The 72,089-nt window shown below is 36.0% G+C and overlaps 2 pseudogenes across 2 annotated transcripts; both read left to right on the top strand.

Moving 5' to 3' along the window:
- The first annotated feature begins 7,127 nt into the window (after window positions 1-7,127).
- LOC149171515 (alpha terpineol synthase, chloroplastic-like) lies at window positions 7,128-12,262 on the top strand (annotated as a pseudogene). Its single transcript, XR_016259244.1, has 10 exons — window positions 7,128-7,418; window positions 7,517-7,713; window positions 7,814-7,926; window positions 8,041-8,249; window positions 8,529-8,617; window positions 10,735-10,841; window positions 10,959-11,174; window positions 11,278-11,416; window positions 11,520-11,768; window positions 11,896-12,262. The product of XR_016259244.1 is annotated as an alpha terpineol synthase, chloroplastic-like (transcript).
- Window positions 12,263-21,019: 8,757 nt separating this feature from the next.
- Window positions 21,020-23,384, top strand: LOC149171514 (putative calcium-binding protein At1g02270; annotated as a pseudogene). Its single transcript, XR_016259243.1, has 7 exons — window positions 21,020-21,241; window positions 21,413-21,484; window positions 21,566-21,680; window positions 21,829-21,954; window positions 22,252-22,365; window positions 22,486-22,611; window positions 22,721-23,384. The product of XR_016259243.1 is annotated as a putative calcium-binding protein At1g02270 (transcript).
- The last annotated feature ends 48,705 nt before the right edge of the window (window positions 23,385-72,089 follow it).

Raw genomic sequence — 72,089 nt, 5'->3', positions numbered from 1 at the left:
AGTCTAGGGCGATTCATATATGTCACTCACAGTGACCTATTAATCAATCGTTTACTGAAAAAAAAAATATGTTACAAAATCTCCAAATAAATATATATATTCTCTTTTTCTTCTTATTTCCAAGAACTAAGGATGACGTATAAATTAAATATAATTATTGCAGAGAAATTTTCAATAGAGAATTAAGGAAAATACATAAAGTCAACCCAATAGAAAAGTATGAAAGCAGCTTACAAAAAATATCCCATCAATTTTAAAAGTAAAAGTAATATATCAGATTTTTTTTTTATCCAAAAAAAATTATGTAATAAAATTGAGTTGTGACTTTTTGAAAGTTTTGCTAGTATAATTTTTCTATAATCCAACAACAAAAAGTCATTGAAAATATGAAGGAAAAAAACCAAAACTAATTTAAAATAGGATTCCAACGTTGATATTAAACATTCTATTTTAAGATTAGTTGATCATGTCCTTAATGGACACGATTAGTTGATCATTTTAAGATTAGGTTTTCCTCACAAAAAACAAAAGTAGGCATCTCTGTGGTCTTTTTAACCTTTGTTTTTTTCCTCTAAAATCGCCGGTTGTGAGAATTAGTTCCAATGGCTCTGTTGGATATTTTTCTTTTAAATGGGGAAAATACCAAAAACCAATATTTAAACACACTGAGGCAATGCTCTGTTTCTTTTACTCCAGGATCTTTTGTGCATAGAAGACTTAAAAGAAATTTCACTCAGAGAACTAGAGTATTTCACCACCATAAAAGATTTCTATTCATTAAAACAAAAACTGATACATCCTCTTTTACTGAGAGGGATTTACCACTGTAAAATTGTTTTCATATTCACTGCTGTGAAAAACAACTTACTGCTGTAACAAAAGTTTACATGAGCTTACTGCTGTAAAACAAAATTTACATTCACTGGTGTGAAACACTTTTACATGCTGCTGTAAAAACAAAACTTACAGAGTTACAAAAACTCGCTCCACCATTTCCTTTATGCACTGCTGTGCAAAACTACACATGGTTTTTCCACACACCTGAAATTACATCACCCTGGTTCTATCTTTTTACACACTGCTGTGTGTTCAATACATACCACACATGGTTTTCGCTTCACCACTCTAATTTTACTCTACTGTGAACTCACACAAAAACCTCCCGTGTGCCATCCAAGAAAACAATGGTCAACACAGTAATAAATTACATACTCATATCCCATACAAAATTTATGTAATAAGTACATACGCCCATACCTTTTCATAAAAAAAAACTTACGAACTCTATGTAAAACTTTAATATTTTACCTACCACTATGACATTTCATTAAGACGTATGGTCAACCAAAACTTAGATTTACTCCACGCAACATTTAATATTTGCCGTCGGGTGAATTTAAAACATTATGCAATTTGGTTTTGGGAAGCCATCGGGTCCACTCCATCGCATCACAACTTTACTCATGTCAAAGACTTCAACTCTATGACATTGCCGATAGCGATGTGCCGATGCGATATCGGCGATCGCTCATCGCAAACACAAGAGCTTCCTCATAACTCCTTCACTTTGACTTTGCCGATGCGATATCGGCGTTCGCTTATCGCAAAACACAAAGGCTCCTTTATAATGCCTTCACTTCATTTTGCCGATATGCCGACTTGCCGATATGCGATATCGGCGATCGCTGTTGAAATTATATTTTCAACACTCCCCTTTAATTTCAACTGTCGGGCATTCAATCATACCCAAACACTTCCTCAAAAATTCAAAGCTCTTCTGATCCAATGGCTTTGTCAAGATGTCTGCTACCTGTTCCTGAGTCCTGCAATGTTCTACGACAATTTCTCCATTGTTCACCAATTCTCTGATGTAGTGAAACCTGGTATCAATGTGTTTCGTTCTCTTATGAAACACTGAATTCTTTGACAATGCAATAGCTGAGCTATTGTCACAAAAAATCACTGTCGCTTTTGCCTGCTCTTGGCCTAAGCTTCTCAACATTCTTCTCATCCACACTGCTTGACATGCTGCTGCTGTAGCTGCCACGTATTCCGCCTCTGCTGTAGACAATGCTACAATGGACTGCTTCTTAGAAGCCCATGAAATGGCTCCTGAACCCATATTAAAAACATAACCTGAAGTGCTCTTCCGATCATCTACACTTCCAGCCCAATCGCTATCAGTGTAACCAATTAAATCTGAACTTTCTGAGACACTATATAATATGCCAAACATTTTGGTACCTTTGACATACCTCAAAATTCTCTTTGCTGCCTGCCAATGTGCCTCCTTCGGCCTCTCCATGAACCTGGAAATCAAACTAACAGCATACATTAAATCAGGCCTAGTTGCTGTTAAATACATAAGGCTGCCCACAATGCTTTTGTACAGGCTAGGATCAAAATCCTTGCTGCTGTCCTCTCTGCTGAGCTTTAATCCCATCACTGTGGGAGTGATTGCTGCCTTGCATTCTTCCATCTTAAATCTGCTCAAAATTTGATTCACATATCTTGCTTGAGATATAAAAATTCCTTTTTCATTTTGCTCTACTTCTATGCCTAAGAAGTATCTCAAGAAACCCATATCAGTCATTTCAAATTCATCCTTCATGACTGATTTAAAATTCTCGAAAAGATAAATATCATTTCCAGTGAAAATAACATCATCTACATACAAGACAACAATTAAAATTTTACCATCCTTTTCCTTGATGTAGACTGTGGGTTCTCCTTCACATTTGTCGAATTCATTATCTAATAGATATGAATCTATCCTGCTGTACCATGCTCTTGGCGCTTGCTTCAGCCCATAAAGAGCTTTCTTCAATTTGCACACTTTGTGCTCTTCACCTTTCTTCTCATATCCGAGAGGCTGTTCCACATAGACTTCTTCCATTAACACTCCATTTAGGAATGCTGACTTCACGTCCATTTGGTAGACTTTCCATTTGTTTTGTGCTGCTATGGACAGCACTGCTCTCACGGTTTCCATTCTTGCAACCGGAGCGAAAGTCTCCTCATAATCTCTTCCATACTGCTGCTTGTAGCCTTTAACAACCAGCCTTGCCTTGTGCCTTTCTATCTTGCCTTCAGCATTGCTCTTGGTCTTGTAGACCCATTTCACACCAATGACTTCTTTGCCTTTTGGTAGCTCAACCAAATCCCATGTTTTGTTTCTCTCTATGGCATTCATCTCCTCATCCATAGCTTCTATCCATTTCCTATCTTTGATTGCATCCTCGAAATGAATAGGATCATCAACATGACAATACAAGGCAAATAAGGAATTCATTCCTTCTTCATAAATATCACTTAGATTTCTAAACTTCTTACCTCGTTCACTTGGTGTGCAAGTGCTTGAAGATGCACTTGAATTTCCTCCTTGTGGTGTGCTTGGAGAAGCACTCTCATTTATCCTCAATGGTGTACCTTGCTGTCCTTGTGTTGGCGCTGCTGTTTGGGGATTCATTTCAGACACCTCCTCTTCATCTTCATCATGAGACAAACAGTTCTTGACATTCACTGTTTTCTCTATGCTTCCATCCCAAGCTTCCTCTTCAATGAATTGAACATCCCTGCTGACAAAGAACTTCTTGGTAGATGGAATGTACAGCCTGTAGGCTTTGGATTCATCGCTGTATCCAATGAAGATGCATTTCTCCCCTTTGCTGTCCAACTTCCTCCTTAGCTGATCTGGTATGTGTGCATAGGCCACACACCCAAAAACTCTCATGTGGGTGACTCCTTGCTTTCTCCCACTCCATGCCTCTTCTGGCACTTTGTTCATGACTGCTTTTGTAGGACACCTATTCAATATATAAACTGCACAATGTACAGCTTCAGCCCAATACTCATTTGGCAAATGCTTTGCCTTCAACATGCTCCTCGCCATATCCATGATGGTCCTGTTCTTCCTTTCAGCAACTCCATTTTGCTGTGGGGTGTACCGAGTTGTAAACTGTTTATGAATTCCATTTTCTCTACAGAATCTTAGGAATTCCTTGGAGATATACTCACCTCCTCTATCTGTTCTCAAAACTTTTATATGCAGCCCGCTTTGGTTCTCCACAAGTGCTTTGAAATTTTGGAATTTCTCAAACACTTCACTTTTGTTTTTAAGGAAATATATCCAAGTTTTTCTTGTACAATCATCAATGAATGTCAAGAAATATTGGCTGCCAGCTAATGATGGAGCTTGCATTGGTCCACACAAGTCTGAGTGGATAATCTCTAAGGGTGTCTTTGCCCTTATGCTTTTCCCTGATGGAAAACTTTCTCTGTGTTGTTTTCCCAATATGCAGCCTTCACATAGGCTGTCCGGTTTCTCTATCAATGGTAATCCCTTTATCATTCCTTTTCTGCTCAATAAGTTTAGACCTCCAAAATTTAGATGCCCAAATCTCAAGTGCCATAACCAGTTCTCATCCTTTGGCACGCTCTGGAAGTCCTCTTGGGTGACTGCTGCCATTTCCCTTTTGTTCTTCAAATCTGCCCGGATCCGGAGAGGGAACATCCTGTTCCTTGTCATCTTCACTTCAGCAATGCATCTTTTGCTGGGTGGTATATCCATGATGGTGCACACATCATTTTTAAAGAAAACATTGTACCCCTTATGGACAAGCTGTCCAATACTCAAGAGATTACATCTCATTCCGGGGACATAGTAGACATCTGCTATGGTTTTCCTTTCTCCTTGCTTTGAAAGTATTTTTATTTCTCCTTTTCCCATAACAGACACTTTACTATCAGTTCCTAGTGTGACTTCTGATTTCACATTTTTATCTAGGGCAGAAAAGAAGGCTATATTTCCGGTCATATGGTTGCTGCAACCTGAGTCTAAAAACCATATGTCCTCACTATGTGTTTCAGCTATGTTACAAGCTAACAGAACATTGTCTTGACTGCTGTTTTCTCTTGTAACATTTGCATTTTGTCTGCTGTTCATATCATGTTGTTTCTTTCTGCAATCACTAGCATAATGTCCATACTTTTTGCAATAATAGCATTGAACATTAGATTTATCATACCTTTGTCCTTGAGCATGATGTTGATCTCTTTGTTGGCTGCTGCCTTGACCTTGGTTATGATTTGGATTGCTGCCTCTTCCTTGTGCATTTGATGGGTTGTTCCTTCCTCCTCTGTTCTGGCTTCTGCCTCTTCCTCTTTTGTTTCCTCTGCCTTGACCTCTGCCTCTTCCAAAGGACATCTGGGTCTTGAAGGCTTGCTCAAGAGATGAGTTTTCATTCCTACTCAACCTCTGCTCATGTGTTATCAGTGATGCATGTAGCTCATCAACTGAATAGCTTGAGAGATCCTTTGTCTCTTCAATGGTGGTGACTATGGCATCAAACCTTGAGGGTAAGACCCTCAATATTTTCTCCACAATTCTTCTGTCTTCAATGGTTTCTCCATGAGTTCTCATTTGTGTGATTACACCAATCACATGAGTGAAGAATGAGTCAATATTATCTGACTCTTTCATGTTCAAGTTCTCAAAATTCTTTCTCAGCAATTGTAGTTTTGCTGTCTTCACTCTTTCCATGCCTTGATAGGCTGTCTTAAGGGTTTGCCATGCTTCATTGGCTGTCTTAGCTGCTGCTAACCTTGGAAACATACTCTGGTCTACTGCTAGATACAACAACACACGGGTTTTTGAGTCCTTCTTCCTATTGTTCTTCAGCAGATCCTTCTCTCCCTGAGTTAATGCATTGAACTCAGTTTCATCTGCTGGTTCTTCAAAACCTTCTTCAACTATTTCCCATAAATCTTGGGAAGCAAGCAGGGCTGTCATAGTTATTGACCAGTAGTCATAGTTCTTCCCATTAAACTGTGGGAGCTGGGTGTTAAACAAACCCATACCAGTGCTTGTGCTGGCCATTCCTTAACTGTGTGTTTTTTTTAAAAAAACTGACTGTTTCTTTCAGCAGCAACACAAAGAAAAACTTTTGAAATACCTGAATCCTTTGATGTCTGAGTCTTCTATCTGCCTGAGAAGTTTTGGTGCAGCAACAACCTTCTCCCTTCAGCTTCTTGAACACCTTCAAGAGCCTAAGCAAGCTCTGATACCATTGTTGGATATTTTTCTTTTAAATGGGGAAAATACCAAAAACCAATATTTAAACACACTGAGGCAATGCTCTGTTTCTTTTACTCCAGGATCTTTTGTGCATAGAAGACTTAAAAGAAATTTCACTCAGAGAACTAGAGTATTTCACCACCATAAAAGATTTCTATTCATTAAAACAAAAACTGATACATCCTCTTTTACTGAGAGGGATTTACCACTGTAAAATTGTTTTCATATTCACTGCTGTGAAAAACAACTTACTGCTGTAACAAAAGTTTACATGAGCTTACTGCTGTAAAACAAAATTTACATTCACTGGTATGAAACACTTTTACATGCTGCTGTAAAAACAAAACTTACAGAGTTACAAAAACTCGCTCCACCATTTCCTTTATGCACTGCTGTGCAAAACTACACATGGTTTTTCCACACACCTGAAATTACATCACCCTGGTTCTATCTTTTTACACACTGCTGTGTGTTCAATACATACCACACATAGTTTTCGCTTCACCACTCTAATTTTACTCTACTGTGAACTCACACAAAAACCTCCCGTGTGCCATCCAAGAAAACAATGGTCAACACAGTAATAAATTACATACTCATATCCCATACAGAATTTATGTAATAAGTACATACGGCCATACCTTTTCATAAAAAAAAACTTACGAACTCTATGTAAAACTTTAATATTTTACCTACCACTATGACATTTCATTAAGACGTATGGTCAACCAAAACTTAGATTTACTCCACGCAACATTTAATATTTGCCGTCGGGTGAATTTCAAACATTATGCAATTTGGTTTTGGGAAGCCATCGGGTCCACTCCATCGCATCACAACTTTACTCATGTCAAAGACTTCAACTCTATGACATTGCCGATAGCGATGTGCCGATGCGATATCGGCGATCGCTCATCGCAAACACAAGAGCTTCCTCATAACTCCTTCACTTTGACTTTGCCGATGCGATATCGGCGTTCGCTTATCGCAAAACACAAAGGCTCCTTTATAATGCCTTCACTTCATTTTGCCGATATGCCGACTTGCCGATATGCGATATCGGCGATCGCTGTTGAAATTATATTTTCAACAGGCTCCACTTTCTATCATAAAGTTGGCACCCAAAGCGTGCCTGCACGAATCGTTGATCTTCACTCTCGAGCTTCAGCGTTTCCAGAGAACAATCCCAACTCCTGGAGTCATCTGCACGCGACGGAAAACCTTCACCATGTGTTCGACAACCGCTGTATCGGAGGATGGTGGTGTAAAGAGACGCACAGCGAATCATCATGCCAACCTCTGGGACCACGATTTCATACGCTCTCTTTCCACGCCTTACCACGTATTTTCATCTTTCAACTTATTACTAGATGCATTTTCCTTTCCTGGTTTTTTCCTTTTTATTTAGTGTGTGTGTGTTGAATATTGTATATGGGTCAGGCGCCTTCATACCGTGAACGTGCAGAGAGACTTATTAAGGAAGTGAGAGAGATGTTCAGTGAAATTGAAGATGGGCTATCAATCACTCCCCTCAATGATCTGCTTTCACGCCTTTCCATGGTCGACAGCATCGAACGGTTGGGAATCGACAGACATTTCAAAATGGAGATAAAATCAGCGCTGGATTATGTTCACAGGTCAGTCATCGCTGGATCATTATTTATTTCTGCTTTATATATTATGGCATACACATGATTAAATTAATAGGAGAAATCAATTAATTAATTTGACGTACAGTTACTGGAGCGAGAAAGGCATCGGATGTGGCAGAGAAAGTGGTGTTAGTGATCTCAACTCAACTGCACTGGGTCTTCGAACTCTTCGACTACACGGATATCCGGTGTCTTCAAGTACATATAATATCCACATTTCATTACTAAATATTCCCTGCTTTAACTTCTTTTATGATGGCACCCAAGTCATGTTATCAAGTTATTTGATAATACATTACGCATTAATGTCAGGTGTGTTGGAAAACTTTGAAGACGAGAACAGGCAGTTTGTCACTTCTTCCATTGAAAGGGAAGGAGACATGAGGAGTATTTTCAATTTATTTCGGGCATCGCTCGTTGCCTTTCCAAATGAGAAAGTTATGGAAGATGCTGAAATCTTCTGTACAAAATATTTAAAAGAATCCGTACAAAAGATTCCGGTATCTAGCCTTTCACGAGAGGTGAGCAAGGAGTTTGATAAAGAGCATGTAAAACAGATAAACAAAATTCAGTAGCAAATTTCTGATTGATCCATATTTGAAATTCAGAAGCCCATTATGGAAATCAATGTTATTTTCTCCACCTTTTCCTCACGGGGTTTTCCGAAAAGGTTTCTGAATGCCCGGAGCGAGCAATTTTATGAGCATATATTTACGGCTTTTGTTTCGTATCATGTAATGTGTTTAGATCCGTGCCCCTCAAGCTTTTTATAACAATTTGAATTTTATTTGTGGTTGCAGATAGAATACGTTATGGAATATGGTTGGCACACAAATCTCCCACGATTGGAAGCACGGAATTACATCAACGTCTTTGGACGGGACGAAAAGTATAATCAGTATGCCAACTGTCTCACGGACCACTTATTTTCCGTGTGTTCAATTTCTTTTAAGAAATCTGATATTTTTTTAGGATTTATATATTTTCATTTTCATAGAAATTAATATGTATTACAAACCTATTAGATTTAAATTATGTAAAATTATTTTTTTCCCCCAGAGAAAAAAAGCTTAATATATTATATGAGGAATATAAAGTCTAAAAATTGCTAAGATATATCAGCTTGGTATGATTCAGATCTGTATTCCACAAATAGTCTCAAACAAAAACCTATGATCTATAGAGAAAAACATAATGTCTATGAAGCCAACTGAAAATATTTGCTATCAAAATCTCTATAAATGGTGTGGCTAACTTACAAAACAGAGCACTAAAAGTCTGGTAAGACAAAATCATTGATCATATATATATATATAACTTTAATATTTTACTTATGAAATGAGTAGTTAAATTTAGTAATCTATAAATGGTGTGGCTAACTTGCAAAACAGAGCACTAAAACTCTGGTAAGACAAAATCATTGATCATATATATATATAACTTTAATATTTTACTTATGAAATGAGTAGTTAAATTTAGTAATTATGAAATGGGTAGTTAAATTTAGCAATTAATTGATAATAGTTATCTATTATTAATTTTTTAAAATTTTCAGGAAGAAATACAAGTTTTATTAAAACAAATAATATTCTATAATAAAATCTAAAAATTATATATAATTAATATATTAGATATTTTTTAATATTTTTTTATAAGAATAATTGATTTTTAAATTTATTATCTAAAATTACAAAATTTCCAATATAAAATGTTAAATAATTAATATTAAAAATCATTGATCATATATATATATATAACTTTAATATTTTACTTATGAAATGAGTAGTTAAATTTAGTAATTATGAAATGGGTAATTAAATTTAGCAATTAATTGATAATAGTTATCTATTATTAATTTTTTAAAATTTTCAGGAAAAAAGACAAGTCTTATTAAAACAAATGATATTCTATAATAAAATCTAAAAATTATATATAATTAATATATTAGATATTTTTTAATATTTTTTTTATAAGAATAATTGATTTTTAAATTTATATCTAAAATTACAAAATTTCCAATATAAAATGTTAAATAATTAATATTAAATATTAAATATCTAATACTAAATATTAAATTATTATCAATAGTGTATTATACAAATCTATCTAATAAGTTCTTGAAATTTTGATTCATTACATCTATCACAATATCAACTTTTATATTATGTAGAAATTATTGCTCTTCTTGTATATGTATTTTAGTTCAAATAAATATATCATAAATCGATACAATATATCTCATATATAAACAATTTAGATTTAAATTTCATAAATTATTTTTAGATTTAAAATTTATAAATTATATTATATATTTGGAAATATATTATTTTAAAAAATATATTAAATTTTTCCAAAAAAATAATTTAATTAGTAATGACCATATTATTTTTCAAGTTCTCATAATATTTACTTCCCAAAAATATATTAAATTTTAATAAATATTAAATACTAAATTGTAAAAATATTATTAAATTTTCTAAAAAAACATTAATTCCTCACTACAATTATATTTTATACCATTTCTACCCTATACCCTTATATTTTTTTTCTAGTTAAGACTAACCTAAGTACCCACGGGGGATTTCAACCAGTGACTATCACAAATAGTGCCTTAACAAGGCACCCATTCACCATCAATCCAAAGCCCATGAGCACCTATACCCATTTATTAATTAATCATACATTTTATATTTATAAATATTTATATTTAAAAAGTTTATACAAAGTGAAATTCACCATTTTAATTATTAAATGATAAAGATTAGATATTTTATATCATCAAAATTCTCTCATAAAACCATCACCATCTTAAATGTTTTAGATGATTATACTTGGGTAACTTAGTTTGATTACATCGATCATTTTTTTAACGGTTCGAGAAGTGGTTTTGCTTCCCACTTACCCAATACCCAATGGGACATCGTTATTAGCCTCAGAAATCTGCTTTCGAATATTTTAGTTCCGTATAGTATTTCAATTGTGACTAGTTGGAATTTCTATTTTCAGGATGCCATTTATGAACACCGACAAACTTTTAGAACTTGCAAAATTGGACTTCAATATATTTCAATCTTTCAATCCATACAACAAAGGGAGTTGAAAGATATATCCAGGTTATATTAATTTTGTTATTGTATTATACATTTTTTTTGGGAAACAGTTTTGGATAAGTGAGGTCTAATGATATCCAATATTCAAAATAACGTAAAAAGCTACGAATTCATGAGTAGATGGTGGAAAGATTCGGGTTTCCCTGAATTGACGTTTGCTCGCCATCGTCACGTGGAATTCTACACTTTGGCATCTTGCTTTGCCACTCATCCTCAACATTCTGCATTTCGAATCGGCTTTGCCAAAATGTGTCATCTTGTCACGGTTCTCGACGATATCTATGACACCTTTGGAACCATGGACGAGCTCCAACTTTTCACAGCGGCAGTTAAGAGGTATGGTGAACAAACTCCAGAGGAATATTTTCTTTCTTGTATAATGGCTCTGCAGCAACCAACCGATTTAATCAAAATTTGTGGTTATTATTGTAAATGGTAGATGGGATCCGTCCGCAACAGAGTGGCTTCCAGAATATATGAAAGGAGTGTATTTGGTGCTTTACGAAACCGTAAATGAAATGGCACGAGAGGCAGATAAGTCTCAAGGCCGAGACACGATCAACTATGCTCGACACGCTGTATGGACAATACGCATATTTGTTAAAACAAGTATTATTCTTCGATAGGATTTCGCTAGGCTGATTGCTGATCAGTTAATTTTGTTTGATTGTGTATGTGCAGTGGGAGGCCTTTCTTGATTCATTTATGAAAGAAGCAGCGTGGATCTCCACTGGTTATCTTCCAACATTCGAGGAGTACTACGAGAACGGAAAAGTTAGTTTTGGTTATCGTATAATCCAACTGCAACCCACTCTCACGCTGGACATTCCCCTTCCTCAACACATCCTCCAGGAAGTTGACTTTCCATCGAGGTTCAATAGCTTGGCATCTGCCATCCTTCGACTGAAAAGTGACACTCGTGGTTACAAGGTACGACCTATATCCATTCGAACGCAAATGGAAGAGGTTTTGCGTTACATTGCGTGATTGAATTTTAACTAGTTTTGATTAAAATATCATACAATTGATGATTCTGAAATTGGCACGATGAATGCAGGCGGAAAAGGCCCGTGGAGAAGCAGCTTCATGTATATCATGTTATATGAAAGATAATCCTGGATTAACAGAGGAAGAAGCTGTCAATCATATCCATGGCATGGTGAATGAGTTAATCAAAGAATTAAATTGGGAGCTTCTCAAACCATATAGCAATGTTCCCATGTCTTCCAAGAAACATTCCTTTGACATTACCGGAGCTATCCATCATGGCTACAAATACCGAGACGGTTACAGTGTCACCACCAATGAAATGAAGAATTTGGTCATGATAACAGTCCTCGAGCCCGTGCCTATATAAGAACGCCTCAAATAATTATAACTGATAACTGTATGCGGTTTCTTGCCCGACCATATTGTCCACCAGACATACATAACGCCTTGTTTCCAGAGACAGTTTGATAAGTCGTACCTTCGGTAAATTCAATTTGAGACAGTTTGATAAGTCGTACCTTTGGTAAATTCAATTTCTCCTATATTCGAGTGTTTCGCAAATGTTAGAATAACATCACGTAGACTCTAGAATATGAAAAGTATTGAATAGTATCTTAGACATTCAAATCTCTTCGTAGAACCTAATCTTGAAAACAAATGATTACAATTCGTATAACTAGCAATTGTCTCAAATGGTACAAAGAGAGGCCGATAGGATTATTAAATTAGAATTGTTGAATTTCTCTAGAAGAGATGTTGGTTCAAGCCTACAAGGAGCAAAGAGATTTGATGTTTGGAGTTCTATGCTTTTTGGACACCATATTCCTTTAAATACAACTTAATTTTTTAGAAAAGTTCAAGCCCAATGCAGTTCTGCCATGATATTGACAAATTCAAAGTAAACTGGTATACAAGAGAATGTACCAAGCTAAACCACAAGTTACACATCTTCAGACCTGAAAAAGTACATAACAATGGTTTGGCAAATCAATAACGATATCATAATTTCTTTTCCTTCCACATACATACAATTGTTCCAAAGGGGAGTGCAAAAGCAATCTCCTATAAAAATGGACCTCTATATCTAAAAACAAGATCTTAGCCATGAGGAAAAAGAATAGAAAGGTCTGAGGACCATAAAGCCACAACCATGAGGATATCATAGCCTACTGGTGCTGTCTGATGAATGAACCGTGAAGGGAGAAAGCTTTGGTCCGTGAAAACTGCTTTCTTTCACACAACTACTGAAGGGAGAAGAGAAGAAAACAGGACATCTAGAATAAGGCTGGAAAGAAGAACTCAGATCAGCTCTGTGTATTAAGACAGCAGCAAAATCTTACTACCAAAACCTGCTAACAGAGCCTTTTGATATCTCAAATCCCAATAGCAGACTAAACATGGGTTTTCGTCCAGGAAGAACTGAGATCATTTGTGCACTTAAACGAAATAGGTAAGGGCCCCAGCCCTGTTGGTTTCCCTATTGATTTCTACCAAAAACTGTGGCACATTATTAGTAGGAACCTTTTAGCAGTTGCTGAGGAATCTAGGGTGTCTGGAAAGATACTGAAGGGTATCAATTCACCTTTTTCTACACACTCAAAAGTAGAAAGTAGAAATGGGGAAAGATTTTATTTAGGTTCATCCAAAAATAAAATAACAAAGGGGATTCAAGCAAGAACCCTCCATACAAAACAGTACCCAAAAGAACAAATGTGTCAGGAAAATAGTGAAGGTTTTGAATTCAGTTTCAAATTTTAGAATAGAGAAAACAAAATAACTTATGAGTTCACTTAAACTTCACTACCAATTTTGGTTAAGAAGTAATTTAGCGCCCAAAGATCATCCAATTGTACACAGTCTCTCGTATAATTGTCTACAACCTCTAAAGTTCTCTTAATTGGATAGTGGTACCGGTGTCTAAGAAGAGTGACACCCTTGCATTTCTCATGAAAATGATCAAGCTGTCCTAACATAGAGAAAAACTACAAAACAACCATCATGTGACTTGCTTAACAGACATGAAACTTACATCAGAAATTGATGGGTTTTCACATATTACTTTCACTGAAATAGAGAAGAGATGGTGAGAAAGACTTGATATTATGTATTATTCTATTTTTCAATAAGTATGGTCAGCCTTTTTTTCCTTAGTTAATGTCCATGTGGATAACAATACTAAACTTCACTGTGGCTATCCTATTATGTATCATTTTTTACTTCATTTCATGTTATCTTAGATTGAACTTTGGCATTTTCTAAGAGTTGCGTTTGCACTCCCACATTGTACTCATATTAATGGTATCCTTCAGTCTCATTGACCTATTTATGGTTATTTGTTAAACATTAATAAAATTATATTTGCACTCCCACATTGTATTCATACTAGTTGTATCCTTCAATCCCATTCACCTATTTATTTATGATTATTTGTTAAACATTAATAAAATTATATTTGCACTCCCACATTGTATTCATACTAGTTGTATCCTTCAATCCCATTCACCTATTTATGGTTGTATTCATACTAGTTGTATCCTTCAATCCCATTCACCTATTTATGGTTATTTGATAGACTCATACTAGTTGTATCCTTCAGTCCCATTCACCTATTTATGGTTATTTGTTAGACATTAATAAAATTATATTATGTTACTTTATGGAGCATTTTCATCTGACTTATTGTGGATTCTTGTTACCACTCCCACATTGTACTAATACTAGTTGTATCCTTGTCCCATTGACCTATTTATGATAATTTGTCCCATTGATCTATTTATGATAATTTGTGGGACATTAATAAAATTAGATCATCTTATCTTACGGAGCATTTTCTTCTGACTTACTGTGGATTCTTGTAGATCACTCCTCGAATTCAAAGAATTTCCAACCACCAGCTAATTTAAATGGGATCATTTTTCATAGTTGTAGCTTTTTGCTTGATTAGCAAATGGGATCATTTTTCATAGTTGTAACTTTTTGCTTGATTAGCATGATCATGTCATGCCAGTTTCCTTGAAATTAGTTACAGCGTGAAGCTCAACATGATAAAATGGAGATACGTCCTACTAAATAAACTGATACAACAAAACAAACATAGTAGATAGTAATACAATGAGACCTCATGCATGCAGAATTACAAGAGGACTAGAAGGCTCACTTATAACTGCCAAGCCAAGTAGATGCCATTTAATTTTCATGTGAGTCATATATATGATGAAAAGAATAAATTAAAAAGATAGTTTACCCATAAAGATATGCAGAAACCTAATTCCCAAATGGGTTAACCATCACATACATTATCCAGCTGCGAACTCCGGCATGGCATATCACCAACAGAAACCCATTGGGTTGTTGGGTATTTTTGATGGGAAAATACCAAAACCAAAAAAAATAACCACCACAGAGGCAATGCTCTGTTTCTTCTGTCCAGGATCTTTTGCAGAGGACCTCTTTTAAAAAAAATTAACTCAGAACACAATCCATTACACAGTCACAACACATTTCTATTGATTTAAAACAAAAAGACTGATACATATTTCATCCTCTGTGCAGAGAGGGATTTACAAAACAAAGCTCTTTTGCTCTCACAGATTTTCCACTGCTGTGGAAATTACATAAACTTCAGTTTTACAATGGGGAACAAAAGCATTACATCCCCTGTGGTATTCCAAATTATCGCACTGCTGTGCACCAAAAAAAACGCCCAAACCACTGTGCGCTACCGTAGCCACAATACACATTACATAAAAAAAAACTTGCCACACACGGACTTACATAACGATATATAAAACATATATAAAAATAACATATGGGACGTATGCCCATCACCACATTAAAAGCCGCCACCTAATTCTACGTAGACACATTAAATTTCATGACCTTTCTTCCGCGGCGGTCAACCAAAAAAAAATTCATTTTGACGCGGGTGGGTCGGCTGACGTCACTTCGGTGCCACGTGTCGCCACCTCATTTGTCGGGCCCGGTCGTTAAAGTCCGCGCAGCTTCGCGCAAATCCGAGCCTCCTGACCCGATCCAACGCAATTCGCACGTCAAGGTCGTGCAAACAAAACGACCTTTAGCGGCCAGGGAGAGGGCAGTTTTCGGCGTCGTACTAGGGACGCGTGGCGGAGTGTGATTGCGGCGGCACCCCCGCTACGGAAACCGCCTTCGCCGAAAGGTGGTGCGGGGAGACCGGGGTGGTTTTCTTGAAGCCGCCGCGCTGTTCAAAATTAGAATTTAACACTCCCCTTTAATTTTAACAGCCGTGCGTTCGGTCATTCCCAAGCGTTTTCTCAAAAATTTGAAACTCTTCTGAACCAGTGGCTTTGTCAAGATGTCTGCAACCTGTTCCTGAGTCTTGCAATGTTCTAGGACAATTTCTCCATTGTTCACTAATTCTCTGATGTTGTGAAACCTTGTATCGATGTGTTTCGTTCTCTTATGAAACACTGAATTCTTTGACAAAGCAATAGCAGAGCTATTGTCACAAAAGACCACTGTTGCTTTTGCCTGCTCTTGGCCTAAGCTTCTCAACATCCTTCTCATCCATACTGCCTGACATGCTGCTGCTGTCGCTGCCACATATTCTGCCTCTGCTGTAGATAATGCTACAATGGATTGCTTCTTAGAAGCCCATGAAATGGCTCCTGAACCCATATTAAAAACATAACCGGAAGTGCTCTTTCGATCATCTACACTTCCAGCCCAATCGCTATCTGTGTACCCAACCAAATCTGAATGTTCTGAGGCATGATATAGAATTCCAAACATTTTGGTACCTTTGACATACCTCAAAATTCTCTTTGCTGCCTGCCAATGTACCTCCTTTGGCCTCTCCATAAATCTGGAAATCAAACTAACAGCATACATTGAATCAGGCCTAGTTGCTGTTAAATACATAAGGCTGCCCACAATGCTTTTATACAAGCTAGGATCAAAATCCTTGTTGCTGTCCTCTCTGCTGAGCTTTAATCCCATCACTGTGGGAGTGATGGCTGCCTTGCATTCTTGCATGTTAAATCTGCCCAAAACTTGATTTACATATCTTGCTTGAGATATAAAAATTCCTTTTTCATTTTGATCTACTTTTATGCCTAAGAAGTATCTCAACAAACTCATGTCAGTCATTTCAAATTCATCCTTCATGACTGATTTAAAATTCTCAATAAGATAAATATCATTTCCAGTGAAAATAACATCATCTACATACAAGACAACAATTAAAATTTTACCATCCTTTTCCTTGATGTAGACTGTGGGTTCTCCTTCACATTTGTCAAATTCATTATCCAATAGATATGAATCTATCCTGCTGTACCATGCTCTTGGTGCTTGCTTCAGCCCATAAAGAGCTTTCTTCAATTTGCACACTTTGTGCTCTTCTCCTTTCTTCTCATATCCGAGAGGCTGTTCCACATAAACTTCTTCCATTAACACTCCATTTAGGAATGCTGATTTCACATCCATTTGGTAGACTTTCCATTTGTTTTGTGCTGCTATGGACAACACTGCTCTCACGGTTTCCATTCTTGCAACCGGGGCGAAAGTCTCCTCATAATCTCTCCCATACTGCTGCTTGTAGCCTTTGACAACCAGCCTTGCTTTATGCCTTTCAATCTTGCCTTCAGCATTGCTCTTGGTCTTGTAGACCCATTTCACACCAATGACTTCTTTGCCTTTCGGTAGCTCAACCAAATCCCATGTTTTGTTTCTCTCTATGGCATTCATCTCCTCATCCATAGCTTCTATCCATTTCTTATCTTTAATAGCATCTTCGAAATGAATAGGATCATCAACATGACAAAACAAGGAAAATAAGGATTTCATTCCTTCTTCATAAATTTCACTTAGATTTCTAAACTTCTTACCTCGTTCACTTGGTGTGCAAGTGCTTGAAGATGCACTTGAATTTCCTCTTTGTGGTGTGCTTGGAGAAGCACTCTCATTGATCCTCAATGGTGTACCTTGTTGTTCTTGTCTTGGTGCTGCTGTTTGGGGATTCATTTCAGCCACCTCCTCTTCATCCTCATCATGAGGCAAACAGTTTTAACATTCACTGTTTTCTCTATGCTTCTATCCCAAGCTTCCTCTTCAATGAATTGAACATCCCTGCTGACAAAGAACTTCTTGGTAGATGGGATGTACAGCCTGTAGGCTTTGGATTCATCACTGTATCCAACAAGGATACACTTCTCCCCTTTGCTGTCCAACTTCCTCCTTAGCTGATCTGGAATGTGTGCATAGGCCACACACCCAAAAACTCTCATGTGGGTGACACCTTGCTTTCTCCCACTCCATGCCTCTTCTGGCACTTTGTTCATGACTGCTTTTGTAGGACACCTGTTCAAAATATAAACTGCACAATGTACAGCTTCAGCCCAATACTCATTTGGCAAATGCTTTGCCTTCAACATGCTCCTTGCCATCTCCATGATGGTTCTGTTCTTCCTTTCAGCAACTCCATTTTGCTGTGGGGTGTACCGAGTTGTAAACTGTTTATGAATTCCATTTTCTCTACAAAACTTTAGGAATTCATTGGAGATATACTCACCTCCTCTATCAGTTCTCAAAACTTTTATATGCAGCCCGCTTTGGTTCTCCACAAGTGCTTTGAAATTTTGGAATTTCTCAAACACTTCACTTTTGTTTTTAAGGAAATATGCCCAAGTTTTTCTTGTAAAGTCATCAATGAATGTTAAGAAATATAGGCTGCCTGCTAATGATGGAGCTTGCATTGGTCCACACAAATCTGAGTGGATAATCTCTAAGGGTGTCTTTGCCCTTATGCTTTTCCCTGATGGAAAACTTTCTCTATGTTGTTTGCCCAATATACAATCTTCACAAAGGCTGTCCGGCTTCTCTATCAATGGTAATCCTCTTACCATTCTTTTTTTGCTTAATAGGTTTAGACCTCCAAAATTTAGATGCCCGAATCTCAAGTGCCATAACCAATTTTCATCCTTTGGCACGCTTTGGAAGGCTTCTTGGGTGACTGCTGCCATTTCCTTCTTGTTCTTCAAGTTTGCCCTGATCCGGAGAGGGAACATCCTGTTCCTTGTCATCTTTACTTCAGCAATGCATCTTTTGCTGGGTGGTATATCCATGATGGTGCATACATCATTCACAAAAAAGACATTGTAACCTTTTTGAATAAGTTGTCCAATACTCAAGAGGTTACATCTCATTCCAGGGACATAGTAGACATCTGCTATGGTTTTCCTTTCTCCTTGTTTTGTAAATATTTTTACCTCCCCTTTTCCCATAATAGACACTTTACTATCAGTTCCTAGTGTGACCTCTGACTTCAAGTTTTGATTTAAGGCTGAGAAGAGGGCAATGTTTCCTGTCATATGGTTGCTGCAACCTGAGTCTAAAAACCATATGTCTTCACTATGTGTTTCAGCGACGTTACAGGCTAATAGGACATTTTCATGACTGTTGTTTTCTCTTGTAACATTTGCATTTTTTCTACTGTTCATATCATGTTGTTTCTTTCTACAATCACTTGCATAATGTCCATACTTTTTGCAATAATAGCATTGAACATTAGATTTATCATACCTTTGTCCTTGAGCATGATACTGTTCTCTTTTTTGGCTGCTACCTTGGCCTTGGTTCTGATTTGTATTGCTGCCTCTTCCTTGTGCATTTGATGGGCTGTTCCTTCCACCTCTGTTCTGGCTTCTGCCTCTTCCTCTTCGGTTTCCTCTTCCTTGACCTCTTCCTCTTCCAAAGGACATCTGGGTCTTGAAAGCTTGCTCAAGAGATGAGTTTTCATTCCAACAATGTAAACTTTGAAACAGGAATTGTAAACTGAAAATGAGAACTCTAGCCCAAAAATCCCTTAAAAACATAAAAAACAGTGCTAAAAACAAAAAGTGTTGATGCTGGAATAACACTTTTTTTTTCTAGGGTAAATTTTGAGCGTGTTTTAAAAATGGCGGTGAAAACCAATTTTTTATGCAAAAATTGTCCCAAAAATGCCCTCAAAACAAAAAGTGTTAACGTTGGAATAACACTTTTTTTTTCACTTTTTTTTTTCAAGGGTAATATTTCAACATTTCGAAATAATAGCGTAAAATATTTTATCATGACCCTGAAAAAGATTAAAATTTCAAACAAATAATGAAGACATAAAATAAAATAAAATTAAAAAATTAAAACAATGAAAAAACACAAAACAATTTTTTTTAAAAATTAGCAAAACATAAATTCAAGCATATACTAAAAAAAGAACATAAAAAAAAAAACAAAACAAAAAAATCAATCATAAAAATGTCAAAAAAACTAAATTAAAAAAACTAAAAAACAGTTAAAAATTATAAACAAATAAATAATAAAAAAAATATATTTAAAAAAAGGGAAAAAAAAAATAATAATAAAAAATATCAAAAATCTGTAAACAATAAAAAACATTGTCAAAAGAAAAGAAAAGAAACTATATATATATATGGAAAAGAAAAAAAAATTATATAAACTATAAAATTTAGGTAAAAAAAAAAAAAAAAAAAAAAAAATTAAAAAACATTATCAAAAAACTAAAAAAAATGAAAATTAAAAACAAATTAAATTTAACAAAAACATAGAAAATTAACAAAAATAAAAATAAAAACTATTAAAATACACTAGATTAAAAAAAAAAAAAAAAAACATAGAAAATTCACAAAATTAAAAATAAAAAACTAGCAAAATTAGCATTATAAACATTTAAAAAAAACTAAAAAAATAACAATACACTGAAATTAAAACAAAAAAAACCAAAAAATTTAAAAATATGTCTTTTCAACTTAAAAAAAAAAAACCAAAAAATTTAAAATTTTAAAAGAAACATTTATTTCTATATTTAAAAAAAAAAAAAAAAAAAAATATTAATACATATCGTTTTTTTAATTTAAAAAAGTATATATTAAATTTTTTTTAAATTAATTCATAAACTAATTTGGGCTTTTTATTATTATTTAAAAAAAATAATGATTGAATTTTTTTTTTTTTTTTTTAAACAAAATAAAAATTAAAAACAAAAATTTATTTTTGAAAACAAAAATTTATTTTTAAAAACAAAAATTTATTATTTTTTTTTAATTATTAAAAAAAAAAAAATTTGCCCCTCGGGCGGCCCGCGGCGGCGCGGCCCCGGGCGGAGGTCCTGCGTGCAGGCCTCCGCCCTGGGTCGCGCCGCAGCGGGCCGCCCGATGGGCGGAGGGTCGATTCCCGCGCTGCCGCGTGCCCCCGGTGGGCGGCCCGCGGCGGCGCGGCCCAGGGCGCAGGGCCTGGTAGCTCAGCGACTACATCTTCAATCTGTAATTCCATTTTTGCAAAGTAAAACTGGAATTATTCGGCAAGAAACTCTTCTTGTCAATACGCACTTGATGTTTCCCCATGCTTCAGATGTTTGCCTTGTTCGTCTTCACCAGGTACTTCACTTTTCTTCTACTTATCTGTTTTCTATAATTTGCTCCACTTGCATTTTTATTTCCTCATTTTACAATCAGCTGTTGTGAATCGTGATTTCTTTCCTTTAAAGCCTAAACGAGTTCTTTTCAATCTCCATTGATTTTATTCAAGAATCCAATCTCAATGTCTAGGTATACAAAAGAGTATTTGGAAACCTACAAGAAAGACTATAAACTTCCTTCTGTCCCTATTATTCTCTGTGGGTAAGGCCTGTGCTTTATTCCTTTTAACAGTATTTGTGAAGTTTTGGTTACAGTTTCTAAAGTAGTAGTACCATCATGCAGGGATTGGAACGGAAGCAAACGGGGGCATGTATACAAATTCCTGCGGTCTCAAGGTTTTGTTTCTTCCTATGATACTGCTCGCCACTACACAGATAGTGATGCCGATGCTCATAAGGTTTGTACCATTTAGCTGTATGCTGGTCACTGCTTTCTAGATTTTACAATCCTTTTCCTTTTGGTATTGATTCTTGAAAATGGAAAAAAAATGAAATTAACCTGTGGTGAACTGCAAATTTCTAATTAATGAGCTGTTGGTTTTCCAGTGGGTTAGCCATCGTAATCACCGTGGCAATATCTGTGGAGTGGACTTTATTTGGCTTCTCAATCCCAACAACCGGAGGAAGCCTTTGAAAGCTAGCTGGAATGAAGCTGTATTTGGATTTATAAAGGTTGTTAACAGCCCCTGATTGGTGGTTATAAAATTTAATTCTATGTGCATGACAAAGCTGGTAGTTATTGAAGAGTAGAAGTTAGCCTCTAATTGGAGGTTATAAACTTTTAATTTTATGTGCATGATAAAACTGGTAGTTGTTTTCAAAGAGTAGAAGTTGTTTTGCTCGAAACAATACAGATTGCATGCCATTGAGCGCTTTTGTTTCTTGTTTAATGCATCCGAATAAAAAAGAACTCTACCTTTTGAAATCAATATGTACAATATTTATAGCATCTTAGTAATATGATTGCAGTCTAGATTAAATGAAGCTGGTTTGAAAGATAGAGATGCATTCTGCTTCTTCATGTCTGATAAATGCCGTGATGGCTGTGTAACATTCCCTGGATTTAAAGGTGCTCTCCAACAGGTTAGTTAATATCATGTTTTATTGCATTGTTTCTGTTCTACTTTTCTTCTTTCTATTTCATATCAGTTTATTTAAGATTTTTTAAGTGTTTTCTCATCCCATGGCTCTGCAATATTGTAGTTAACAAGATGGTCTTTTATGGGGAAGTGTTTGGACGGCCTTAATAGTAAAGAGATAGAGGACTTGTTTTGTGTGGCTGACACCGATGGGAATGGAATTATTGACTATGAGGAGTTTCAAGCAAGTGTAGGCCTTGTTTATTGGTCTTTTCATTGATTATGGATAGCATTCATCACTTGACATGTTCTGATAATTAAACTAATGAGTGATTTTGGTTTGTTTCTATTTTCTGCAGAGGATGTTGCTCCCACAAACTGCTGCAACAGGGATATGGTCGGCATCACATTATCCAAAAAATAGTGATCAAAAAGTACCATCTGGGGAACCTAACTGTATTTCACCAACACTTGAACTCAATGATATTTTTGCTGGAAAATCCAGTGCTCCACTAATGTTGTTTGGACTTGATACAAAGTTGCAAGAAGCCACAATGGGTTTTCAGGTTAAAAATGCTTTTTTATTTCCCCCGGAGGTGGAGAGAGGCATGTGGCCTGAGAACTATCTTTTATCTGACCATGCTCCCTTAACTGTTGTGTTTGATCCAGTAGGGTTACTAATGACACACGAGGCTGTATGTTAGGCCTCTACTTACAGGTAGCAGAAATCATTGTAACTGGTGTAGATGAATATAAAGATTGATCCAGCCACAATAAGTAGAGTCACCATGGGCTTGAATATTAAAATTGCAGGTATTCCTTTTTTGAATTGTCACTAGTTTGGTGTACCATAGCTTAACTCCTGCATAATTGTGTGCCCTGCTGGTTTATTATATAAAGCTTCAGCATCCTCCTCGAGTTAAACATTGGACATAGAAGTCTGAAATTATTGGATAAAGTCCATCTGTAATATACATATACACTTGCAGTGATGGGATGTTAGCCAACAATTAAATTATCTGACTGCCCTTTCTCAGGGCAACAATTTTGTTATACTATCTGTCCTGTTGGCATTTTCTTTAACTATATTTACCATTGGTAGATTTTTGTTAAATGCCTGAGATGTAGTCTATGCCCAAGCATTGAAAAGTTCCTCATATGTGCTAATGCTAATTGGAAGTCTATCTACTAGCATCAACTATATCTGGTGCGTAAGCCAACATTTTAAGATCTAAGTAGCGTGCAGGCCTCCGCCCTGGGCCGTGCCGGCGCGGGCCGCCCGGTGGGCGGAGGGTCGATTCCGGGAATCGACGGGCCGCCCACCGGCCGCCCGTGGTGGCGCGGCGGTGGGCGGAGGGCCTGCGTGCACTACTTCTTCCATGAGGTTGATTGAACTACTTCATCTATCGTCAGGAACATGATAACTAACAGAATATCGCCATCAATTCTAAAAGTCAGCATGATTCCAGGCTCCAGTTCATGCTAAACGTACGTCTGTTTTCAAATATTTACAGCTTTCCACAAACCCTGCTCACCCATTTTTTATTATAAATGAAGCGTATTTCCCTTTGTTTCTACTGGTCAAACGCATAAAAGTGGCAGCCGCTGCATGATCTGCGATGGATAAAGGTTCTACCTAGAATTGTGATTTAATTAAGCTGCCACTTGGAGATGAAAACTGAAGTAAAATTGTGATCATTTGTCATTTTTTGTGAACATAAAGTCAAGAATATCATAACCTTTCACATCTATCATCCGTCTTGAAGTGCATCTCGAAGGTTGATAGAGATCGAGTAAACAATGGTGGTTCTCAGTTCGTCTATGATAGAGACATTTATATTTGGAGAGACGCACTTATAGAGTACATATGCGCTTATAGGGTGAGTACATAAAATCGGAAATATCAAACACACTGGAAATATTAAAGAAAGAGTGGAAGAAACGAGCTCGTCGTATTGTATGAAAGATTAATAATTCAATGTTCAGCATTTGCAGGGAAATTATGCATATATGATAGCTTTGATACGTAATTATAGTACTAAAGTTATAATCTTAATACAATATATATTAACTAGCCAAGTGGAGCACTTAATAAGGGTCAAACGGTCGTAGAATAGTATAACCTTCATTGCTCCTTTCTCCAGCTTAACTCGTATATGTTGAAAATAATGAAAACTCGTTTTGGCTACAAATGGGAAGATAGAATATAGAATATGAGTCGATCTGTTGTGATTGCTCATAAGGGACATTAAGGCGAGTAAGAGAGCTGAAGGAAATAGTCAAACAACTACTACATTTATAACTAGATTGTACTTACATGTTTGATGCTCAAGCAATGTTGTGATGTCTTTCAAAAGACCTTGCATATAGTTACCGCGGCTCCAATCTTGTGAATCGATGGGGTTAATTTAAAATTGGATTACTTTAGGTTTTTTCAGCACAATTTAGGCCCGCAGTTTTAATACAATGTTACATGAAAATGTGATGCGTTAACCAGCCTATATAAATTTATATAGTAAATGGTGGTTCTCAGTTCGTCTATGATAGAGACATTTATATTTGGAGAGACTTGCTTCTTTTCTTACCATGAAACTTTGGAACACTCCCATATCCCCGTCTCTGCTGTGACACTTCATTGCATTTTGGTTATATCATTGTGTATTGAATTTATAATTGCGTGTGATGATCCAAGTAGAAAACTAGAATTTCGATGGTGATGGGTGGTTTTAAATACTTTGTTTCTTGTGACATTTTGAGCAGAGAAGATGCTGTCAGATCGGACAAAGGTTTCGTTTTCGTTTTGTATTTTGGAATGACTTAAAGTTATTATAAGTATTAAGTTTTAGATCACGGGGCGGTGCACGCAGGCCCTCCGCCCACCGCCGCACCACCACGGGTGGCCGGTGGGCGGGAATCGACGGGCCGCCCACCAGCCGCCCGTGGTGGTGCGGCGGTGGGCGGAGGGCCTGCGTGCACCGCCCGGTGATCTAAAACTTAATACGGCTCATAAATTTTTTTTTTTTAATAATTAAAAAAATGTTAATTTTTAAATTTTTAAATTTTTTTTTAATAATTTTTTAATATTTAAATAAAAATTATATATACTTTTTTTTTAAATCATTTTTTTTATTATTTATATTTTTAAATAAAAAACAAAAAAATGTTTAAAAAAAAGCTATAAATTTTTTTTTTAATAAAAAAAAATGGTTTATAAAAGAAAATTAATTTTATTAATTTTTTTTAAATAAAAAAGAAATGTAAATTTTTTTTTAAATAAAAAAAGAAATTTAAATTTTTTTTTTTTAAATTTAGTTTTTATTTATTTTTTTAAATATAAAACGTAGATTTAATAATTTGTATTTTTAGGGAAAAAAATAAAAATAAAAATAAAAATTGTTTTAAAAAAGTTATAATTTTTTTTTAAATAATAAAAAATGTTGTTTAAAAAAAATAAATTTTAATATATATATATATATATGTTTAATAAAAAATAATTACATTTTTTTTTTAATAAAAATTACTTTTTTTTTGTTTTGTTTTTTTTTTTTTTTTTATAATTTGAATTTATTTTTGTTTTTTTAATATTAATTTTACTATTTTTTCAATTTTTTTCGTTAATTTTCTATTTTTTTTTCTAAACTAGTTTTTATTTTTTAATTTTTTTCCAGTTTTGCTAATGTTTTTTTTTGTGAAATAATTTTTTTAACCCTTTTTTTTAATATTTATTTTATTAGTTTTTTTAATTTATTTTTTGGTTAATTTTCTATTTTTTTTTTTTTAACTAGTTTGTTTTTAAAATTTTATTCCTAGTTTTTGCTAATGTTTTTTTTTTTTTTTAATTTCTCAATTTTTATCGACTTAATATATATATATCTATATATGTAATTTTGTTTTTTTTTTTTTTTTTTTCCAAAGTGTTTTATGGTTTATAAGATAAATTTTTTTTTAACACTTTTTTATTTTTTATTTTTGTCTTTTTTTATATATAATTTTATATTTGTTTTTTAGAGACAATTATTTCATTTGGATTGAAAATTTAATTAACGATGTATAAATATGTAAAATATGGAAAATGCAAAATATTGACCTTCTTTTTTAAATATGCAAATCAATAAAAACCTCACTACCAAAAAAAATAAAAATAAAAATAAAAACAAGAAAATATGAAGAAGAAGACCACTTCCAAAATTATTAAATTTACAAAATAATTATTTACATTACATACATTAGAAAAGTTAAAGTCAAAAAATAGGTCTTTTAAAAAAAGGGTCTGATGCAGAATAACCACTTTTTAAAATCAGCATGAAAATCACTACCATTCTAAAACACAATGTACATAAAAAAAATAAAAAAAAATTAAAGTGCCAAAAACTATGCTCTAAAAAAAACTTGTGTGTTCTGCATCATCCCTTTTCAAAATCGGGTCACTTTTTTGCTATCTCTACAAAACATGTGTATTCTGCATCACCCCTTTTCAAAATCGGGTCACTTTTTTGCTATCTCTACAAAACGGGTAACAGTATCAGTTCCCGTTTCAAAGTTTACATTGTTTTCCTACTCAACCTCTGCTCATGTGTTATCAGTGATGCATGTAGCTCATCAACTGAATAGTTTGAGAGATCCTTTGTCTCTTCAATGGTGGTGACTATGGCATCAAACCTTGAGGGTAAGACCCTCAATATTTTCTCCACAATCCTTCTATCTTCAATGGTTTCTCCATGAGTTCTCATTTGTGTGATTACACCAATCACATGAGTGAAGAATGAGTCAATGTTATCTGACTCCTTCATGTTCAAGTTCTCAAAATCCTTTCTCAGCAATTGTAGTTTTGCTGTCTTCACTCTCTCCATGCCTTGATAGGCTGTCTTGAGGGTTTGCCATGCTTCATTTGCTGTCTTAGCTGCTGCTAACCTTGGAAACACACTCTGGTCTACTGCTAGATACAACAACATACGGGCTTTTGAATCCTTTTTCTTATTGCTCTTCAGCAGATCCTTCTCTCCCTGAGTTAATGCATTGAACTCAGTTTCATCTGCTGGTTCATCAAAACCTTCCTCAACTATTTCCCATAAGTCTTGAGAGGCAAACAGGGCTTTCATAGTTATTGACCAGTAGTCATAGTTCTTCCCATTAAACTGTGGGAGCTGGGTATTAAACATACCCATACCAGTGCTTGTGCTAGCCATTCCTTGATTGTGTATTTAAAAAAAACTGACTGTCTCTTCAGTAACAAACAAGATAGTTATGAAGAATACCTGAATCCTTCGTTGTCTGAGTCTTCTGTCTGCCTGAGAAGTTTTGCTGCAGCAACAACCTTCTCCCTTCAGCTTCTTTAACTTCTTTAAAGAGCCTGGACCAGCTCTGATACCAATGTTGGGTATTTTTGATGGGAAAATACCAAAACCAAAAAAAATAACCACCACAGAGGCAATGCTCTGTTTCTTCTGTCCAGGATCTTTTGCAGAGAACCTCTTTAAAAAAAAATTAACTCAGAACACAGTCCATTACACAGTCACAACACATTTCTATTGATTTAAAACAAAAAGACTGATACATATTTCATCCTCTGTGCAGAGAGGGATTTACAAAACAAAGCTCTTTTGCTCTCACAGATTTTCCACTGCTGTGGAAATTACATAAACTTCAGTTTTACAATGGGGAAAAAAAGCATTACATCCCCTGTGGTATTCCAAATTATCGCACTGCTGTGCACCAAAAAAAACGCCCACACCACTGTGCGCTACCGCAGCCACAATACACATTACATAAAAAAAACTTGCCACACACGGACTTACATAACGATATATAAAACATATATAAAAATAACATATGAGACGTATGCCCATCACCACATTAAAAGCCGCCACCTAATTCTACGTAGACACATTAAATTTCATGACCTTTCTTCCGCGGCGGTCAACCAAAAAAAATTTCATTTTGACGCGGGTGGGGTCGGCTGACGTCACTTCGGTGCCACGTCTCGCCACCTCATTCGTCGGGCCCGGTCGTTAAAGTCCGCGCAGCTTCGCGCAGATCCGAGCCTCCTAACCCGATCCAACGCAATTCGCACGTCAAGGTCGTGCAAACAAAACGACCTTTAGCGGCCAGGGAGAGGGCGGTTTTCGGTGTCGTACTAGGGACGCGTGGCGGAGTGTGATTGCGGCGGCACCCCCGCTACGGAAACCGCCTTCGCCGAAAGGTGGTGCGGGGAGACCGGGGTGGTTTTCCTAAAGCCGCCGCGCTGTTCAAAATTAGAATTTAACATGGGCTATGTACATCAATATTTTGTTGGCATCGTATTCAGATGAGTTGAATACCGGAGTCTCTCAAGCCATCAATGAGGGACTTAACCTTCCCGTGGTATTGCTGTAACCTGTTCCCTCTTCATGAAGACTGAGACTGCGGGGATGTCCTAGAAGAGGAGACGCTGCCCCAATATTTTTCCGATCTTGCCAGCTGCGGACACATCCCGAGTGGACTCCAGTGATGTGCAAAGTACCTGCTCCTGCGAGCAGACAGATGACACTACCGTGGCGGTGGGAGTGTGAAATACTTGGAACCATGACCATTAGTCTGCAATTACATCTTTCAAACCCTTCGATCAACCTTGTCTATCTGCTGATATTTATGTAATAACTCAAATTCGGCAACACTACTCCAATAATTTGTATTTTATGTGATCTGGTTTTGCGCAATCTGAGTTGCGGCTCGAACATCTATATTTTTAAATGAAACTTTGTTTGCTTTCATGTATTTCCCAGGTCATTTGCAGGGTCGAGAAGTAAGCAGAAATGTAAACTTTTTTTATTTGAATTAATGCTGCATCTAACCTCTCGAACTTGGCTAACTTATAATCAAGGGCTTAATACTCTCCAGTGTTTGAACCCGGGTCGTTAAGGTAGCGGTCCTCTGCCTCGATAGCTACCACAGACCGACGGACCAGAGAAGCATAATTTTGTTCCTTATTTCCATCCTTTTTGATTTGTGAATTGTTTGGCTGCACTTTTCTTGTTGCTGTTACTTGATTCAAGTTTGTTACCTGTTATATATATTGTCTAAGTTTCAGCACTTTGTATTTTGCGTGCGTGGTGTTAAAATTCACAAGACTCACAGATTACATGCGGCAAAGATATTGGCCCGCAACACTTTATTTTGCATATATTATTATCCCGCATCTACACATCAAACATTGCGCGCGCTTTGCCTATCTATGCTCATGCGGATCCAATCATCCATGTGGATTCTTATCACAGACAAAAACATGGCCAAGAAAACAAATGAAGGCACCCTTGAAACGTAAATATTTTAGTTTGAATTACTTAACACCCCCACTCAGTCAAACATTTACCTGAACTCAGGCAATGTTGTAGTTCAATCCGAAGCCACCTTTGCAATATTGCAATTTGTCCTTCTGAAAAGCTCTCTCTCATGCATTATCTAAAATTGACCCAATCTCACAAAATTCCACCTGTGCATTTTGCTTCTTCACTTGGTGAACTAAGTGGATTGTCATGGCAATGCAGCTCTGGTTGTCACATCTCAAAACTGTGGGACTCAACTGCCCCGTTTCAAAATCTGCAATCAACTCTCCTGACCAGACTAGCTGCTTGATTTCATAAAAAGCTGCTAGGTACTCTGCTTCCGCACTCAAAAGAGAAATATTGGACTGCTTCCTACTGGCCTATGAGACGATTCCACCCTTCTATTTGAAGCAGTAATCTCATGTAGGCCCACGACATCAAAATCTCTTGCCCATCCACATCACAATATCTGATTAGCGGCAATGCATCGTCCAAACTCCCACTGATGTGATGCTGAAGTCCGTTGGACATAAAATACTTGAAAATCTGCTAAACTGCTGTAGACTATTGTGAATAAGGACCTCACAAGAAATTAACTATATTACTGATAGCATATGTGATATCAGGTCTCACACCTGAAAAATTGCTTAATTGCAGCCCAATATTACAATCTATAACTACTCAAGATTTGACTAACATTGCCGAAGACATATTGCAATGTCAAGGCTCGTTGTTATGTTCCAAAACTTTTAATCTGATCCTTTTGTAATTTTAAAATTGTTTTGAAATAAAAATCTGGAAACTGAAAGTGCCAACAGCAGCATCAACAGAAATAAAACAACAGTAATGATTTTACCAGCAACAGTAGATTGAGTACTAACAACAGACAATTCTTGCAATTTGCCAACTGTAAATCTTATAGCAGATTCCAGCAGCACTAACAGAAGGACCAAACTGTGTAAAAGATTCTGCTAGGCATTTTGAATATCTTCGTAGCAATAAAATACAAAAAACAGTGTCAGTCAACAAAATGTTTACCTCCGAGGGATGAATCCACATTGACAATCCCTTTCTCCGAGGGATGAATCCACATTGACAATCCCTTTTTCCTTGCCCTATGCACTCACTGTATACGAAGGTGTAATTACGCCGTTTACTCCATCTTTAACATCTCCACTTTACAGGAATTTCTCCTCCAGAAAAACGCTTCGATGCTAGCCATATTCAACAGTGACATTGGCAGGCCCGGTTTCTCTGGCTTTCTGTGCAACGAGGGATCTATGCTGCCGCCTCAGCATGGATGAAGAGGATCTAATTTAAAAAAACAACAAATCATCTCTCAGCGTCGATGAAGAGGGTCTAATTCAGAGGAATTAATTTAAAAAGCCAAGAAACATGGATTGAGAGGATCTAATTTATTGTAAATCAAGAAACCGCCTCAGCATGGATGACCTTCAAGCATGAACACCACCTCTGTCATGAATGGCCTGTCCAGAGGATCAGGGGCTGTGCACAGAAGAGCCACTTTCACTGCCAGCAGAAACTCCTCCCACTCTGAAGATTCTGGATCCAGTTCCAGAAGGCTTGGATCAAACAGCTCTGAAATCTGCCCTGTTTGAAGCTGTCTCTTCACCCATTTCACTATATCTTTGTCCTGGGTGAACATGACCTCCTACCAGTAAGAAGTTCCAACAATACAATTCCGAAGCTGTAGACATCAAATTCTTTTGTCATCTGCCCCATTGAATTTATTTCAGGAGAAACTTACCCTAGAGAGCCAGCAGGGGTAGGAGAAACTTACCCTAGAGAGCCAGCAGGGGTGGGTGCAGATGAAGAGGGATCTGCTGGAATGGCTGCCAGTCTATCCAGGCCAAAATCTGAGAGATGGGCTTCAAAATCTCTGTCGAATTGCACATTGTTTGGCTTCACATCGCCATGGATAATGGTCAGGTGCAAGCTATTCCCAGAGCAATGAGATGCCTCTTGGGCCAATTGAGAACATGGCCATCTTGATGAGAGGCTTCTTGCAAAAGAGTTGCCAAGTTTCCATTGGGCATGTAATCGTATACCAGTAGCCTCACGTCTTGGTTCACATAATATCCTCTCAGGAATGTTAGACTCTTGTGCTTCACTTTTCCCAAAGCCTCTGCTTCTCATCTGAAGACACTCTCCTTGGTCCGTCTGCTAATCTCCTGATTGATAGCACTGTTCCATCCTGCAAACATGCTTTGAACACGATTCCATACCTGGTTCTGCTCAGTATATGTTCTTCATCAAAATGCCCTGCGGCTTCCAGAGCATTGGCCTAAGAAATTGGGTTGTAGAACATGATCAGTTTATTCTCTTGTAACCCACTGGTTTCTCTCAGTCGTCGTCTCTTGCGCTCCATTTTCACAAGACAAATCACCAGGCAGGCTGTAGCGCTGACAAGAAACAGTGCCCCGCATGCCACAGTTATGGCGATTAACAGTATAGCCCGCTTTCCATGCCGATTAATAGTATAGCCCGCTTTCCATGCCGATGTATGAGATATTTAACTTGAACAGATGTTTAACTTGAACAGATGTCAATCAGAGCACATAAACGCAGGCCAGATGTCAATTAAACCAGATGCGCCAGATGTCTATCTGAGAATCAAAAGGACGACGAAATGCTCTTTCAGAGGAAGGCCTATCGGCCTAAATATAAATTTCAATATGGTTTGGAGGTTTACTCCTTTTATATATATATATATATATATATATATATATATATATATATATATATATATATATATATATATATATATATATATATATTTAAAGTTAAGTTGTTTTATATTACTTCTTAAATTCAAAAATTACAATAGCCGTTTTATTCAAATTTGATTGATAAAAATAGATTTACATTATAAAATTGGGCTATATTCTTTAGTACCTTTCTATTTATATGCCATGTATGACTAAGAAATTTATAAGACATAATTAAAAACATAGTACTCATAAAGAAAGGTAAGTAGATTCTACATAAGAAAAATTAGCTGGTGGGTGATTAGACTTCTTTCAACATGGATGAATCATGTATGATGGATTAAAAGGGATTTACATTATAAAAATTAGACTATACTTTTTAGTGTCTTCTTATTTCTATGCCATGCATGATAAGGAAATTCATATACATAACTAAAAACATAGTACTCAAGAAAGAAAAGTTGGTAGATTCCACATAAGAAAATTTAGTTGTTGGGTGGTTCCACCTCGATGGGGTCTTGGTCAATAATAGTGGTCTTCATTTTTGTGAAGACGATATTAGAATCAAATTCAACAAAGATTTTGAGCTTTTGATCTAGAAGATTCAGTTGCCTTTGGATGCCCTCTAGTTGGATCTCAGTTCTCATCTACAATTCACCTTTCTCTTACAAGGCCTTACCCACAATGATTTCATCTATCAGTAAACATCCATTGCCTAGAAGTATTGAATTTTTCAGATATGGGTGCAACCAGGATCAATCACCCAATCTCCCAACTCCACCAATAATTCAATGTATGACATGTTCCTCCTTTGCAACAATATGGTGTCCTCTACTAGAGAAAATTCCACTTGTATTACAGACAGGGTAGTGGCGAGGAATTTACTAGTGGCCTCCTCCATTGCTACTTGCACACAAGAGGTTAGTGCTTGTGATTAATGGTGTCGTCCATGGCCCTTCCAACTACCTTTGTTGGCATCTAAGCTAGTTTGCCCTTGACATCGATGTGCCATTGGATATAAACCATAAACAAGCCAATCAACTTGTTCCACACAAGCATGGAAACCACCACCCCCGACCTTTGCTAACCAACAAGGTTCAGCCCACACCTACCTATTACCACCTTCATAGAGAGCCATGAAAGTTGGGAAAGGAAGCTCAGAGGTAGCCCAAGGCTTGAACCACACAAATTGTCCAAATTTTTGCTTCTTCCTAAAGAAACCACCCTACATAGAAGTTGAATAGTAACCATGAACCACATTTGAAAATGGAAACTTCAAGATAACAAAGTAATTACTAGCCCTATGGTCCAATAGCCATAATATGAACCTAACAAGCCAAGGGAAGTTTCCTAGGTGATGCTCAACGCCACTTGGAAACTTTCCTCACTTCCCTAGATTAAAAGAAAACTCAAAATGACAACTCCTTCGAACAAATAAAACTTAGAGTTCCTGCATTGAACCCCAAGTAGCCTCCTCTCAACATGATGTCTCCTTTGTCGATGGTAAGCCACCATAACCATAACATCATTTCACATGGTAAAGTTATCACAACAAATACTATATTGTTCTTGCATCGTTTTCTTGAACCATTTGACAACCAATTTGATATAAGTACTACACCATGTTATCATCTGAGGTAACATCGGAGCCATAAAAGTATAATACCACTCAGTCTCCAATCAATAGTGGTGTCTACCACTTGTCCGAGGATCCCTCGTTCGTGATACATATTCAATTCCCGCCCAACATGGGGATGAATTTTGAAGAAGGACATGGAGTTGGGTTTGATCCACTTATGTGTGCACAAGTAAGGTGTTGGGCTAATTTATTAACACAAGTATTTCATTATCAATCCAGGTTTGTAAAACTTGGACGCATGTCCACAATGTATGGATATCAAATGTAGCCAAGCTTAGAAGATAAAATATAAAGAATTAAGGAAGTGCATATTACAAATATAAATCTATTTAAATAATTTCTAATTCACTTCTGCAATATATGAGAGATGAAATGGCTTTTAACTTAGGAGATCCATTTGTGTCATTCCTCTACAGTATCACTTGATGAATAGAAATAAAAAATCATTAATTAACAACAGCTTAAGATGCGTAAATAAACAATCAAGGAGACTCCTAACTTAAGAGATCTTCGATATTCCTTATCACAAATTCATTTATCATTATGCTGTTGTTAGAAAACTGAAATTGCATAAAACTGCTTGAACACAATAAAGATGAATTCTAGTTTTGATTCATTAATTTAATAGAAGGAGAGTTCAAATTGAACACTTTGTTGTCCCTTCTCATCAAAATGATAAACAAACTAAGATTCATCAGCAACATAAATCATCACACATCAATTCAAGTAAGCAAATCTGAAACAAAACAAGTAAACAAATCTGAAGCAACTAATTCATGAAAATTAAGCTAGTTTAATAATGAAGTGTACTTAGCTTGGAGTGGGGGTCCTCCACCATTGCCTTGCACACTTGAAGAGGTTATCAACTACTGCAACTTCAGTCAATCATACACACCAATGAACAACAAAATGGAAGTAGAGCAAATCTTTCAAATTAACTTCAAATATTCAAATGTCTCAACATAAAATTATACAAACTCTGCATGCCATAAGCCTTCAAAGTTTTGGCTTAAATATGAAACAAATTGATCTAAAGTATCTCTAACAACTATATCTATCCATGTCCACCTATCCAAGTCAAATCCATCCAATCTATTACTAAAAATATGGACAATCCCATGAAATCATAAAACTGCCCTATTTCCTAGGGATATTTTGGATGACTAGTCCTATTTGACCAACTTTGACCGGGCCTGATTTAGCTTTTTTTGACCAAACTAATTGGAGTTAGTTCAATCTTACTTTTCAATATTTCCATATATGTATCCAGCTCGTGCCCAGGTGTCTTGTAAATATGACATCTATATAACTATTATGGGAATTTATGATTCTGTCCAAAAATTGCACTTGAAATTCAATTTTCATAAAAACTTCTAGAAATTGCAAAATTAAAATTAAATACCTGAATATGCATAAAATACATCAAAATGAGGTGGATGTGATGGAAAATGGATGGATAATATAAGAATTAAGTAGGTTTTCTTAAGAAAAAATGGACAAAAAATGAGGGCCAACATCTCCCCCTTGTTGATTCACAAGCATGTCCTCATGCTTATTTCTTCCTCTTGGATCTCCTGGCCCTTGCTATGAATCTTGTTCCTGACTGTGATTCCTCTCGCTGTGCTGCCTTTAACAGATAATCTATCCCCATGTTGTGTTCTTCTTTATACATAGTAGCCTTGACCTTCTGTTTTTCATATTTGTTCTTCCACATGTTCTTATATTTAAGCCACTTGAATGTCTGTTTTCAAAGTATGTCATTCTTTATATTTAGTTTGCCTACCTCTTCAGTTAATTATTCATTCTCCTTTACTAACTTTGCATTATTTTTCTTGAATGCCTTATTTTCCTTCTTCAAGTGCTTTCCCAGAATCTTGTTTATTTCTAGCTAGTCTGTCAATTCTTTGATTTTGCTCAAGTGTAACTCTTTTTTTATTTCTTGTGTGTCTTTTGCAAATGATGTGGCTTCCACATTATCAAAATATAGTTTTTTTTTTGGAGTTTTTTAATCTAATCTTCCGATTATATCCTCTACCTGTTTCTCTATAGAACATGTTTTTACAATTTGTACTTCTTGGTCCCTGGTACTTGTTTCTATTGGGCTCTTTCTCCTAAGCCTCCTAGGAGTGGATATGATGGATGTTTCCTTTTCAACCATAACAATGTTATTTTTCTTCTTAGACATGGTTCTAGGATAAAGTGGTGAATTCATGATGCCCCTGGTTTCGTGCTCTGTTTTGTTCTGTTCCTTAATGACATGTTTTTCATATTGGTTTTGGATTAAAAACTCTTTCCAAATTATGCCCTGTGTTTTGACTTGATTCTCTACAAGTATTTTTATTAGTCCCTGATGATAGACTTGAGCTTCTCTTGGTTTTTTCTCATTTATTACTGACTCTATCATTTTGATGAGACTTCGAGAGAAGAAATATGGCAAGTTTATTTTGACTTCCCCTTTAATGTGTTGGAGGAGCCTGACATGATACAAGTGTGCCACACTCTGTCCTCTCTCACATGTGAAGAATTTCTAAATGATCAAGACTAGCTCTCCCCATGGCTCATTGAACCACTCCCTGGGTATGCCTTTGGCTCTATCAAAGGCTCCCTTCCTATTTTTTTCCAAGAAGAAAGTCCATGCTCTCTTCTTGAAATGTATATTGTAAAAGCATGTTAATGTGTATCACTTTTTCCCTTTTTGTGGCAAAGAAGTTTTATAAAAATAAATGGAGTTGGAAAGTTTACTCATAAATTTACAAAATCATAAAAAATTAGGTGGTGGTAAAAGAAGACAAAACATGTCAATTTAAATTCATTTTCATGTCATATTTTTTCTAAAATTTAATATATATTTTTTATCTAATTTATTCATTTTCTTTAAAAGATATCATTAGTATTTTACATAAATTTTTAAGTAGTGACAAAACTGCGACCCCCCATTTCTCTATTGATTTATGTTTTTCAATTCCAATTTCTTTAAGAGTTCTGTTGTAAACATTCTAAAGATTGCTAAACAAATTTAAAAATAAAAAGTGAGCATATTTTTTATTCATTATTAAAATACTAGTAAAAATGATCATCTTTTCGTATATATAAAACCGTGACCCAATAAACTACCCTTTCAAGTTTATAAAATCAATTTTTTTTAATAGAAATTTGAAAATAACATATAACAAAATGTTAAAATTATTTTTTGAAAATTTTGAAAATATATTTTAAATTTTTGATAATAAAATTTTTAATTATGATTATAATAACATATTTTATATTATTCAAAATATAATATATAAAATTAATTGTTTAGAAATTCTAATTCTATTTTTATATATATTTTTAAAGAGTTTTAGCATTTAATTTAACTTTACATAAAGTTTTTTATATTTTGTGAGTGATTAACCATAGTTTTTACCAATATTTATTATCAGTTGACTTATTTGCAAATTTAGTATTTACTTTTTATAACATTATTTATATTTTCTAAACCCATTAAATAGGTTCACTATAGCTTTTACCAAAATTTATTGTGAGTTAGCTTTGTTACAAATTTAGCATTTATTTTTTATAATTAACAAGTATGAAACTCAACTCACTTAATTGATATTTTTATATTATTTTTTTTAATCTTTTTTCATTTGAGTACTTTTTTGCTTTTGCCATATAATGAGACACAAATGATAGTTTTCCCCTATCAATGGAAAATCTAATGCTTGGGAGATGTATTATGTAGTCAATAGAATGCTTAAGTTTCCTACCATTGTTTGATCCTAGGTATATTTATTCACAAACTCCCTGGTTATATCCCCACTCTGACCATTAAACCTCTGTAGAAACCCTATAAGACCTACTTGATATAATTTTTCTACTGTTTCCTTTTTCCATTGCTCAATTTGAAATTTCGGTTCTATTCTGGTGGTCATATTTTCTGAAAACCAGTGGATATACCCTTCTACTGTCATTGACTTCAATTTTAACAATGGAAATAACAATCATTCATGCATAAAAATCCTTTTTGATTCAGTTTGTATGAGGCTTACCTTTCTCCTGATACTCTTTAGAAATAATAAAGCCAGGCCTGTTTTAGTCTCTGTTTAACTACAACAATGAATCACTGTTTTTTTTTTAAACATTAACCTTTGTGAATGCAAAAAAAACAAACTACTTATTCTGATGTAAAATCCATTCTTGGCTCTGTTCTTCTTTCACCAAAACTCTGCTTTGTCCATATAAATGAAGTATTCCTCTTTATGCATATCAGTGTTTATAAGAAAGAAATTGGAAATCGAACTCTGTTTTGATTTTGAATGTTTTTTATAAAAACAAAGTCATACCATGACTTATCCTTTCAATTTCATTCTTCTTATAACTCTCCTATGGTCATAAAACTCATTCATATGTCAGACTGGAGTTATTTCTTCTTTCACTGGTTGTTTAATTAAGGCCATTGTGTGGAGTTAAACCTATTGCCTATGCAATTGAACCCACTGTTTATGCAATTGAACTCACTGTTTATGCAATTGAACCCATTGTTTATGCAATCAACCATAAATATTTCACTATGTATTCAACGAATTTATTTGTTTTATGCATTCCAATACAAGTTCAAAAATCTATTTCATTGACCAATTTGGTGAAGACATGTATTTATGCATCCATACTTTAACTTATCGTTCTGTCTCATCACCCAATCTTTAGTGAAAACATGTGTTTATGTAATCAAAACTGCAACTAAACACTGTTTTAACTCGGCAAAAACATGTGTTTATGTAATCAAAACTACAACTAAACACTTTGTTTCATTACTCAATCTCGGCGAGAGCATTTAATTATGCAATCAAACTTTAATTAACATCTTGTTTCATCATTTAATTTGGAAATTTCATGAGTGAACGTGGAGGATCTGAGTTGAGTTACCTGTTTGCAATTATTTTCCCTATTTTTCTCTATGTCGTGGCTCAGCCATCCTACATTTCATAATGTTTGCCACTTATTAAACTCCGTTCCAAAAATCTTACACTTTGACTGATGGCAGAGACAACATTTAACAAATGAAAAATGGAGGTTGGAGTGCTTCCCATATCCTGGAGTCTAAATTTTTTTTTATAAAAAGAATCCCGAGATTTTCTCATAAAACATCTATTTCATTTATTGAGGGAGATCAAGTTTCGATCTTACCTTGTTTCTCACGAGATTTTCTTTAACTAACTCCGGTTTCTCTGCTAATCTCCTCGGCTTATCTCTCAATCTTCTCCGTGTTTCCTTCTTATCACTCAGATTTCCAACTGCTATATCTCTTGCCTTCTCCCTCTCGGTTCACTTTCCTCTATTTCCGTGTTTCATCTCTCAAACAACTCATCTCAAGCGCACAACTATGCCCTAATGGCTTATGCAACACTTCGTTGCTCTCCCTGAGCCTGCAAAATCGCTGTGATGGTGGAGAGAAAATGATTTTCACCATGCTCTATGTAGGAGGGTAATTAGGTAACGTATTTTAGTTTTATTTGGAAGGTAATGTACTTTAAGATTCAAAAGCATTAGTTGTAGTAGTTATTATTGTTCACCAATTACCTTAACACCTGGTCTCAAAATCATTAATTGCAATAGTTGGGTTGCATTCTTAGAACATTAAACAACTTATTTTTGTTCTTGTGAGAATTTTAAATGTTGATCACTTATCTTATTCGTGTTCCCACTATTTTCTTCTAACCAAATATATAACGTATGATGAGAGATCTAAGAGCTTGTTGCTTATAAGTTAACATCAATTTCATACCAAATCATGGAAATTATAGTTTAGGTTTGACCATTTTTAGTGGGGTGTTTTATTAGAATAGTAGAAAAAAACATTTTGGGAAATGTTGTTCTAGTACCTCTATTGCAATCCCATCTCTATATTCATCTCAGGGAAACATTCTTGACGACTAGAGTTTAATGAGACAATAGCTTGTCATAGTGTTTAGAAGCATATGCAAAGGTCAAGCATTTGGGGGAAGAGGCTCCGCATTGTCTATAATTCATCCCATGTCTCATTTGAATTCCTTGACCCTATCCACTGAAGCCTAATGTGAATATGGTTGTGTAAGTTAACAAGCGAGCTTGTAAGATTGCTAAAAATGGAAACTTTGTTAGAAAAAATGATTCAACTTCCTTCTTAGTATGTCAAAAGGCTAGTGTGGCTGCAACTGGGCATGAAATCTTGATAGGAAAGATTTATTTAAGAATGTTTCTAGATATGTTTGGAGCCACAACAATTGGGCTTTGGTTCTATGCTCAGGGATGTTAATGAATTGATGCGGTTGTAATTGATCATCCGACCTTAAAAGCTTCAATCTATAAAGTTTATATTTCTCCTTAGAATCAAAACAAATACCAATAAAAGATGTTCTGTTATATGCTTATTCTTCCATTAGATTGGATGGCCAAACTACAATAATATGCTTCCCTAAGCACCAAGGAAATTAAGAACCTTAATAGTCACAACACCTTTAAGTATGCAAAAATATGAATTGGCACATTTCACACTTAATACTCAGAAATAGAAATAATTACAACACCTATAAGAATGAAGAACTTGTTTTTCAGTCCTTCCTTCCATCCTTGAGCAAATACACCAGTTTTTGCCATCTAAATTTGAAAATTTTCATTGTATTCTATGATGAACCTACAATCTAGCTTTCATGATGCTGACCATTTCAAAATGTCTTGCACTAATATGAACATTTTTTTTAATATTTTTCTTTTTTTCATCTCACGCACTCTAGCATATTGAAGGATAAACAAGCAAAATTATGACAGTTTATGAAATCAGATGAATTTGGTCCAAAATGTATTTCTTAACTATTAATTATTGCATATCGTCATTAGACACAAGCATCAAGAAAGAAGTGAGTGCTCCAACTGATTTGATGCATCTATGACAGTGTCTATTAGATAAACTACCATAATCATGATATAGATTTGACACCGAATAATCCTTGGGTACCGCATGACTAAGGTGGAGGATGAATCCATCCCCATTAATCTCCTACTAATTGAATTTCCAATGGCTTTGTCCACAAAAAAAGTAATTCAACCTCAACCATAATGCTACAGCTTAGTGAAAGGTGCAAATAAAATTCAGAATGCCCCCGAAAATGAGGGTTATTTAAGTAGTAGTTAAACTGTGTAGATATTGTTGTATCAAAGCCATGAATCAAGTATAAAATCCAATATGAAAATATCATCAAGATATCCAAGCCATTAATCTAAGACAATAAATGAATATTTATTATTTACAATATCTAGTGATAAAAGATAACACAAATGTAAACGTGTCTCATAGATAAAAAAATTTTATTATATCCAAAAAATCACCACTAAATTAAGTCGATGGAACTAAATATATATCCAACATAAGTACGAGGTAGAAATGTGAACACAATTACTAAATAAATACTAAAAGTGGAAATATAACCATTTTATGTATATCTTAGAGTAAATATCTAACCACATCTCGGCGTTGAATAGAGAAGAGAAAGAATGTCAAGTTCTGTTAGAGAATATTCATGATATTTAATGGAAAGTATTGTAAAGAGAATATGCATTCCATCACCACATTCATGAATTAAGGAGCAACACTAAGCCATTCATCGAGATCGAAAAGATCAGTTTGTGACATCACAAAGAGTGTTTGATAGCTAGTTTTAGTCTAGGACTCTAGCTAGGAAAGATAATGAGAAAATATTTAGATTTAAAGTCTTGATATATCATATATAGGAAGAATTAAAATCAAGTCCATGTCCTCTTTAACAATAACATTTGAATAAATTCCTGACACCTGCTTTGCAGTTCTTCCTTTGGTTCTTTCCATATTTTGTTTGACACCTTAACTTAAGTGAGCTAGTTCATTTCAGCCAAAACCTCATCCTATCCATTGATGTTCAATGTCAAGTAGTCCTAAATTTTTGGTTTTTCCCTTCCAAATTGATGTTAACTATGTTATATTATCATCTCTCCTAGTGATTCTTTTCCACTTTCCCCTTATAGGTTTTTTTACAACATTTGACATAGTTTCAACATTTTACAACTGGCCTCTAATAAATTTTGGTGTTGTAATGATAAAACTTAGGAGATATAGCAAGTAATTGAGAAGCTTTCCATCTTGACTAAAGATGGAAACTTTTCATATTTATAAAACTCATGCACCCTTGAAAGAAAATATAATTACACAAACAATGGGCCACCTCTAATTGTTGTAACAAGATAGGAGACACACTAGCCTATTATCTCGTTGACACACTTGCCCTGAGAGACAAACAATTCCCCGATGTCTTTCCATACTTCAAATTCGAGGAGGTAATGCATGAGACCCAGTCCCAAACACCGTTCTTTACAATGTATTTATACTCCTCCACCATTGCATCAACCCTCACAGGTTTCTCTATCGATTCCTCAAAAGAGGATTCCTTAGTCTCTACAAGCTCATTCATTATATCCATGTAGCCAGTGTACCGATATGGTGATCTTCTCGGACTACGCTGATTTGATGAAGCACCCACATTCTCCCTAGAATCCTGCACAAGTCTTGTTACACAGTAATTTGTCACCATCCCTGTTACTCCTCTTGTCGTACCTTGGAGGACTCATCCCGGGAGTTATAAGAAGTGACAAAGTCTAAAAACACTTACATTATGTTTCCCTGAGTATGTATTCCATGTTCCCTGAAGACATCTTCTGCAGATTATCCCTGAAAAGTGCTCTTTTTCCATTGGCGCAAGTCCACAGTGTCTTACCCGCGCCAATCATGGAGATCCTCAAAAGAGGGCGCGACCATTGGCGCCCTGTCTTAGAGCAACAGTCGCGCCAACCAAGTTTAGTCATGCTTTTTGCCTTAACGCACGTCCGACTGTTGTTTCCTTCATTACATGGAGCTTTTCTGAGGATAAAAAATCAGCTTTATGTCGAGCTCTATCCTATCTCCATCTTTAATGGCTTTTGGGGATAATGTTAATCCACAAAAGGTGTCCCGGTTCATCGTATCCTCCTCCTTTCTTCATCTATATAAGCTTGTCATTATGCATTGGACAAGCTAGTGATAGTAGTGATAATCGTTAGTCATGGAGTGTTAGATGTTGAGTTCTTGAGTTCTTGGAGGAATGCTAGTGAGTGCTAGAGAGGTTATGCTGCCGGAGAGGAGATGCATTGCAAGACACATATAGTTACTCGCCCAGCCAGGAGAAGGGTCGACGTCAGAACAATGGTTGTAACTTTTCCTGTTTATTATTAATTGATGAGCGACTGCTATTATAGTTCCAATCTCATTGTCTATTATGGTGATGTGTTGATTTATTTCCTTTCTCACTGAAATATAGTTGTGCCTTGGTAGTTTTTATGTTGGTATCTGTCTCTTCCTTTGCATGTGCAGGTGTTCGTTTATGATCTGTTGGAGCGAGGGAGCGGGGATATCAACTCTGATTCAATCATAGCGTTGGACTCCAGGTTGGTCTTCTTGATTCACCTTTGATGCATAACTAGGAACTTGCGTAGCAGCGTGGTTTGATTGTGGCTAGTTCTGTTATAGGCTAGTGGGATCGCCTCTGTCCGCAGAGGGGATTTACCTGACCAACAAGTCTCTCAACTTTCGTGGTCCTTTTTCTTCCTTCTCTAGATGGTTCTAATTGAGTGGCTATCTCCACTCTCTGCTCCTCAATTTTTTCATGCTCCACAACTTCCTGAGGTTCCTCCTTTGGAGCTAAAATCGCCTCTTCTTGTGGGATCTAAAACTCCCTCTCAAGAGAGCACAACATGGCTTTATCTTTGTCAAATTTTACATCCCTTCCCACAAATGTCATTCTGATGGATGGCAAGTACACACAACAGTTGTGGAAATTTTTTGTGTAATCCACAAATATCCCTAATTCTATTGTTAGCTCTACATTATTCCTTGATTATTTAGAGATATGGCAGTAAATAAAGGCTCCAAAAGTCCTAAATTTAGACACATATAGCTTCCTCCCCGAGAAAGACTCCTCCGGTGTAATAATGCCTAAAATATGATTAGGACTCAGGTTATGTAAATATATTTATGTGTTGTGTGCCTCAACTCACATGTGTAGAGGTAGGCCTTGGTCATGCAACCTCTCCCTTGTTGCTCCCATAATGCTTCAACTCTTTCTCTCAGCCAACCCATTCTACTATCGGTTGTGGGGTGTTGTCAACTCCCATCAAATGCCTTCTTTTGCACAAAAATAACTAAATTAATTCGACAAAAACTCACCTCCATTATCACTCCTGAGAGCTTTCACTTTCTTTCCCACTTCTTTCTCAACTAGTGTCTTGAATTCTACGAACTTGGAGAATGTCGCATCTTTCTTCAACATGAAGAAGATCCAACACTTCTGTGAGAAGTCATCAATAAAAATGACAAAATATTTGTACCTAGAATGAAGGTTGTTAAGAAAGGTCCACAAACATCAAAATTGATCTTTTCAAAGACTGCATGTGCTTTGTTGTCCTGATCATGGAAAGTGGATTTTGTGTACTTGCCCAAAGTACATATTTTGCATACATCATGTTGTTCAAGTGCTCCTTTGGGAATTATTGTGGTTATCTACTGCATAATTTTTAAAGTGCAATGATGCAAATGGCTAAGTTTTTATGCCAAATTTTACCGACATCACAAATTTGCACCTTCTCTGCCTTTGTGCTCAATGCAGCACAATCCTCCAAATCTAGCTTGTACAAGTTCTTCAAACAAGCCTCAATATGCTTCACCTATCCCATGGTTATGTGTCTCGGGAATGCCTTTCCTTGGCAGAAGACCTCATCATAACCACGGTCTTCCAAAACTGCAACATAGATGATATTTTTCTTTAGGCCCAGAAGGAACATGACAAAACTTGTTGATCCAGGTGGATCTTCAGATACAATGGCATGGAAAAGCTCAGAATCAAAGTTCTCAGAATGAAGTCAACTCAAGACCAAAGCATAGATCTCATCATCCTGATTCCAACGATGCAAATGGCACTTCAATCCGAGTACGAATAATGAAGTTATCGCGAAGAGAAGGGTACTATGTTCCTTAAGAAAATGAGGATTTTCCTTTAAAAATGGGTTTTAAGCCTTAAAGGAAAAATCGCAATCGGAGGATTCATGGAGGTGGACTTAAGAAAGGTGCAGTGGAATCCCCAATCACCGATCTCTGATTATCGGATCGGCGACCAGGAGGCAATCGAGTCAGAGGAAGGTCTTATATATATGTATCGGCGCAGGCAGAGCAATCAACGATAAAACGATCGGCGGGATCGTTATTGGGACACCGGGCTGATATATGAGTGAGATGCTGATGTGATCGGCCGGCGGCGATATCGGCGATCGGTGATCGACGGTCGGCAATCCCCGAGTAACAGGACTATTACACCCCTCGATATGCTGATTGCGCTCCCGGGATCGGACACAATAAGAACGTAGGTACGATTTAATGATTTTTGAAGTCCGGGGCTTGAAGATTTTGGTTGAATTTTAGTGTTTTTGGGATTTTTGGGTATTGTTCATTTCAACGATAAAGAGGCCATTTTAAGGGGCGGTTGTGCCTACCGATCCTTCCACGTCACGGCCTCCATTGTGAACCAGACAACCCCGATTTAAATGGGATCTTTTCCAAAAACCCACTATAAAAACACGATAGATGGAAAGAGCACGGGGGATGCATTTGGCAGCACGTTGTTTCGATTGGCAGGAGGCTGAGAGTGCATTTTGTCTGTTTTGGGACAAGTTTCAGATGTTTTAAGCCTCTTTCAGCACCACAGATGCTTTGATGTTGCCCGCTTCTCCATTTGAGGCATCCATCTCACAGCCATCTTTCAGATTGGAGGTATAAGCCTCTTGTATACATTTTTTGATTATAATTCTCTTATTTCATGCCATTTAATATAAATTCCTCCCCATTGTTGAGCTGGGCTCGGAGATGTAGTCTGACTTGGACGAACTCTGTTATCATGCTTTGGTGTCTTCTTTTTGTGCCTTTGTGTGCTTTCTTCTTATTTTCTTAAGTGTACATTGAATTTCTGTGTTAAGCTGCAATTTTGCATGTGATTCTTTTCATACATCTTTAAACGAAAACATCCTCAATCAAGTGGTATCAGAGCAGGGCTTTTTAGATGTGAATTGCATGTTTGCATAGTAACAAGAAACAGGCTTCAAAGAGGCGAAGGGGAACTAGAACCTTTCGATCCAAAGGCAGGGCGTGCACCTTGGAGAAGAAACATGGCTGAAGATGAAGATCATATTGAAGAGGAGCGTAATTTCAAAAATATTTTCTATTCAATGGCAGAGAATATCGGTGAGCTAGTTTTAAGGCTGGAGAAAGCAGAAGAGAGGAACCCAAAAGGATAAGGTTTAGCACATGGGAATGGTGGAGAAGAACCCCCTCCTTCTCCTTCTGGGAGTGAAGGTTCTTCTTCCTCTCACCACCATAATCGTAGAAATTCAAAAGATGCATCTAAGAAACCATTCTTTAAATTAGATTTTAAATTTGATCTTCCTATGTTTAATGGTGAAAGTAATGTAGAAAAGCTTAATAATTGCATTAGGAAGATTGAGGTCTACTATAGGATTCCGCAGATCGTGGAGGATGAGGCAAAGATCCAGCTAGCCTCTCTACGGCTGAGCAATACTGCTATCGTTTGGTGGGAGAGAAAATTGCAGAGCCAATAAGAATGTGGGTAAGCTCTTTTCCTCATGGCCTGATTTCACTTCTGTGTTAAAGGAACAGTTTTATCCCCTAGGATACAAGCGAAAAGCCTTGATGAATTGGTAATATTTAAGGCAAGGCAACGGGCAAGATGCTGAGAGTTTTACAGAGGAATTTAGGAAGCAAGCACTGAATCTGAGTATAGCACTTGATACACCTGAAGTTGTGACTAAGTATATAGGCTCATTGCATAGATATATTAAGCATTCATTGTTGTTGTTTGAACCAACCACTATTGACGTAGCTAGTGTGAAGGCAATTCATATTGAGAACATGGGCAAGAATGAAAGAGATGATCAGTCCAGAAAGCCACAGTTAAAACCTCCCAATGGCAAATCCAAAGCGAAATGGAAAGGGAAGGAGAAGAAAACAACAACAACCAAAGAAGGAGAGTAGCCTTATTGCAATCACTGCAAGAAAGAAGGCCACGATGACGATCACTGTTGGAAGCAGCACCCAAAAAAGTGTCCAAAGAAGTATGGAGGAAAAGGGAAGCAGAAGATAGTGGCAAAGGCCCAGCAAGACCTTGGATATGATTCGAGAGATGAAGCGCTGATCACAGCAGCAGGAACCGAAGGTACTCTTACACCTCCTGTTAATTCTAAATCGCATGAAGGCACCAGTTCTGTAGATGAGTCCCTTTCGAATGATCGAAAAATAATTGAATTATTTCATATCGGAGTTGTTTTAAATCATACCAAAGTTGAAACTCTGTTTGATACTGGGTCCCAAGCAAACTTAATTGTAGAATCCCTGGTAAAGAAACTTGGCCTAGAGGCAAAACCACACCCGAAACCTTACCCGCTGGGATGGATACATGATAAAGCGAAATTGAATGTAACCTAGCAGTGCAAAGTCAAATTTGTGATTGTGTCTAAGCTAGTAGACGAAGTAGAGATGGATGTAATACCATTGGATATCTATGGCATGGTGTTGGGGAGCCCATACCTGTATGATAGAAAGGCAGTCTTTTTCTGTCATGAGAACAAATATCAAATCACCAAGGATGGGATAGAATATATAGTGAGGGCTCATCAAAATAAAATTAACGCCAGCCTGGTAAGCGCTGGAAAAATGAAAAGACTAGTGAATTCCAATAAAGGATGCATGCTTATGGTTGTAAGGGAAAGAGAGGCAGAATTCGTTGATGCGTTCCAGGGCTACGATCGGGAGCATAAACAGGAATTAACTGAACTGATTTCTAATTATGATGAGCTGTTTCATGAACCGAAGGGATTACCTCCGAAGAGGGAAATCCAACATGAAATCCATCTACAACATGATGTCCCTCTGCCAAATATTGGCATGTACAGGATGTCGACTATCGAGATGGAGGAAATCAAGAGACAAGTGCAGAAATTGCTGGACCAAGGCATCATCAGACCGAGCACCTCTCCATGTGGTTCGTTGATTGTTTTAGTGCCAAAGAAAGATGACACCTGGAGGAAGTACGTGGATTACCGCGTGCTCAACAAGATAACAGTGAAAAATTGCTATCCCCTTCCACGCATAGATGATTTGTTAGACCAATTAAAGAGTGTTGTTTACTTCACAAAGTTGGATTTGCACAGTGGCTATCACCAGGTCAGAATTGCGGAGCAGGATGTGTGGAAAACCACTTTCAAAACCAAGCAGGGGTTGTTCAAATGGATGGTGATGCCATTCGGGCTTTGCAACGCTCCAGCCACCTTTATGCGGGTTATGAATGATATATTTCAGCCTTCCATTGATGATTTTGTTCTTGGATATTTAGATGATATACTTGTGTTTAGTAAGAGTTGGTTTGAACATGTGTGTCATGTAAAGAAAGTGCTTGATGTGCTGAAAAAGGAAAAACTCTTTGTAAAATTGTCAAAGTGTGAGCTCGAGAAAACCTCTTTGGGTTACCTAGGTCATATTGTTGGTCATGGTCAGTTAAAAATTGATCCCTATAAAGTTGAAGCAATTGTAAATTGGCTAAGCCTACTAGTGTAACCGAGGTCTGCAGCTTTTTAGGTGCCATTCAGTATTGGAGGAGATTTATTGCTAACTTCTCTATTATTGCAGCACCTTTGCACGCCTTGACAAGTGTGAAACGGGTCTTCCAATGGGGAGGAAGACAACAGAATTCCTTTGAAACATTGAAGGAAAAGATCAGCACCACGCCAGTCTTAACCTTACCCAATCTCCAACAACCATTTGAGATCAAACCGATGCCAGCGGTTATGCCATGGGAGCTATACTAATGCAGCAAAAAAACCTGATTTGTTACCATTCTGAGAATTTTTCTCAAGTTGTGAACTATCCCACCTATGACAAGGAACTTTATGCCTTGGCACAGAGTGTGAAAAAGTGGAAACACTACCTGATCGGCAAGGAACCATTATTCATACAGACCATCAGCCCTTGCAGTATCTTCAGTCACAAACCAAGTTGCAACAATCTCGTCATTTCAGGTGGATGGGATTTATTCAACAGTTTCATCTAGTAATAAAGTATAAGAAGGGCACTAGCAATAAAGTGGCCGATATGCTATCTCGCCCTCCTATTTCTACTTCTGTTATTTTGCATAATGCTTCGTTATCTTTTGAGAGTTATGCTGAACAATATGCTAACGTTGATGACTTTAAGGAGGTTTATGCAAAACTAACCCATAGTTCACAGGTGGACAACTATCACTTGTAGGGGAAATTGTTGTATCACCTTGGAAAATTGTGTCTTCCCATAGGGGAAAGAGTACATGTAATTCGAGAGGCCCACACCTCTCTTGTGTCTGGACACTTTGGTGTCGAAAAGACTTTATGTCATGTACAAAGATTTTGTTTTTGGCCTCATATGAAAAACATTGTGACTCGCTATGTAAAGCGCTATGTGATGTGTTCTGTTTCAAAGCCCTCTAATAGAAAACTTGGGCTCTACACACCACTCCCTATCCCGAGTCGTCCTTGGGAAAGTGTGTCAATGGACTTTGTAGGAGGTTTACCTTTGTCTAGGAATGGTCATGACTATTTGTATGTCGTTGTTGACCGTTTTAGCAAGATGTGTATTCTTATGCCTTGTAAAAAGCAAATTACTGTAGAGCAGACTGCTTCTCTTTTCTTTCAGCATGTTTGGGTCCACTTTGGATTACCCACATCAATTGTGTCAGATCGAGACTCTCGCTTTCTTGGAGAGTTTTGGACTAGCTTGTGGAGGATGATGGACACCAAATTGAAAAGAAGCACGACATTTCACCCGCAGACTGACGAATAGACAGAGGTTGTAAACTGTACCATGGTACACTTATTACGAGGCTATTGTGGGAAACATCCCAAGTTGTGGGATGAACATCTCCCATATGTACAACATTCCTACAACCGAGCAGTGCATTCATCTACGCAACGTTCACCATTCGAGACATGTTTTGGTTACCTACCAAAGGACCCTTTTGATATGGTATTTGGAAGGGAAGATGGTTCCAGTGGACGTAATGATAGGGACAAAGCTCAGTAGTTTATTCAGCAAATCCAATTGATTCACCAAGCAGTGCAAGAGCAGTTGGAGAAAAGTCAAGCCCGTTACAAGGCTTAACATGATAAACACTGAGTCAACCATCAATTCCAAGTGGGCGACAAAGTGTGGTTCCACATCAGCAAAGATATGATGAAGGGAGAAGGAAAGAAGTTGCGACTAATCTGATATGGACCATTCACAATTTTGGAGAAGATTGGGAACAATGCCTTTCGTCTTGACTTGCCGGTATATATGCAGATGTACTCAGTAGTGAATGTGGAGAACCTAAAGCTGTATGAACCACTGTTGATCATGGACACTGATGAGGTGGGAACAGTTCCTATAGTCAATGATTTTGCACCAGAATATCTCGATGTGTTGCCCGAAGACATCATCCTCGATAGAAGAACCAGGACTTCACGGCGAGGAGATGTAGAATACCTTCGAGTTGGTTTCAAGGGAATGCACCCCAACAAGGCCAGGTGGATGGAGAAAGATAAAGTGAGGGAACAATTCCCTCACTTGCCAATTGAATAATGAAAAGATTTTGGTGGTCTAAAAGCTCCTCAATGGGGAGGATTAATCCAGGTGGATCTTCAGATACAATGACATGGAAAAGCTAAGAATCAAATTTCTCAGAATGAAGTTAGCTCAAGACCAGAGCGTAGATCTCATCATCCTGATTCCAACTGTGTAAATGACACTTCAATCCGAGTCCAGATAATGAAGTCATCACGAAGAGAAGGGTACTATGTTCCTTAAGAAAATGAGGATTTTCCTTTAAAAATGGGTTTTAAGCCTTAAAGGAAAAATCACAATCAGAGGATTTATGGAGGCGGACTTAAGAAAGGCACAGTGGAATCCCCGATCGCCGATCTCTGATTATCGGATCGGCGACCGGAGGGCAATCGGGTTGGATGAAGGTATTATATATATGTATCGGCGCAGGCAGAGCGATCGGCGGGATCGTTATCGGGACACCGGGCTGATATATGAGAGGGATGCCAATGCGATCGGCCGACACCGATATCAGTGATTGGCGGTCGGTAATCCCTGAGTAACAGGACTATCACACCCCCCGATATGCCGATTGCGCTACCGGGCTCAGACCCGATAAGAACATAGGTCCAATTTAATGATTTTTGAAGTTCGAGGCTTAAATATTTTGGTCGAATTTTAGTGTTTTTTGGGATTTTTGGGTATTGTTCGTTTCAACGATAAAGAGACCATTTTAAGGGGTGGTTGTGCCTACCGATCCTTTCACGCCACCGACCTCCATTGTGAACCAGACAACCCTGATTTAAATGGGATTCTGTCCAAAAACCCATTATAAAAACATGATAGATGGAAAGAGCATGGAGGAGGCATTTGGCAGCATGCTGTTTCGATTGGCAGGAGGCCGAGAGTGCATTTTGTCTATTTTGGGACAAGTTTCAGATGTTTTCAGCCCCTTTCACGCCACGGACGCTTTGATGCTGCCCACTTCTCCATCTGAGGCATCCATCTCACAGCCATCTTTCAGATTGGAGGTATAAGCCTCTTGTATACAGTTGATGATTGTAATTCTCTTCTTTGATGCCATTTAATATAAAGGCCTCCCCATTGTTGAGCTGGGCCTGGAGACGTAGTCCGACTTGGACGAACTCAGTTATCAAGATTTGGTGTCTTTGTTTTGTGCCTTTGTGTGCTTTCTTCTTCTTTTCTTGAGTGTACATTGAATTTCTTTGTTAAGCTGCAATTTTTCATGTTATTCTTTTCATACATCTTTAAGCGAAAACATCCTAGATCACTTGTGCTTCCAAGGACTTCATTTAAATGAGGTATTTGAGTTTATTCAATAACAAACTTCTCTAAAACATAGGAAATTCATGATTAACTTTATATTCCATTTCTTAGAGTGTCTATCAAAATATTTGGAGATGCCATGAAGTATTGTTGGACTACACTTGAGATGTGTTTCCTAAGCAATTTACATCAAAAAAATTATACTTCTTCATTGAAGGAACAAACATTTTTGTGAATACAGTGTCGCTGAATGGTGATACTCATGCAAGGAAAGCTAAATAAATAGTGATGGGAACTTGATTTCCTTACCTAAATTCTGGCATTCTTTGTAGTTGGTTTTAATGATTTCAACCACATGTTTTCCTAATTATACTACTTACCATTTCTCACTATATTTCTTATAACTTCAAGCATGTTTGACCTATCATAATGATGTATAATGATACTATTATGCAAGTTCATTTTATAGTTAGATCTTTGATCTTACTTATGGTTCAATTTTACATCCAACAATTGACCTATTAGAGTGAAGCATAAGGATATTATTATGTAGATCCATGTCATAGCTACATAGTTGATCTAATCCATGAAAATACCCTTGGAGATTTTTGACATCCTTCCTCCTAAAAACTCCTAAATCTAAGCATTGCAGTTGATTGTCTTTAGGATCTTATCACAAATGTGTGGAAGCCCTATAATGTTGAGGATTATAACTACTATGATTTCTATAGGTTGGTTGAAACAAAGGGCCCAATCATGGAATCTACTAATTATGAACTTCAAAACCTCATCCTTCCATCCTTGGAAGTCTACAATTAGTGGGGTGCCTAAGTAATCTCTAATGAAAACAAATTTGAGGAATGTTATCTCCAATCATCATTTAATTTAAACCATGGACGATTCTTTGAAGTTGGCCCACTACTAATCACAAGCATTTTCCTCTAATTTTTTCATTCTAATATTATGTATTTCAACCTCCAATTCCATCTTTGTATATTTTTTAAATATAACCTTAGTGCACCATTCTACAAGGGTTTTGATCATCTGAAATTGACCATGCATCCTTAGCATCCTAAAATATTTATCAAATTCATGTTGCATAATCACTCTAGAAATTTAGAGTTGAAGTAACTTAGCTTTGGAAAATTGGGAAGCTCAAGGATGTCTAAGAGCTAAGAGATTACAACTAGGTGCTCAATTTGCAAGAGTGGTGAAAATGAGGTGTTTCAAAAACTTAATTTGAGATTTTTGGTGGACTCTTATCATAAGTGCAATGCATTAACCAAAATGGATATTTTTTTGTTGTGTTAAATGTTTGTGTGTACGAGGCACATGAAGGGGCGATGGGATATTTTATCCTTTCCATATATTATGTTGAGTTGGATTTTACATTAGGCTTGTCAATGGGGCCACGTTGTTGATTTCACACATGCATGTATGAGCCCTTTTGTCGGATATTACTTTTTGTTCTATTTGAAAAGGCCCATTGGTTTTATTTGCATAGTTTACCTACTCACTTTTGTTGGTATTTCTTTGCCCAATAGTTCTAACATAAAATTGTTGATTCAAATGTCATTGCTCTTTCATTTGCATATGTTTATGCTCTCATGTTGGATTCACAATTATATTAAGATGTGTGAGGGATCAGGGGAAGGGAAGGGGGGGGGGTGAACCAATATAATAATAATTTTGAATTATTTAAACATTCAAACAACATAAAACATCAATATCATAAATTGAAGAAGTAATACAAGATACACATGGAAACCCTTACAAGATAAAACCATAAAAATTCATTATATGAAGTATTTTGTAGGAATCGACATACAAGAAATGCCAATCCCTTTGATACTTTGTAGGAGACAACCTACAAGAGGCAACAATCTCCTCTATTGACTTGTATACACCAACCTACTTCATTGATTCTTCTTTCTTCTTAATGTTTCTTACCTACTTCTTCTTTCGCCAAGTTTTGTTGTTTCTTCTTCCTTCCCTCATGTCTGCTCTCCCAAAACTTGTTTGTTTTAGCTCCTTTCCATGAAAAAATAGGAAACATATTCAATTCTACAAATATTTTTCTAAAATTTCTACCATATGTACCTAGAGATCTCCTCCAGATTTCATAGTTTGAAATATCTCAGAAATAATGTATTAGCAAAAACTCCAAGCTAACCTATTTAAATCATGTTTCAGGATTATTCAAGAACACTAACATCCTCAGATCATATCTATGAAACTATAGCAAGAAGATACATGAAATTTATACCACAAGTATCTGGAGATCCCTTCTCCATCTCCTCTAGATTTCATAGTTTGAAACATCTTAAAAAGAAATTTATAGAAAAAATTCCAAGCTAACCTATTTCAAACATGTTTCAAGAGCATTTAAGAACACTAAATTTCTTAGATCATATATCTAAAATTATAGTGAAGCAAGGATTGAAATTTTACCAGAGTACTTTGAGATCTATTCTTTATCTCCTCCGTATTTCATAGTCTAAAATATCATATAATGAGAGTTATAGTGAAAATACCAAGTTTACATGTTTGAAATATATTTCAAGATCATTCAAGAATCCTAACCAAGATCTAAAATTTTAAACATGGGTAAGTGAAGATCTTATATTTGTATTCTCAAAGTTTTAAAATATGAAAAATTCTAGAAGAAAAGCTATAGTGAAAATGGCAAGCTAAAATGTTTGAAGTAGATTTCAAGAGAATTCTTGAACACCAACTTCCTCAAAGCATATCTTTGAAATTATAGATAAACGAGGTATGAAATTTTGACCATAGATACACAAAGATATTCTCTTTATCTCCTCCAAAGTTTCATGGTGTGAAATAGCCTAGAAGAAAATTTATAGCAACAATTTCAAGATGACTCATTTACCCCATAAATCATAATTTTTCTTTCCACCTTTAAACTCCAAGAATCACTCCAAAAATATTCCTCATCTCTTCTTGCGTACCTCATATCTATTCTTACTTAGATACACTTAAAATTAACTAATATATCCTTTATTTATAATGTTTATACTCTCACTTATAACGAAACTTTCAAAACTATTGGATTGGTCTTCCTATACTTTGGTTGGGTCATCTTGATGAAATCATTCATATCTTGTCATTTATATTGAGTTAGAGGGAATGCCATATATCATTGGAAAGGTATCATAATAATATTTCAAACTATATATCCTATGATATAATTTGTGATAGTAAATTAGAGAAAAAGCTCCTTCAAATATAGGGTATTCAAATTGGACGTCAAAAATCCAAAAACATTGTTTCGAATAATATACAATTTCCAATTTTGATCTTGGACATGTGTAGTTTCCACCTATATTTGACATCAATGACAAAAATATTTCCAAAATATTCTTAATGTGTTGATTTCAAACTTGGATCTGCATATTTTAATCCATAAACCTATGCAAGTCTTTCTTTTTCTCTATTGTTTGTGTATTTTTCTTATGGAATGATAAATTTTGGTACTTGTTGCCTAAGCTACTGGTTAGTGTACCTAATTTTGTAACCAACTAATTTAATACTAATTTTATAATGCATAATTCACTTAGTTAATGAAAATAATTTATAAAAGTCGATAAGTTAGATTGCCACAAAATGGTTTTCAACCTACCCATGTTGAAAACCACAGATAGGTTTTCACAAACCTATATGTCTTCAATCACAAAGGGGTGTAGTCATGCAATTTCTAGTTTCCTTGGATTCTATTTAACTCAATTGCCATATAATGGTGTTAGAAGGTTTCGAGTCTTTTCATTGATATTTTTGTCCTAACATGATTTTTTCTTATTATTTTGAGCATTATATTAATATATTTCATGGAGTTGGTCTTCTTCATGGTGAAGGAAGTATTTTGTGATTTATTCATTTTGTAATTTAGTACAATTGATATTTTAGATGCATTCATAGTGAAATGAAAGGAAATTAAAGCTTCTTACCAGTAGATTAATTTAAAAGGTGTATAAACAATTGACTCTTTTTTTATATGATAATCTATAATCCCATAGAATTATTAGTACCTTGTTATCCTGATCATCTTAGTTGATTATGTAGATTTTAGCTAGTCTAGTTTGAAGTGTTTCATTGAATGAATCAATTGTTACCTTGAGGGTGGTATGTTGTTGTCTTCCTATTGTCAATCATGATTTTTTGTAATAATACCTGAGTTGTTTTATTAACAAAATGAGTTTCTTGGTCATTATTGAGAGTGAGAAGAGAACCAAATATTGTAATTGAATTAAATTAAGTTACCAAGTTAACCAGAATTATAACCTCAAAACGAGAACTCTAACTCCGAAAACACCTATTTTTACAAAAAGGCATGAAACAACACCGGAAAACAAAAAGTGTTGATGCTAAATCAATGTTTTTTTTCTACCTCGAGTTCAAATTCCAAGGCTTTTATTAGGAATGGCCTTGAAAGCTAAAACTTTTGTGCAATCAACATGAAAAAACACCTCGGAAATGAAAAGTATTCATGTTGCATCAACATTTTTTTTAACATTGGCATTAAAAACGAATTTTTTTGTGCAATAAACTTGAAAAACACCCTGAAATAAAGCTTCTTTTATGTAACCTGACTCCTCCCACATTCACCCACCTTCGTAAGGTTATATAAAATTTATCATCCTTTTTATTTTAATTTCTTTATAATAAACAAAAAAATATTAATTTGTGAAACATATACCTATATACAAAATAAAATAAAACATTAAAATTGCAACTTTGAAAATAAAATATTTATAAATTCATGTTTTTAAAATACATATATCTCTTTCATTTTTATTATAAATTTTATATAATTTTTATAAAAAAATATATGTCATACTAATATATATTAAGATTTACCATCTAAATAAAATTTTAATCATGTGAAATCTCTTGAAACATTCACAAATACTCAAGTTCATAATTTCATAGCTAAATTTATTGTTATATTTAAAAATTTAAAAATCTAATATTAAAAAAAATATTATTGTTTTGGTAATCATAATAAATATTTCATAATTGATTATTTAGTTAAAATCATTTACATAACTATTTCAATAATATTTCCATATTGTCTTTAATTTTCCTTTTATCTTTTATTTTTATATAAAAATTTAAAATTAATTTATATCATCATAAATCCATCATATTATTTAGACATTTTCTTAATTCCTTCTTAACCCTATTTATAAACCTCATAAATCCATCATATTATTTAGACATTTTCTTAATTCCTTCTTAACCCTATTTATAAACCTCTTAAATTTTTATCGCTTTCCATTTATATTTTTGACATCCTTAATTATTTTTTTGGATTGTATCATTGTACTTCCTAATCGAATCAATTATGGGTGAACTCATTAGATTTTAAATATCATGCTATTTTTATAATGTAGTCATATTTAATTACTATTGAAAACTTGATAATCTCATTTTAAAATATTTCATAATAATGTATTATTTTTATTAATTATTATTTTAATTTTTAATTTTATATATATATATATATATATATATATATATATAATAGCCATAATTTTGATAGATTTTAAAAAGTTTATTGGGTTAACTGTTAAAAATTTATGATTATTAATAAAAAACACCAAAAACATAAATAAAGAAAAAAATAATGACGATGATATATATATATATATATATATATATATATATATATATATATATATATAGTCCATTGAAAACCACGATGTTGATATTAGTTGAGTTGTTAGTTAGTGACAGTTCATGGAGTATAATGAAATTTTTTAGGTACATAGTGATTTACTATCTTATTTGTCTTCTTCTGGAGGCGGGGAGACAAAAACATAAGTTATATATATTTATTTTTTTCCTACTAATTTTAGATCAACTTAATGCTAGCATTATGCTAGGCATTTAATGTTTGGGATAATGTTCATTAATATCCACAAAATTTTGTGGAGACAACATTGTCTTATTTCAGACAGACAGGTGGCCTGCATGAATATGCCCATGAATAGAGGAGGTCTCTATCAGAGTGGCAATTACCTTTCTTTGCAACAACTCCCATTACCCTTCTCTTCAATAGCTATGCATACCGAATTCAAATGTAAGGATAATTACCTTTCTCTGTGGCTTTTGTAGCATACTACAGTCACACCAGCAGCTAGGTTGTTGACTGAAATGATGACCCCGTAGACTTACAGAAGCAAAGATGCACCCAAAGGCTCAGTTCGATTGGTCGTTCGAGGGTTCGCTTTCATTGTTGTGCTTACACACTAAGATGCCCTTCTTTGAAAGCTTCACGAGCTACCTACCATTAGTCTTCTCGGGATCGCCAGGACGGGTTTACTGCGAAAAAGGTCCTGGTTCTTCTTTTCTTTTCTCTAGCTTACTATTCTCTTCCCCTAAAACTAAATGTTTATGATTTAGTGTAAGACCAGCTGACACAGGACCTTACCTGCCTGCCTTACTACTTGATATCTTCCCTCCTATCGGCTATCTTTGAGAATGTCTCTCTTTCAAATAGCTTTATGGAACTCTTTTTTGAAAGAGAGCTTTATCACACTCTTTTTTTTATGGAACAACACTCTTTTTTTTACAGAATAATGGTCAAAATAAAAATACAAGTAGCTGAACCTTGTGATTAATTGTATATAGAGACCAAAAGAGGTATGTAACCTGGAAAAACTCTATATTGTAAGCCTTTTTCCCTCATGCTACTAATTAGAATGGCGAAACTCTATACCATATGCCTTTGTCCTTGATGCTTTTGATTAGAATGTTGGGTTAAATGTTATAGCTCACGCCTGTGTTTTCCTCGCTGCCTTTATTCCTGCAAATTTGTTCCTTGCTTTGTAGGATGAGATCCAAGTATGAAAGATTGCAACTTCGGAAGTTTGTGGTGGCTTGATGCAGCGAAACATTGGAACTTCGGAATCAATACTTTCGACACCTGGCCTGCTCATTCCCTGGGACAAAGCCAAATAACTTGGAATCTATACTTCATTCCCTGGGACAAAGCCAAATAGGCAAATTACTTTGGTTTGTCATGACATGATATAAACACTTAAAAATTGAGAATCTAGATTCATTTCATTAATCAAATGCAATTAAATATATACAAGAATGTTGTCTCAAGATAAAGAGACTATTTTAGACACACAAACTGTTGGTTGAGGAAATATCTCAACCACACACCAAACTAGGAAATGGATCCTAACTACTAGGAACAGACTCCTTTACTTAGTGAGAATCACAATTAGAGACAAGTAGGAATTAGATATTCCAACACTCCCCCTTAATGAGTACTTGTCTCCATATCAATCTGCAAAATCTATTTGTGGTCAAATTTACCAAAAAGAATATGTTGATGTCCATATAAAGGAACAACCATCTATCAGAATGCATGGGTGCCAACTGCTGCACCCGCCAGTCTTGTAGGATGTCCTTCGCATACATGGTTCTATCAACCATTATCGCTGCACACCTATACTTGTACTTGTAAATCGCCCTCCATCATTGTTAACCCGGGTTTTGTTGGATTACTTGTAACCATGTTCTGTGTTTTACTGGGTCACCCTCAACCATGCCACCAAGGGCTCTCAATGTTAGTGGTTTATAGATTACCACGAACTGTATGGGGATACACATGCCTTACAAGGCTTACAACACACTCCAACTTTGGAGTTACCAGGTACATAGTTTACAAAACATCCTAGACTTGCTTACATTATGACTGTGATTCATATTACAACATAATAGAGTCTATTCCAGAAACTCACACAAACTCGCACAAACTTTCACCTCGTTGTCCGTCATCATTAAATTTCTAGTGTCAATGTTGCACAAGATCAATATTTCTTGTACTTTTGGTCTCTTCTTTCTTTTTCTGATTTAATTGTCTTGGATTTACCTGCATGATTTGTTAGAGTAGCTAATTCTAACAAGACCACTCCATTGAGTTAGCTAAGCTCAATGCTTTTAATTCCAAAACATTTATAAACACTGTTTCATTGGAGTTTTTTTCTTTTTTTAAATATGAAATTCACTTTTACATTTAGTTGATTAGGCTCAATACCTTTACCTTCCCAAACTCCAACTCTGAGAGGTTGAATTTTCTGAGACTAGTAGCAAGGCACACTGGATCTGGAAACAGTCAGTTCGTCACTCTACTCTTATTCTGCCCGTGCTCTCCTAGTCAGCCATGGCAGGTCCACGCAGGTAGTAGATCTCAACACCAACTTAGGGGAGACATATTCAGTACTCATAATAGCAAATCAAAATGCATCCAGAAATTATTGGGCAGCCCTGAACGCGCGAGGTCGTGAACCCAAGACGCCAACAGGGCGTGCCATCTTAACATACCTTAATATATCAACCATCATTATTTTAACATTGTCAGAGTCTTCCAAATAAAGAAAAATAACAAATTGCAAATGCAGATGTCGTACAACAGGTTCCTTTCAACTTTATCTGCTATGCAAAAAGCAAGGATGGCACATGAAGCCATTGCAGAAACCCACCATCAAAGCGGTATTGAAGGTGAGCAGCAGCAGGAAGCGATATTCTATTGGCGTGAAAATCAATTTTCAAGGCTTTTACCACCTACTTCCAATTTCTGTGGCTGAGCTCTGAGCAAGTAATTCGTTTCTGCTGCATATTTGAAGGATTGTAATTGCCAATCTCATCAGAAATACACTGTGATATGGCAGGCGTGTTGGACCTCCTCTTCTCGCTGGTGTTATGCATTCCATGAACCAGGAACATACAATTAATGCTTAGGAAACTTACTGCTTTAGCTCGCACCCTCTACTTGCTCCTTGAGAGGAGGATTGGTAGTTCACATCTGGGTGGCCCAGGTTACTCTGCTGGTACCTGTTCACTTAAAAACTGAGTACAAATTGGATGGCTAGTTTATGGCTGCCTAAACCACTGGCTGCACACAACACTATTTCACTTGTTGTGCACACTTTGCACCTCACCAGCACGGAGCACAGGTCACCAGCACAACCGGCCATTCTTTTTCAGCTGCTCACCACGGTGCAAATGCTCTCCACGCTCAATGATTTCAATGAGTTGCATTTAAACAAATCGAAAAAAAAAATGATGGATAAACAAAAAAATGAATTGGCAAACCAAGATCTTTATTTCCTAGGCCTAGGATGGGCCAAGCCCTCAGGGGCTCTGATATCAACTTAAAAACTGAGAATCTAGATTTATTTTATTAATCAAAAAAATGAATTGGCAAACCAAGCTCTTTATTTCCTGGGCCTAGGATGGGCCAAGCCCACGAGGGGCCAGGCCCTCAGGGGCTCTGATACCAACTTAAAAACTGAGAATCTAGATTTATTTTATTAATCAAATGCAATTACATATATACAAGAATGTTGTCTCAAGATAGAGAGACTATTTTAGACACACAATCTGTTGGTTGAGGAAATCTCTCAACCACACACCAAACGAAGAAATGGATCTGAACTACTAGGAACAAACTCCTTTACTTAGTGAGAATCACAACTAGAGACAAGCAGGAATTAGATATTCCAAAATAAAGTACCTTTACTTTTATTTTTGAAGTTTATTGATGAATGGATAGATCATGGGATGAATATGTTTCAACTTGATGCTTTAATTGATACTTGGTGTTTAGATTTTTGCGAGAGAAGATAGTTTTCCTAAAGCACCCAAATTCAAATTCAAGCTGACTACAATGGAGAGTACATAATAAGATAAGATGGCTCGCCAGAATAATAGAGGAACACAGAAACTCTAAGATCTTTCTCACAATTCTATATTGCTCCCTTCAGCTGAACAGACGATGAGGAGATTCTATCAGCGAGGCTTTCAGACTCAATTTCGTGGTCGCTACTACTAGGGTTGCAATGGGTGGTGGCCATATCTATATTGGGCAAGTTTCCTCATAACCTTTCCCTGACAGCAACTTCCTTGAGAGGATTAGTGACAGCTTCGTTGTGATTTCTGGATTTTGCACAGGATGCATTTAGTTGAACTTTTCATAATCAATAAAGCCTCTGTCCACTAACTTGAACTGGGAAGCACCTCCTAAAAAAATTATCTTGGCAGAAAATAGGGACCGGCTTCACCAACGTCATATCATTACACAGGTTGCACAAAGGTTTACAACTGGGAAAATCAAGGTGTAGGGAATATCATCTTCTTAACCCAGGATTAAAACAATAAAGCAATTCCAAATTTTCCAGCGGCAATGTTTTAATAATGCTCAAGAAGATGTATTCTTCGCCATCTAGATTACTATTGTTTTCAAGGTATTTTTCTTCTACATCTTGTTGTCTGCTTAACTTCTGCATCTTGTTATCTGTCTGCTTAACTTCTACATGTCATCTCATTTAATGAAATTTTTTTTGCAGTTAGTTAGTTGTGTTGTACACAATGGCTGAGCTTGGACATGTCATAATGCATTCAAGAACTAACAAGCAGAAGGGAGCAATGGGGGTAGTGCTTATAAAGGGAAAGAGTGGAAGTGAATTGAATTGATTGATTGATCATAATTCCACTTTTAATATCATTTTACAAAACAATATGAGTACTTTGTAATCTAAGTCACTTCAGAGTTGAGATGGGAACATACTTTCCAAACAAAGAGCTTTGTGAAGAACTGACCCACATTGCACATGTGGCCTACAAGGAGGGTATCCCATGGCTTAGATGTCTAAGATTATATTTATTCATCAGATCATGCAGGGAGCATAATCTGTCCTGTTGTGAAGCTGGTAAATTTCTAGTAGTGGGCAAACATCAAGGGGGCAAGCTATTGTAGCTATCCAACCAACCTCAAGGAACACAGGTTCCTTCTGCATCTTGTTGTTTGTCTGCTTAACTTCTGCATCTTGTTGTCTGTCTGCTTAACTTCTACATGTCATCTCATTTAATGCAATTTTTTTTGCAGTTAGTTAGCTGTGTTGTACACAATGACTGAGCTTGGACGTGTCATAATGCATTCAAGAACTAACAAGCAGAAGGGAGCAATGGGGGTAGTGCTTATAAATGGAAAGAGTGGAAGTGAATTAAATTGATTGATTGGTCATAATTCCACTTTTAATATCGTTTTACAAAACAATATGAGTACTTTGTAATCTAAGTCACTTCAGAGTTGAGATGGGAACATACTTTCCAAACAAAGAGCTTTGTGAAGAACCGACCCACATTGCACATGTGGCCTACAAGGAGGGTATACTGTGGCTAAGATGTCTAAGATTATATTTATTCATTAGATCATGCAGGGAGCATAATCTGTCCTGTTGTGAAACTGGTAAATTTCCAGTAGTGGGCAAACATCAAGGGGGCAAGATGTTGTAGCTATCCAACCAACCTCAAGGAACACACATTCCTACCTTGACTCGAAGGAATGATGAAGCATTACATTTGTTGATATACAATTCGAGGATCATACAAAAAGAGTCCTCAGGGAGGTAGAGCCATTAGGGTCAGGAAGGGACTAGATAGAGACATTCTGTTGGGAGGTGATAGAGCTAGGGAGAAGGCTATGTGCAGTTAACAATTAAGTGCTACTAACAGGTTATACTAACAAGGGCTATACCTCAATATAGTAGTATCAACTAACAACTAGACATTGTCATTTATATTTCTATTGCCACTAGACACCCTAAACATTGTCATTTATATTTCTATTGCCATTAGACACCCTTCATATTGGGCTATTGCCACTAGACACCTTTCATATTGGGCTATGTTTAGTTAACAATTAAGTGCTACTAACAGGGGCTATACCTCAATATAGTAGTCTCAACCAACAACTAGACATTGTCATTTATACTTCTATTGCCACTAGACACCCTTCATATTTCTAATAATTATTAGTATAGCCAAATGCCCAGTTCCACCAGTAAACGTAGCATCCGAGCCAAAGTTACCCGGCCTAGTAGCACTATCAGTAAATAGGACACCATGATTACTTTCTTCCTGGAATAGCCCTTGCTTCCTTTCTTCCTTCCGAGTTTTCCGTTTTTCAAAGCCATTACTATGACATAAGTGGTTATCTAGCTCTTGTTTCACTAGCCAACCGTTTGAGTTAATGCAGTCTAATAAAGAAATAAGTCCTAGTCAAATTTCAAAGCAGCCCTTTCAAAGTCTCTTGACTAATCAATGAAATGAGAAAATGATTAATAAGTCCTATTCAAATTCAAAGCAGCCCTTTCAAAGTCTCTTGACTAACCAATGAAATGAGAAAATGATTTTATTAAACAAAACGATGATACGATTTGATTAAATAAAAAGTAATTCTGCGGATAGGTTGAGGCTCCTTCTTAATTACTGCTAATTAGAGCTAAGATTGACTTCTTCTCTATTATTTAGAGAGAAATATTGTTTCTATAGATAGAAGGAAGGACTTACTATTTATATTAGATAGTTATGTTATATATACAAACGCAAAGTGATTATGACTCATGACAGTATTTTTAATGTTGGAGGGCATATTTTCTGTAATTGAAGATAATACAAAGCAACATAATAACTGTAAAAAAATGTTGTAGCTTGTACAGCTTTGAAAAGCAAGGTTTGGATTCTTTATTTAGAGCCTTTCCTGGTCCGAACAAAGAATTTTTTTACAAATTTGAAAAAACATTAAAAAATGAAAAAATTAGAATGTTTTACTTTCCACAAACAGTCTTTTGTTAGCTACATATTGGTCTAAGTCAGTGCTATGGCTGATTTTTGTGCAGGCCACTGCTTCAATTCCCATGGAGCTAAGTCAAGTCACATGACACAAGGAATGTTACACAGAATACATGGAAATAAAGCCTGACTATCTGTTGGTCTTAGATTATATTACACAGAATACATGGATTTAAAGCCTGAATGTCTGTTGGTTTTAGATTATATATAGGTACTCCTGCCTCGTACTGGTGCGTTTTCTTAAGCTCCCCCTCACGGCAGGGACTTGCTGCTATGCAGCCTTTTTGTTTAATATTATTTTCACCAAATTAAATCGATCGTTCAATTTACACCATGTGTGGAAGTCTCACCATCACAGCGCAAAGGCCATATCTCGTACTATAAGACAACACATACAAAATAGTTTCGATAAAAATTTCAAGCACAGAGTGACTCATTTATTTTTGGACGAAATATCCCCAGTGGTGAGAATTTCACTATCACGAGCAGCTAAACTCCCACCAAAGTACGTAGCACAGCGCAAAACAGAAATTCTTGATAGAAAAATATTTTAATGGCACTGAGAAATTTGATCATCTTCGGTTTAAAATATATAAATCTAAAGTCTGCAAATACAAAAAAGGTTTATTAGAGTTTTAAAATCGATTTCTGATCATCATCATTCTGGAAAACATGTGAAGTATTTCAATCGTGAAAATTCACAACTAAAACTTCTTCAACAAATCTCTATCTAATTTTAGAGAAATTAAATTAAAAAAATAAATAACGAATACATCGGTGCCATTAGATAGCATTAAAAAAATGAAATACGAGTCGAAAATTTTCATTGACATTAAATTAAAAAATAAATGACGAATATATAGCATTAAAATTTTCAATTTCGATGACGACATACGCACCAAAAACGCACCAAAAAAAGTTTGAAAATTTTCATTGACATTAAATTAAAAAATAAATGACGAATATATAGCATTAAAATTTTCAATTTCTATGACGACATACGCACCAAAAACCATTAAAAAAATTCATTGGCAAATGTGCAATTCAATACACTTTCGGTTTAAATAGATAAATAAAAGTTATTATAGTTAAAAAAATGGTTTGACGTATTTGATTTCAATAAATACATTTCAATTAATACATTTCTGGAATCAAGTTAGGTAATTGAATGTTCACACAAGTCGGCCACATTACACATCCGAACGCACTCAATAACGATTAGATAGCATTAAAATTTTCAATTTCTATGACAACATACGCACAAAACAAGTTAAAAATTTTCATTGACAAATGTGCAATTCAATCCACTTTAGGTTTAAATAAATAAATAAAAGTTGTGAAAGTTTAAAAAAATGGTTTGAATGTAATCAAGTTAGGTAATTGAATGTTCATATAATTTGGCCACATTAAACATCTAAAATCATTCGCTTAAACAATGAATTGAAACTAGTAAAGTTCAAAGAAATGAAGGCAGATGAATCTGCTTACATGATATAACCATCCAATGAATCTGATCAAAGTTAAACTCTGCAAAGATCAAATAAAATTTTGTAAATTTTATTAGTACGCTCTAACTAGTACTCTACGGCCATTCATATATGTCACTCACGAGTCACATTGACTTATTAATCATTTTTTATAAAAAATATTTTAGAAAATTCCAAATAAATCAACCCGGACCAAGTGCAGAATATATCCTATTTGGCAGACGCAGACAATATATCAGAATCTCCGTTATGTCGACAACCGAGAAAAACCTATGTAACAAAATCCCCTTTATTTCCAACGTCCGAGAATAAACTTCAGAAAGATAATAACTCTAGTGAAATCCGAAAAAATATATTTAATTTTTGTGGCAATTTTTAAAAACCTAGCCTGTACTGAAAACATCGCTTTCAAATCCGAGAAAGCCGGTCAGTTATACAACCATCCTTTATTGAGCACATAATGTCAAACATAACATTTTCTGTGAATGGAATATATGGCAGACGCAGGTATAACTAAAGACAAAATATCAGAATCTCCCTCCAGAAAGAACTATGAAATAGAATCCCCTTTTATCTAAAAAAAAATCCGAGAAATTTTTTCGGAAACATGATAACTCAATTGACATCCGAAAAAGCTTATTTAATTTTTTGTGGCAATTTTCAAAACCTTTGGCTGTAATGAAAACAACACTTTCAAATCCCAGAAACCGAGCCCGTTATACGAGCAACCTTTATTGAGGATATAATGTAAAACGTAATATTTTTTGAGCGTGTAGTCTAAATTAACAGCAATAACTTCGACTAACTAATCATCTGACGATTCCACCAGAGCCCGATTTTTAGCACTTGATCCTAGTAATTCAGATTGCGGCAAGCATGGGATATGCCGCTCAATGTGGCTCAGGCGAGCGTTTTGTTTCTGCAACTAAAGTTGAATGAGTTGGAGCTCTTTTTGAATGTCTCGGAGGACTGGATCGGGCTTACTTTGCGTAGTTGTGTTGGTGTTTGCAACCATTGCTTTGGCTACTATGCATTTCATTAACAAGTAGAGATGGGCGGGTTGTCTAAACATGGTGAGATGGTCGCGAGTGTACTCACGGTCCGTGATTAGATCCTCCCGATCTTCGATCTTCGTTTGGCGGTTCAATCTAAGATTTTAAATTCAACTCTGCCTCCGAGGTCGTGATCAATTGTTTCACTTGTGCTAGGGTCCCTTAACAGAATGCTTGAACCGTGGCCTAAAGAATCTTAGAGTTTGTTTTCTAACCCCTCTCTTGCGTAGTTCGACCAAAAGATGAACCAACTTCTTTGCCTTTTCCTTCCTGGTGTCTACGGCCCCTTCCACCTCAGCCCAAGTCTCCACTGCATGGTTGAGACTTCACCAAATTTGCCAAGGTCGGGCCCTCATTCTTCAGTTTTCTCCCACCTTCATGTGCTTGTAAAGCAGTGCACTAAACAAAGGTTGTGTTGTCACTCACGACATTATGAGTTTTCAGTCGTCCAAAGTGACAATGAGAGAAGTGAAGTTCAAAGCCACCTTCCAAGCTAGAAAAACCCTCTAAGCTTAATCAGAGCCTCTCGATTACATAGTGCTCAGAACAAGCTTTCCAACGGTATATGGGAGTCCAAAAATGGACTCCTAGATCAAAAGTTAAAGTAGATTGAAGGGACTCTTTAAAAACCAGAAAACAAAGAGAAAATGACTAAGGCTCATGCTCATCGCAGATCACAATCAGGGTTTTTCTGAAGTATCAGAAGGGGAAGACAGCGAAATCGGCAATCAACCGACTAGAACATAACAACTTATTAAATTACATTAAATTTTGTCCATCACAAACATGCAACCAAAAATAGGTGGAGGAGATAAAATATTTCAGGGCATTTGCAAATTGGGATGCTGAGTATTTATAAGATCCTTGCTAATCATAAATACTTATAAACTTTATGATGGGAATCTTACAAATTGGGCATTTCTTTGATTTCTTTGAACCAATAGTACAAAGAGTACAATGGGTAATAATACAACTGCAACTTCTCCTTCATTGAACGTCTCTATTGCCTATACACTTTGACAATAGTTATACATTGGTCAAAGCATCTTATTTCTAGGAATATTGCAAACATAGAGTGTTCCATAAATTCCACAAAGAAAAATTGCCATGCCAACAAAAAAATCTAAACCATGTAGAAAATGAAGTTAGAGTACTTTCAACCACCATAAAGCACTCTCCTAAAGATAGATGTAAAATGTTTTTTTGAGAACCATTACTATGACCAAGTCAACTATCAATAAATCTATTTTATCAAACATATGGAAGGATGATTATTGTCCCGTGGGAACACAAGTCTCTCATGAGTTGTGCTTGGGATTCATCTATGTTTCTTATATGCCAAATCTAAGACACATTTTCTTGATATCTTAGAGTTAGAAACAAAATTTCCTCTAACATGTCATTTGAGGAAACAACACCTTGAAATGCGTGTACCTACCAGTAAGATCATTCCCATAGACATGTTAGGATAAATACTAGTTTTGTGGCGGCATGTGTGTGCACCATAAGAAAATAATTAAATTCTTCTAGCTTCTCATGCGCACTTAGCTAAACACATAGTGTAAAGAAAATCTCCTTATCAAGGCCATTATGGTCAAACTCTATGATCCCCAAAGTGTGCCCATGTTATTCCAAACCTAGTCTGAAAGCCTGCACATTTTATTTGATTTAGCTTTTTTCTAATTTAGATTTTTTCTGATCGCACAATTCCTCACTTTTTATATTTGATTTGTTTTGTTAAATATAAATTTTGCAAAGAAAAAACACCATCGATGTATTAATAATAGACCCTTTTAACTTTGTAATTTTAGTTTGACATGACTTCAAAATTAATAGAATATGAATTTTTCATAGCATTTGGAAGAATTAAAATTGCCTTGGAAGGGGTTTGTTTGTAGTATGCTAAAATTCCATGTTATTAGTCCCTGCCATTTGGCAATGGCATGGGACTATAGTAATCAGTTTGATGCATTTGACATTAGTTGGTCTTCATTTTTCTGAAGTTTTTTTTCATGTTTGTTATTTTTAGATTAATCCCTTCTCATTCAACTTCACCATCTTATTTGGCCTCTTCCCGAGGCAAAACAAGCTGGACTATATGATATTTTGGGTTTAGGCAGTTCATTTTTTTGAAATGTTTTACAGTAGGGAACTAATGTTAATATTAATTTGAGTTTCTATGGTTGCAGGTAGTTGCATGGAGCTTATTAAGGTTTATTTGGTTTATTTGCTATGTTGCAGGTAGTTGGATGGAGCGCCTACCAAATTATAGGTGTAGGGATTATTGGATTACAGTTGTAGGGATTACAGGTGTATGTATGCATGCAGATCCAGATTATAGGTCTAGGAATTACACATGTATGTATGCACGTAGATCCAGGTGGATGAATTCAGATCCAGGTGGATGAATGCTTTGGGACTCTTGATAAGACTAAATTGACATTCTAGGCCGTCTGAGACTCAGTCTCAATCACAAATTGTACTCAACTTCTTTTATTTCCACACACTCAACTAGACTTCTATGCACTCTATGGTTGGGTGAGAGACCTTCCTCCTATCTTTGGCTAACTGTTGGGTGAGCATCCATTCCCTTCTCTGCTTTTATAACTTAGCCCGTTATCGCCTACCATTTCTTTATTTTAATTTTTTTACTTGAAATCCCAAGCTCTGCGCTACTTCTTAGCGATGGGTAGTGATGGGTCGCTTGCTGGAAGTAATGAACCCCCGAATGAAACTAGTTCCATCAATAATAGAATTTATAATCAGGAGGATGGGTGCATGTGAAGGATGACTATCCTCTCATCGGGGGTGAGGATGGAACCCTAAGGCAGGTTAAGATCAGGTATTGGTTCTGCTCCTCGGTCAATGGGTTAATCTGATACTTATGCCAGTACCACGACTGCTACTATTGATGCCGGATTGGACTGTTGTTGGTGAGCTCTGAGTTTCCATATTTCCGGCCTCCGTCGTAACTGGATCTACTACAAAAACAAATCTAGATAAATATATCTATACCCTTGATAGAATGATAGACCTCAAACTCACTAACCGCTATGGAACATCTGATCGTTACCCGCTGCTATCTCTTGATACTTGTCTCTCTTCTATACCTTCAAGCAGGAATTGGTTTGTCTAGGCAGAAGAGGAATATTCTATCGCTTCTCGTACTGAAGATGTCTAGGAGCATGCAAAATTACATTTCAGAATGCCCCAGATCCCCTTCCATCCATCCATCCATATAAGCCTGGGTTTATTCAGTTCCTCCAGGTAGGGGAAAGATCGCTTGATTTATGGAACTGTCAGCCTTGTGATGCGCCTAACAATATTTCATAGGCCAATAAAGGAAGGAAATCTGATATAAGGAAGGAAATACTTACCAGTGTAGAAGTCCATGAAGTTGAAACTGGTGCACCTGCAGTGGGTAGTTGGATTATCCTTCTGCCTCCTGTATTGACATATTGACATATTAGAAGACGTATTACCATGATCAAATGTTAAGTGGTGTGGTTTACGCCCTGCATTCTATGTTATGGAGAATGAGTTAAGGAATGTGACACTCATAGGAGGGCCCGCATGGTCCATGGAGGTCCTTTTATTATTATTTTTTTAAAGCACTTTAATGATTTTGTGGACCTTAACTTTCATCTAATTCTTATTGCTGCAGAGTTGGTTTGAAGTTCTTAGTATTAGAGCTACCAGAGAAACAATGGTAGAATATTGTGAGATTTCAGTGTGGGGAGACTTATTTTTAGCTGATGTAGTTCTATAAACACTTTTTGTAATTCGCTGGTTGATCCGACATCTGGCCAGGGCACCACCATAACACCAACCAAAATCGGAAGTGCACGAGGAGGCGGTTATTATTATGACCCAGAAAAGGGCGCCAAAGGACCTACAGGACTGCTTACGCAACAACGATATTCTCCAAGTTATTTAAGAAAATGGAGCCACTCAGCTATTCTACAGTCATCTCTATTGTAAGTCATTGTGGAAGCATTTCAATGTTTACCATATAGGTGTTAGGTTCTGACTATGTGATGCCCATAATATTCTCTCTTATTTGTATAAGTTGGAGCTTGCCATAATCTAGAAACCCACTGAACAGAGAAGTCATTCGTGGCATATTTTTCCTGATAAGGTTCCATTTTTTCTTCGAACAATTGCATGTCCTGCAAATCTCTTGCACAATTTTGCCCCAGTGAAAATAATGCAATCCTTATGTTTAACCTGCTCAAAATTCCATAAAATGAGATTCATCTAGGTCATTATTGGGAATAAAGAATATCTAGTCAGCAGAATTCAAGTCCTATGAACTAGACTAGCTGATGAAGTATTAGCCCTATGGACTACTATAGTTTCGTTCCATCCATATATAAAAAGTGGGGATCCATTTAATTCCATGGAAACAAGCCTTAATAGACTATGCCTCTTTATTGATTGAGTATAGTTCAACATATATATGCTAGTCCAGGTGAAACATATAGATGTTGCGATTATAGTTGAGTCATTTTATATTATATAAGGTAGGCCTCCAACTTACTTACTTAATGGATTCTCCATTTGACATCATTCTCTCGAATTTCTCTTTTAAAAACATAAAGAAATTTGTATAAAAATCCCATAAGGAAGAGCACTTAAAAGGGTCGGGGTTATTAATACATAAAAAAGATTTATGTTTTGATTCACCGTGAAAGCTTTCAATAGAAGCCTTAAAGTCAAGCCAAGGCCTTTTGCTTTTATAGGGCCTACATGTCTTTAAGCCCTAGCCAAGGAATACAAGTTCTAGCCTTACCTTAAAGATGGAACTAGAAGCCTTAAAGCACTCCTACAGATAGCTTACATACCACTACTCCTCTTGCTACTGCTAATAT

The sequence above is a fragment of the Pinus tabuliformis genome, chromosome 4_2 (genome assembly GCF_031772625.1).
Source record: "Pinus tabuliformis cultivar Carrire ecotype Pingquan chromosome 4_2, CPIR1, whole genome shotgun sequence".
NCBI classification, from domain to species: Eukaryota; Viridiplantae; Streptophyta; class Pinopsida; order Pinales; family Pinaceae; genus Pinus; species Pinus tabuliformis.
The sequence above is the reverse complement of the archived record's forward strand: the minus strand, read 5'-3'. Positions and strand labels throughout refer to the sequence as shown.